We start from the raw sequence: 72,089 nt of genomic DNA on the forward strand, positions 1-72,089 counted from the left end.
TCTTATAGATATATCTATTAGTGATTGTAACTCGAACACCACAACAAATGAGCAATTGTACCAGGTAGGTTTGGTGAAGATGCTGACTGATCCTTTCTATAAATCATTAAGAACTGCGGAGACTCTCTTATATTTTATGGAAGGGTCAGGATAACGTCATAATCATCCACAGTACCGCTTTTTCATTCTTCCAATTGCTTTGCTTGGCAGATGACTTCATCGGACGTATGTGTTTGATAATGTCTTAAATGTCATAATGCGAGAGATCATAATGATTTGCCTGAATGATCAAAGTTTCGAGATCGTCTCGGAAGTGAAGTGTCAGTTGACGGCGACAAAGGCAGTAAAAAGAGTTCTGTTCCTTTGATATCATGGCTCAGGGACGTGACTCACGCGTGGATAAAAAGATGAACACACCTCTTTGGTGTATACTATTGCTGGTAACAAAGGACCTAGAGAGAGCTTGGTCTGCAAAATCTGACGCATGGTAGAGATTTAAACAAATGGTGGATTTTCTTTTCCTCTTCAATACTGCTCTAATATCTATTCCATGAATCGGATAAATCTCGATATTGTAAATCAAGGAGAAGATTTTTTTTAAATGTCTAAATTAAAATTAATTAACTAAATGGGACCATTCGCTCGAATAAAACAAACCTTAGTAATTTAAAGCAAACAAATCTAATATCTACAACCACCAATTTACAATGTAAACCTGTAGTGCTTACCGTGTAAAACGTACGTAATAAACATCTTTCTGCATAATTTTTCACCTTTCATTCAAACGGAGGTAAAACAGTTTTTGGAAATTCCTGACCCATGTCCAACCGGCGATACCTCTGTTTTCGGAGCCCAAAACCCCACATTAAAACAGCTTGTTCCATCGTTGCATTATTGTCGTTTTCCCCCGATCTCAACCCTGAACCGGCCGAATCAAAAACTCATCTACTTAAATGGGCAACCCGAGTGAATTGGCCATTCCCTACCCATCCAATTCCGAATGGCATCGGTAGTCCCACTGCCTGCCCCTACTGCACCCCGCCCTGATTTTATTCCCCCTCATTCATTTCACGATGGCGCAGATAAAACTACACTATTTCATCTCATAATCAAAGAAATAAAATTTAATCGTAAAGTAAACACACCGGGGGATTGCATCGCTCGGTGGGTGAGTTGGTTTTCTGTTAGGAAATTCGAGGGGGATCGTCCCCTCCCGAAGCGAAGGGTCCCCTAGGGGGAAAAGACACGATGTGCGATAAACATGGAACATGGAAGCTCATCACACCGAACTACAGTGGCAGAATGAGCGCGGTGTACATTTATTGGTGTGAATTCCTGGAGAGGCCATTGTTATGGTAAGAAATGGGGAGGGTTTTACAGATAGGAAAGAATTCTGTTGGGGATTTTAATCTGGGGTGGAAACGGTGAGATGGGGTGCAGAAACAGATGGGGGGAAGAAACAAAACTCTCGTCAGATGCAACCCTATCAATCTAGTAGAACTCTCCCTCATTCTCATCACCGTTCGCCTTTTTCACACCTAATTAATCAGCAACCACTGTACCACTGTTTGCGATGGGGAAAAGCGAACATGATGCACGACTACTTCGATCCGTATTACTTCCTTTTGCTCCAATTGCTTCGATATGTGGATGGCGGTTAGTGCATGCAGTGTAGCCAACTCCCTTCATTGGGATCTGGTAAGTTAATCCGCTTCAACGACAGACGAGTGTGACAGACGACCGTGGAGCTTATATAAATTACCCAAATTTAGTACAGCGCACGACAGCGATGGCTGGAAATCCTGAAACCCTAATGAAACGCTCCCGGAAGCGACTCCCCGTTGTGGCGAAGGACGGATGCAACTGATAAACATCCTTCCATCTGGTTTAACTTGGGAAAAGTACAAAAAAAAAACCAACAAACACACACACCGAGCCGCATGGACTAGAAGGTTGAACAGAGAGCGAAGAGATGGGAGCAAGAGAAGACAAACAAAAAACGCCACACACAAATCCAGCAAACGTTTGCAGCAAAACTTTTCCGTTTTCCGCACCGCTGGTGTGTAATAATCGTTCAACGAGCCATCGGAAAATTCGATGCCTGAACGCCTTACGGTATGGCGCCTTGCAACTCCAACTCCACCAGTTAACTGACCAGATTTCCACTGCGAAACCGACGGCACGGTCTAGCTATCCCAGTTTCGTATGGCGCGTGGCGCGCGTTTTGCAATTAAAGTTCACCCAGTAGACTCAGCAGTAGCCAACTCACGGGCAAATAAGGACGAACGAAAAAAAAAAATTCATCCCGGAAGTAAACGGAGAGACGCTGGATAACGTGGCTGATGGAGGGAAATTAATCAACTTGAGCTTTTGAAGGATCAGAGCAGAAGGAGAGGCACAGTTTTCCACCTTCACTTTCCCACAGCGGGAAAACAGCGGCCTGCTTGCTTGGATGATAATTTAAGCGACGGAAAACCGCTCCATCTCGTTCGGGTGAACTGTGGTTGGAGAAAGTTTCGGGTACGATTCGAACAGTACAGGTTGGGGATGTAAATAATAATCGGTTCTTTGGTGGAGATGTTTTGTTTAGCTGGTAAGTACAATTCAACTTCTAATTGTGTGTATGGGAAGGATTTAAATTAAACACGCAGCATCAGCCCAACATCCCCGGTTGCTTCAACAAATCTTTGGTTTAATGGGATATGTTTTGTAATTAATATTTTTTAATACTTAATATAAACTATTCTAACTAGGCGGGTGCCTTTGCGATATTTGGTACTAAGAAAGCATCCACGAAAAAAGGTGCACTCCACTTCCATCCAACATCCATTCTCCCTAGTTCCAGTGGAGGTCCAGTGGGGCAGGGTGGGGTATAAATTAAGGACCCACAACTTTCTAATTATAGAAGCACTAAGTTACCATCTCTTAAATTTTTCATCTTACTCTAGTCATTTCATACAGCAGTTACTTTCTCGCACATAATAACGCACATAATGGGAGACTAGGGGAGATATTAGTATTTTAGTATCACGAACCATCAAACTGAAGCAGAATGAGTCATGGAGTTAGTGCGATAATGCGCCAACTATCCTTCATCTCCTTCTATCCGTTCTGCATCATTCGATCACTCATGGCTGTTTTCTAGTATGTGGTACTAATAGTAGTACATCTTCTATCACGATCTTTGGCAATGCGCATCACAATGTTCTAAATAGTAAACAAACTTTCCAAAGATATTAGTAGCCGAACTTAACTTCGCTGTGAATTAGCTATGAAGGTTGTCGTCGAGGCATTTACAAGTAAATGACTTGATCCTTCCTGTATTCCATCTCCGGAAGCAATTCTTCCACCTCCAAAACTCCAAGACTTACAGAGTATGAAAACAATACTCAAGCGCTCAAACTCTTCTAATCGATCTTCCGTTCCGTTCTCCAAACGCTCCTCAATCAGTCCCTAATGCCGTTCCGCAGAGGCCAATCATGGCCAAACAATCAATAACTCGCAAACTTCCCATCCCAAAGGTTTGCTAATAATTTACCCAACACGGGGGAAAAACTTCCCAAAACTTAAGTGTCCTCTGCCAACTTTTTACCCCTACGGGTGTACCACCATTACACCCCCACCCGCTCCTAGTAACAACTACAACTGGCAAGCTGTTTGTATTTTTGTTTGGTGCAAAAGTTTTCCTCTAATTGCAACGTTGGGACCATCGCGGGGGGTGGATGGTCGTTGTCCGATAAATACTTCCACCGTCCTCACCTGGGTGCACCCACGACGCAATTGCCCTAGGGCAAGGAGGAAGAATTTCGATTTGCGCACCATTTTACGAGATACTTGGAAGTTTTTGGGTGGAACCAGTGACTTCCGTGTGACTGGGAAGTACATTTCACAAAAACTGGCAGCATCCGGTGCGATCACTTACGCTTCAAGAGTTCGGTTCCCACGCGCAATTCCCTTCCACGTGTATGGGGTGCAAACCGGGGTGGGACCACTTTCGGGGATATGCTAATAGAATATTTTTCTTCTTGAGCACGTACCTCGTCCCATTGTCCTAAGTAAATAACTCGTTTTCCACGGACCGCAATCAAAGCAGCATATGTTTTGTGGTTTTAGGTTGGTGTGCCAGGAAGGGGGGTTGGATGAGCGGGAACCACCTTACCAAAGCTTGATGGGTGGGTTGAGGTCAGTTTGAGGTCTCAATTCTATTGGGTGTACAGGAAAGTTGGTAGGTACTGAGAGCCACCGGAAAGGGAGCGAAAAGAGTGTTTTGTTAATCCATGGTTCATTTATCGTGTCATCTGGTACTTTTGCGATAATCAGTGATTCTTTTGCTATGTAGTATGAAAATATTGTTTAAATACGGTCTCTTCAATCGTTCAACAGTAACCGTTACTTTTTCCACTCATAATGCACAATCCACCTCCATTCCCACCGGAAAATGAAACAATTTTTCAAAAAGCTTTCATCCAAACCGCATCACACATTTTGTGTGCACCCAATACAGATACTCTAAAGGGTGTTGTGTGGTAGCCATAAAAACACTCCATTGCTGACCCTTTTTTCCCATCGCCCACCGAACCGGCCCGAAAAGGGTGCTGCGAGTGGCAAGTGGCTAACAACCGTGAGGATAAATATGACCAATAAACTACGGCAACCGGTCAATTGTGGGAAAACAGAAAGCGAGAGAGTAGCCAAAAAAAAAAGGCAACAAAGCTCTCGCTCAAGTTCCGAGCGACCGAACGTTGATTTTTCCTATTCAAGCGTAACCTAGGTCCTGCATGAAATGAATCCACCGCCCGCTGGACCGTGTGTGGTAGCCGGTGGTCAACGAGTGAACAGTTTTTCATTTTCAACAACCCGCTAAATGCTGCTTTTGAAATGGATACATCTCTTCAGACTGGGCGACCGAGACGAAGAGACGCACTAGTGGCCCGGCATTAGAACAATGTGTGTATGAATTTCTCGGCGCATTTTTAGCACACCAGCACACACACACACACACACATACATGCATTCAATTTATTACCATCGTTGTCGGTTTTGCTACGATAAAATGCTTGGCAACCAATCCTTCGAAGGGGCTCCGGGGGGGAAATGCTCTTAAAAGCTTCCTCGAGTTTTTTTTTTGTGGTTCCACTGTTGCTGTTTTTAGTCGATTGTAAAACTGAATCCCCGACCAGGGCCGGATGGGTTTTGGAACTAGCGACAAGCTTAAAAGTTACCACATTTCCCCATTCCTAGCTGTCGTACCCGATCCCAGTCGGCACGTTATCATGGCTTAATGGTTACAGTTATTACACGATAATAGTGAAAGAGCAAAAAAAAAACACCGAAACTCAGCTCGTTCACATGGGATGGGTCGTACACACGATCAGCGCATAAAAACATAAACCACTAAATGAACTAACCATTCTGCACGCTAGTCTAACCAGCAAAACACAAGCGTGAAGCTAATTTCTTTCCTCGCAGAAGAAAAAACACGCATGAAGCGGCAGACGTTGGTTCGTTTTTACATAAAATTTGCATCCAATTTTCACTCGCGCAAAACACAATTTATTATTGAGCTTCCGTTTTACACACTGGTGGGGAACCTTGGTTTCGTCGGTAAGTGTTCTTGTGTGTGTGTGAGTGTGGGGGGGAGGGGGGGGGTTTAGAATGAGGAACGCGGCCAAGTACCCACTCACCAGCAACAACGTAAACCTTCGTTTTACAATTATTTGGTTCGAAAAATGCTACTAAATGGAATAAAACTCTCCGTTCGTTCCTGTTACGTTTGATTAACGCTTTACAAGTTTGGTAAAAAATAAAAGTAGGGAGTCTTTTAAGTTTCCGTCCATCAATCACCGAAATAACTATATTCAATTACAACATGCACGCACTTCCGTTCGAACTCGCTTGACCGTTTGTGTGGTATTTTCTTTCGGGAAAACTAAACCAACACAAATGGCTTTTGCGGCTTTATCGTTTTCAAATTTTGTTTTAAAACAATCTTCCTTTGTAAATATATCTATATATCATTCTGCATTCTATCTGCCGATCTGCTCTGTCGGCGGTGACTACGAACCGTTGTTGAACTACAATCTAATAAAGTCATTTAACCTAGCACTGGCGGATTCGTTCACGAACTGATGGCAATGTGTATAAGTATAGTCGTGGTATTTTTCTTTTAAAACATTCTCTAGCAGTTAGTTATCATTGTGCTAACACACCTAACACACCGATATAGTCCGCTGTCTGTGGCGCTTGAATCTTAGACTGAAGTTTTTCGTTCGTCCGCGTCTTCAGCAGACGGTCTGCGACAAACAAACAACTGCTAACTGATGTGCGCAAAGTGTGCAGGACCCAGCACTGTTATGATTTACGCGTATTGCTTTATCGCTACTTTTCCATTCCATTATAAACTGCTCCTGTACGAGGGAGAACGTGCGCTGTCGGGTCGGTTTTCGTTTGCGTATGTCTTTTTTCCCAGATGGGGAAGAAGGAAAAGCCGGATCGTTAAGTTGTCAATTTCAAACGACTGCATTTTTCAACGCCCTGCGCCCTGGTCACTGTCACCACGCTGGCAAACCTGGTCAGTCCTGTCAAAACCGCTGGCAATTGAAACTGAATGGGAATGAAACTGAACACATGCATATCTCCGCACTTTTGCTCGCACCTAAGACAGCGCGCGCATCGCACCTTTTCGCCGCGTACTTCCCACTCGCAGGAAGCTCTACAATAGTACTATCTATATAAATTAATCGTTAATAACACAGTCAGTGATTTGTAATCATCGAGTTGGTTTTGTTGCATATTATATAGTTTGCTATTCCGCCGGCGTGTATATCATGGTGGCTAGTCTTAGCCGTTCGCTTCTTCAACTGCGTCCACCGGCCGATCGCTCGTGCTCGATCGTGTAGTGACACACGTCCAGCTTCTTCTGCGGCAGACGCAGCGTGGTGATCGGGACGCCATGTGGTGCGGGTAACTCCACCACCATGCTGCTCACACCGTGCGTCGACGATGCGTTGGAGATGGTGGAAATTTGGCTCTTGTACGGTGGAGGTGGTGGCATCGGATGATCGGCTGATCCGGACTGGTGGCCGGTGCTGGTGGTCGGTTCGGGCAGCGTTTGCTCCTGCACGGACAGTGGGCGAACGAAGTTGTACCGGATCTCCTCGAGTTTGGCCGGATGGGGTGTGGATGGTGCTGTCGCTGCCCCGAGCAGATCCTGCGATTCGAACAGCTTCATCACGCTTGGCCGGTGCACCTTGACCGGTTCGTAGTACTTCATCTGCTTTTGCTTCAGCTGCTCGATTGCGTCCTGGTAGCTCGGCAGCCCGGACACGATCGTATAGCTGGGCAGGGATTCCGCATCGTACGGCGGGGGCGTTTCGATGTCCATCGAGGAAAGCGTTTGCGAGCGTGCCGTCAGCACTGGAAGGAGCGAAAGGAAAGAATGTTTAAGGTTAGTGTCGGGGTTACACATAAAAAGATAAAGTGTTATACGTGTTGCTACACGACGCACTGTTCCGCCTAATCAATATACAGGTTCGTTGCCAGAAGTTGACCCAAAGTTACGACTGCATGGATCTCAAGTTCGTCCATAAATTCCTCCCCCTTTCAGACGGTCGAACCGCATTGATTAGATTCCTTCTTGCCAAAGCACCTCCGGAGTAGGGAATAAAATCGATCTATTCTTTCGGTTGAGTGCCAATATTAAGTTCCTTCGCACGCCACATGGTACACGCTTGCAGACGAACCCGCCCGACGCTCGGTCAGCACTTTTCATTCACCCCGTACGAAAGGACGACCGTTCGTCCATTTAATCCAATGTAATGTGCACCACATATGGCGCAAGAAGACGCTGCGTGTCCATTTCTTCCTGCCTGCAAGTGTTGCATTTATTCCCTTTTTGCTTGTGCAACTCGAGCTCCCGTTTGTATCCCGCTCCCTCTCTCTTTCTCTCTCTGTCGCTCTCTTGGAAGAAAAGTGGCCCAGTGGGCTCGATTTCCCAAGTACGTCCTCCAACCCTTGGGTGTCGTATTTCTTGCACAACGTTTCTTTTTTTCCACAGCTTCGCGTCGCGTCGCGCACTATGGAGGCACCGGGATCGATTTTTGGTGCTTCCGAGAAAGCATCAATCATTCCGTTGGCCATTTTGAACAGAAAACTAAAACCTACCGTGGCTACCGACGTCCCTTCTAGGGGTAGATGAATGCATACGACCGATTTTGTTTTGTTCTCTTCGGTTCGTCCCTGTTGCGAGACGTGCCCGGAGGCCCGATACGGGAAATAAAGATGCTCTACTTAGATCCAAACATGGCTTGCCGAGCGCCACCAAGATATTTAGGCAATTCTCGCCACCCAACGGGTAGCCACCGTGGAAAACGAATCGTTGGTCATTTTTCATTCCCAAAAAGCATGATCAATGGAGGAGGAGCAAGAAAAAAACCACCCGACACAAAAGAGAACAAAAGGAAGATTCTGCTGCGGCAGAAAGAAGCGATGAGGAAACCGAACACTGCATGCAATTTTTCGTCAAGGAAGTTTAGCACAAAAGAACGATGGACGACTTCGTGTCCTCCACGGCGGCCGCCTATCTCCCTGCTGTTTCGGGGAGGTGGTTTTCCTTTTACGGTTCACCCGTCCCATTGTTGGATCCTTTCGTTGGCAAGCGTCGCGCCGTGGGTGTTGGGGATGAAATCTCAACCCGATAAAAGCCCCCCCCCAAACTCCCACACGCTGATCCAACGAAGCGCCGGTTTAATGCGTCCGGCAGTAGCTTACTTTAATGGGAGCTTTATTGGAAATGGGATGGCGCGACGCGAACCTCCCCAGAACCAGGGCTCCTTTTATTGTGTTTCCGTGGGATCTTAGCATCCAAAAACTCAACACGCCACGTCCGGAGTGAGTTGAAGGATAAATAAAAGGATATTAATAGGAAAGAATTCACCTCACAACGAGCTGATTCCCTGTTGGAACGAACTGCTACAGATTGGGCGCTTTTCGTCGTGGGTCGGGCGACGAATTTTTGCACGCCAACCGTTTTGACGGAATGTTTGGCCAATCTCGTCTGGCTACTTCAATCGATATGTCTACGGACGCATAAGCAAAGGGATGAAGTGGGAAATCGATTTCTTTCGCTCAGCAACTTCGTCAGGGTCGTTGCGTGATAGCGATCTTTAGCATGCTCCTGTGACACACAAACTGCCACGTGGATGAATTGAGTGGTTTTCCTTTGTTTGGGACGTGCTTTCTAAAAATCATCCAGACCGTCTTCTTCGGAACCGAATTGTACATCCCGGATGGATAAATATATTAAAATTAAACTGAAACGACCCTTTCTCCCAAAACTCATCAAGTGCAGCGACATTTTCCAACCCGAAAAATAGAACAAACTCCTGTAATCGATCAAGAGATATTCTACGATTAGTCCTTTTTTTTCAATTCCACGCGTTATTCGCTCTGTCTATTTTTTTTGGTCCAGCTTACAAGCTTGCATATAAAGTGATCCATTAATATTCAATCGTGATACGATGACGCGCGGGAACGCTTTTGACGGGATGACAGTGGAAGGTCCTCAATGGTCAAACCCACAACCATTGACGCGCGAATTGGACCTTGTGTGCCTTGGACGTTTCAACACTAGGTCCGTAGCCTTCTCGGAACCGATCGGTCGAACACGGACTGCAGCATCCTCGGCAAAGAAAACATTCGAAACCCGACTCGTTATCGATGAAAATGACCGTTGCCGGCAAATGGTTTGGCCCATAATTTGAAAGTTTGATGACGTGACAGTTTAACCGACCCCTGCAAACGGGGCCGGTGCCGTCCGATGATGTTCCGGAGGATTTACACGACTTTTTATGAGTTCCTCCGTTGCATCGTTGTTTGTCGTTGCCTTCGTGGTTGTGATTTGAACCTTTTCTGTGTTTCTTTTTCCATGGTATTTTCACATCAAATGTAATCGCCCGTCCTACAGGATAAGGATGCGGCAGGGAAACAGGTTGCGTGCACGGGACCGGAGCGCTCGGCAGGGGATCATCACTGTTCTGGGGAGGGAGTTCTGGGCTTTTCCAACCAAAAAAACACATGCGGTACCGATCATTACGCACGTTTCTCTTTATTTATCTGCTTTTGTATCGTTTCGGGCCCAACCGAGCCAAACCACCGAATCCCGCCATACGTACGGACGTGATTATGTGATCAAAAACCTAACCGTAGAAGGGATAACGATTAGCATTGCTCGTTTATTTTGTTGGGTTGGCATGTGTTTCTTACCCCTCAAAGGACAGGTACAAACAAACCACGTCTTTAACCGTGAAGAAAACATTATGTTCCTCGACACACACTCGCGCAAGAAAAGGTACGCAGGTTGGGCGACAGGTTTATAAACACCCACTTCAAATCTTGTGCCCATTCATACACACACACACACGGCATTCGACATCTCGAGAGGGATTCCTTTTCTTTTGATTATCTCTTTTTCGTTAAAAAGTTCGCATTCAACGCACTTGCTTGCTGAGATTACACCTTCCGTCGCCTTTTGTCCCCGCTTGCTGGTGCGGTTATCGACCTAACACCAAAAAACAACCCCGAAAAGACCCGAAACTGAAAGGATGCTCTAGGAACCAATGGATACAAATCAAAACCGAATAGAAACTCCATTAGATAAGTCTCTCGGGATGGTGGGTTGGAAAATAACTACAACAAAAAAAAATACACACACAAATATGGCAAGTGCTTTTTTACATTTTCCCTGCCACATCGAAAAAGGTCTCCGAAAGGTGACACACAAACAAAAAAAGGCAGATCAGTTGTGCCAAATCAAGTAACAACTGGAATCGCCTTGGTGACGCTTTTTGGGTGGTTTTAGCCTGCTTTGATAAAACCCAAAACGAGGGGTTGGGTTTTGTTCCCCCCGGGGGACTAGCTGTTCATTTTGAAAGAATTTGTTGGAAAACATTCGAAAACATTTCAAAAAGGTCAGGCGTGGGAGACAACCTGGTCTTCCTCGGTTATGCGCCGATGCGTTACCGTGTGCAATTTGCTGCATTGCATCTTCAAAGCGGTTCACTAAGTTCAACGACTTCCGATTCCGGCGACCTGTCAAGTGGACGTTTTGAAACGTCCTCCCTCTCCGTTTTGGGACAAATCAAGGCTCCGTTGGTTTTCTTTACGGCGCATCATTCTTGATCACTGAGACGTGAAATTATGCAATCAATAGACTCCGGTAGTTACGTTCCAGCATCTTCCCGCCTGACGAGATGCTTGAGAGCTATATAACTGGTGGACTGACTGCCATGCAAACACGTACATACGACACCGGCACAATGGCAACGTATAATTACAGGATGTTGTCTACGAAATGGAAGAATGGACCAAAGCCTACCGACCCACAAGGACGACGGCGCTCAAGGGCAAGCGTATCGAAAACTTCAAACCACAGTCTCTATCGTCTCTGCCACGGGCGCCTGCCAAGCAGGGGCTTCCGGTTGGTTTGCTGTCTGGCATGCGACATTCTTTCCCGAGCCTCTCCAACGCTGGTTGTACGTTTCGGTTCACTGAGCATTAGTCTGCAGCCTTGGGAGGCAGGATACCCATCAGTGCAGGTGGTTTTCTCAAATTTCCAATTTTAAAGGCTACCCAAGCGAATGGAGACCTCTCTCCCGTCTGGAGGCAGGTCTGCGTAGCGTCCCAGTCGTCCTTGCGCCCTTGTCAGCTTCAACAAAACCGTACGCAATTCATCTTCCTTACCGCCCAAACGGGAAGCCCCCTATCGCATCCATACGCAATGGCGCACGTCTTGTCTTTCTTATCAAACCATCATTTACTTTCGGCTCATAATCCCGCATCCCCCGTGCTGATTCCAGCTCAATCACCCACTGTCAGTAGCCTGGCACGGGAGGACACACACAGTAAACCCCGAATGTCTGATATCCCGTGGAAGCAACATTTGAAATGGGGTCCTGTTTTCTTTTTTCTGCTCCTTCACTGAGTGTTACTAGTGATTCCTCCCTGCTGAATTTTCCATTACGAATGGAAAATAGTTTCACATATCTCATGCTGCGGGTGGTATCGTAAGCGGGAACGGCTGATAAAACAGCCTTGGCAATATTTATCGTCCCCCGACATCTCTAATCCACATCGAATCGCGAAACTTCGATCGAAAAGAACGGAGGCCAACACCGGCGTGGGGTGTTGGTGCAGAGCAAATGGAAAGCCCCGAAAGAATCTCCTGTCGTTGCTGGATGTGCTGTGCTCTGAAAAGGCAAAAAAAACCCATCGATGGATGGATGTATCATTTTGAGCCTGACGTTGCCGTGGCGAATCCGGCAAAACCTGCGATATGGAAGGAATCCTACCCAGACTCAACAGACCGCGCTGCCGGTAGATGACAATGAATGGTTTGACAGACGAATACACGCACGCATCTGTACGCACCAACAACGACAGCACCATTCCTCAACAGCAGGAGCGATGCGTGTGCAGACCCCCGTGAATGGATTTTGATTCCGATACTGACGATTCCCCGAGGCAATATTTATTTCCCTTTCTTTTGCTTTTCTCACCCATTTTGCTTCTTATATCGTTGGATGAATTTCAATCCCGAAATGTGTTGCAAGCGCAACACACAAGCAATCATTCTCGCCTACTTTGATCGGAAATGTAAGTTTCGGTAGCATTTTTTCTTTTGCTTTCTCTCTGTCTCTTTCCTGCTTTCTTTCTCCCTTTATGTCAGGGCTTTTTCTACAGGGTTTTCCGAAGCGGTAAAACGGAGCAAGTTCGCAATCGAACTTTGGAGGGAAAAATTCTCGTGCAAACAAATTCGTGAAGGGGTTTCCTTGCAATGGAAGGGATTTTTTTTGTGGCGCTGCTTTTCCCAATTTCACCAGTGCCTGACGGGCTTCAAACGAGGTTCTGCTTTTTTTGTTACTTTTGGGGTTCGTTCTCGAAATTCAACTACTATTTGCACGAGTGAAATGAATTTCTATCGAAATGCATTTTTTAGCCTCGAGCAGGAGAGAATGCTGAAATTGCAGTATGAGAATGTAAATAATTTTTTTCCCTTGTATTCTTCTATCGAAGCGAAGGACGAGCTTGATTGCGAATAGGTGTGGAAGACGAGGTCGGCTGATTGGGTATGATGGGTGAAGATTAATGGATGTCTATTGCGGACAAACATCGATTCCCCGTGCTGAATTTGGCAGTCTGACAACAGGGCAGGCTACCGATCAGGATGGTGCTACAAATCTTCCCATGTTTGGAGGATTTATTTTATTCATTTAGCGTGCGCTTCGGAGCATCCTTCGCACCAAATTTTGGTGCAAACTTCAATGATTCATCAGCGTAACAGAACATCACCCTCGCAGGGCGGATTAGGTATGCATCCTGGTGAAATTGAACACACAATAATAGTGAACAAACACCTCCCGTGCCCGGATGCGGTTATGTTATGGGCGGAAAATGAGCAAGTTTCTAGTGTACGCGTTACCCTCCCTTGTGCACTCACGTACACGCACTAATGGATTGTTTGACTTCATTGATTTGCATATCACATCCGGTGCTGCTGGATCCAAACAACAAACGCAACGTGGCACAAGTTGGACGTAGGTCCACACAGTGTACCGGCGAGTCGTAGACAAATGTTTCACCATTATGAGCACCACAACACCGGGAACTTGGACGTCCGACTTGCCCCTCAGGTTAATGTATCTAATCTATATCGTCTCCACGGTCGGGTGCGTTTAATTTCCTTTTACATTTGCATGCCATCCTGACACGGCCAACCAGCGGGGGAAGACTTCCGTGCTTGAGTTGAGCTCCCCGACAATCATCCCGATCCCGCCCTGTGAATTGTCCTTTCCAGAGCGTAAGGATTTTGGCAGGTTCTCTTACGTGCTCCATATCTTCCACACTTTGGTACGAAAGCGCTAAGGAAATGAACCCATTTTCTCGGAGCACCCATTAGTTGATCCTACTCATTCGTTCCATTGTCCAACGAAAGCACCTTGGCAGCTTCCACCTGGGCTACAAATGCTACCGTACCGCACAGGCACCACCATTTTTTTTCGCTTACCTTCAAGACTCATTACAAAACCGTAAAAGCCGGAAGGAAGGTTCTTCGTTACGGAACGGGATTAATTGAATTTTTAAAAGCCCGCACCATAAAACGGTTACGTCGATCACACATCATTGAGGTGAGCACCATAAAGAGGAACAGCTACGGGGAAATCAAACAAAAAAAAACAATCCCGGAAACCATAAACAGTCCGCTTAGAAAGAGCGGTTTGTGCGAAAAAGTTTAAAGGCTTCCATGGTTTTCACGGTTTCCTTTCTCCATCTCGAAACGAACGTCCTTTCCGAACTGACGTCACCTTGGCACCTTGTGATTGCGTCATTGTTGCAATAACTTTTCAATTTCATTACCACCAGGTACGAAACCGTACAGTCTGGTTCCCTCTGGAGGTAGGTAGCGTGGAATGCAGCTGTTTTTTTCTATTTTATGTCCCTCCACACTTTAACCAGCGGCAGTGTCCCCTAGCATAACCAAAAATAATGAAACACATTGAGTTTCAGACTTCCGATACAGGGTAACGTACGGTTACGAGGAATGGTTCGTAATTCTTTAAACAAATATATTCCACGGCTACAAACGGCACCGGGAAGGATAGTTTACGATTGAGCCATTCGGTTCTGCACACAGCCAGTGTGTTGGCTAATGATTTATAATTGTTTAATTTTTATTTGGAGGGAAGGTAGGTAGAGTTATTGAACCAGTTTTATGGGAATTATAAATATGTTGTACATTTTTTCTAAAGGAAAAATGAAATCTTAATGATTCCAAAAAATAGCTCATAATACACTACCGTTCAGTTGTCCCACCAAACAAATGTTCATCTTTAACAACCAATTTCTTATTGTGTTTATGTTCAACATTATTTCAACTATGATTAAACTACACAGCAGTATAAATATTTCTAAAAACATAACCTCTAAACCATACCAAAAATTTCTTGCATTTTTATAAGTCTAAGACATGTATCGCGAGGTAAATTTTAACTAACCACCCAGTGTACGGTTTCACCAGTTAATTGCAATTAAAGAAAGTCATCTTAAACAAGCAATTTGTTTTTACGCCTATTGTCTAGTTCCAATACCTCTGCAGGTACACCACAAGCTACATATTTTTTATATATGATTGACGAATGACATTTTGTCCTCCCTTTTTTTCTCGGTCGAGTAATTCGATCATTTTTCTAAATACAGACCAATCCCCACCTATAAAGCGCTTGACATCGGATACCCGGCTGGGCTTCACCTTTGGAAAAAACCCCTTCGCACAGGACTGAAGGTGTTTGCCGGTTTCACCGGAAATGCCTGACTCACGCCTTTGGTACGGGTGTATAAATATATTTTCTCACCCCTCTCAGCAGCGACAACGAATGCCACTTTCCCGTGAACGAGGACAAGTGAGTACCGGTGAGTAATTAACCGGAAGAGTTGTAGTTCCGGTAGGATGGCAATCGAGCTTGGAAAAGGTAAGGAAAACTCGAGTGGGTGCCACACCACCGATGATGTACGTGATGATGAAAAATAAAACAATTTCCCTCAACCCGCACCGGATGGAATCGGGGGTTAGCTGCTTAAGAAGCGAAATTCCATCCTCTGGCGCCATGTCCTTTGCACGCTGGTGTAAATCTGCACCGACACCGTTGGGTCACGTAAAATGTTTCCTTACTGTCGTACACGTTCTCCCTCGTGCGCTCACTTTATTCGATCGTTATTTATCCTTGCGAATGTACCAAACCGGATCCCGGCAGTCATGATTGCACAGGGAAAACGCAATCTAGATTGGTGCTCAGAGGTTCTATTGTTAAATTGTCTTCTATTCTTCCGGAGTGCTAGGAACTTTTCGGGGCCCGTTGAATCTATCTCTCCCCTGCCCCTGCAACGAGCACGCCTAGATCCCCCGAAATCCGTACATTAGAAATAGATAATGAGTAATTTAGATTTCAGTTCTCCTGCCAGAAAGACCCCAGGGTGGGGATACTCCGGCTTATCGCACAGTTGGCTGTAATTTAATTTCTTCTAATAAATTTCGGCCTTCCTGCCGTGGCGTGTTGAAAATTGCGGAAAATACAATTTTCCTCGAAATCGAACCGAACGGTCAGGACATTCGAAGTCTGAAGTCTTCCACCCCTCGGTTTGTTAGATTAGCTTCGGATTAATTTTTGCACCATTCATCGAAATTAAAAACGGAAAAACCACCACCATACATCCACCGGCCACCTGCACACGGCAGTTGGTGAAATGCGTGCAAATGTTCGTGTTGGTGTGGGCGTACACGAAGAAGTGGCCGGAGGTAAATAAATTACATCCCAAGGATTATGACACGCTTCCGATTATTTCCCTGACGTATGTCCGAGGAGCGTGTGCTTCGGGGCCGGAAGAAAATGGAATGGAATAGGAATGGGGGACAAAAGAAAACTGTACCCCAATACCAAAACGATATGATGAGCCAAATTTATGCTTCCAGGGCAGTTTTTAGCTTTACCACAAATTGGACACAGTGCTTAAGGAAAAATATGGAATTTACTGCAAAACTTTGCCTCTAATATAAATTTTAATTAATCATTCTTTGCTGATTTTCTGCTTACATTCAGTCTTTGAAAGAATTTTTCAACTTTCCTATTTCGGTCCAAGCAACCTGTTGCACTTGTTTTGTGCTGTACTGTACGGTACATCCCAAGAGAGCATGAAACAACCTAACTCAACAAATAATTCCATCACGAAAAACCACAAACCCGACGAGGAAAGGAAAAATAGCTCAACGATTTCGAAATATTTTTCTTCCAGGGTAGACAAAGAAGAGCACAACTTCTTGCAAAGAGCAAAAAAAACAGCTAGACAGCTGGCTAGAGATGGAGAACAAACTATGCTGGAAGGAATGGAAATGTTAAAAAGAAAAAAGGAAAAAAGATAGACACACACACACACACAAAACAACTCATCTTGTATTTAATTTTGTGGAGAGTCACCACCAACTCCGTCGCCCGTTGGGGACTTTGCTGGGGTACGCGAATCCTTATTGCGAAGGACGCCCTTCCGCTCCAAACCAACCTCCGGAACCCAAACCTCAAAGACTGACGAGGGCGAAAGTTTCTTTGTTGCTGATTGTTGTCGCAAGACTGCTGGGTGGTGAGTATTTTTTTATGAAGTTGCCATAAAATTTCACTGCTGATGATCGTCGTCCATTATGTAGCGATATTTATAGCACCGAAAAAAAAAATATAACCGAGCGGGGAGCAATTCGGGAAGCAAGCAAGCGATGGGGACGCATTGTCCACGTGCTGTTGTTTTTACACCACCCGAGCCAAACCGAGTTGGGGCACAAACTTTCCGATTTCTGAAGCCGCCTGTAAACACACGCAGCTTAGGACATGGTGGGGAGGGTTTCAGACAAAAAGGACGTCCTTCTCTGTGCACCACACCCCATAACCTACCGTGAAAACTTTTAACCGAGCCTACCGAGCTGGCTCTGCATTGTTGGCCGGCGAAGGAACTTTCAAACCACTGCCACCAGCCGACAGTAGACTAAAGATGACGTAAAAAGGTGAGATTACTCAACGGTCGCATTTTCGTTCAAGATTTGTGTCTTAAGCTTACCGGGGTGGCTTAAGGTATTGCGCGTATTGTGCACGCAAAGATGTGCCGCCTTTCCGAGAATTAAGGACAACGGTAGCTTCAAACAGTGCTTCCCTTCTCTAAAGCCTTGTCGCCGTCCCAGGTCGACCGACGCACAACTTCTTGGCTGCGGAATTAAATAAATTTCGCTCGACTTTAGACGTTGTGTGTTCCACCCTGACGGGCCTGTCGCCTGTTGACAGAGCAAAATGACGCGAAGACTAGCAGTGGCCTACTACTACAATTTCCCGCCTGGTATAGAACAATTGGCGGGGAGGGTGAAGCCTTATTTATTCGCGCGGTTACCATAAGTTACGCTGAGGGGTAACAGGTTTTTCGATTTGGCCAATGCTGTACACAACAGGCTTTTTTTTTGGTGTGCAGCTGCTCGAACCTCCCCGAAAGGTACTCCATCGCATAGCAACCCCCAGACGGGATTAGAGGGTCGGCTGCGAAACCCCGCGTGCACGAGGTTTTTGTTTTTCACGCCAACGCTACGCAGCATCACCCCAACATCAACGCCTTCTTTCGGCGCGAAAAGTGACAGCAGTGCAAGGCGGTGGAAACGTGTGTCCTCTGCCCGTTTTGAGGGAACTTCTGTGGAAGCCTTTTCCGGACCAAAAAAAAATAAAACAAGAAATAAAGAGGGGATGAACATAATTTTCGGAAGATGTCGAAGAAACATTCTCTCATCCTTGACCGTGGTGCTGTAGGGACAATGGGTGGGAGATGAAGCCGACGACGTACGACGGGAGTGGTCATGAATATTTATGCAAAAACCCCACTAGGGAGCGCACAGATCCCGTCGTAATGAGTTGACTGTCAGTATTTTCGTTTTTAATTTCACGGAACCTGGAATTCATTTATCATCCCATCAACCAGCTATCCAGACATTCCAGGGAAGGTGTGACCGCGGGAGGAGGCCGGAATCAGGTCAGGTCCGACTTCCCTCTCTAGCGCAGAATGGTTCCCTCCCTAGCGGAACCAGACACGGAAAGAGCGTTCCATTAATGGATATTATCGAGCTATATCCGGATGTATCTCCACGAATGGACTCCTCCCTCCGAAAACTTCCCCTGCGCAGCAAACCGGAAGGTATGACGAATATTCGACCCCTGCCCTCGGTTTCCGACACCGCCGACACCTTCTTTGCCACGAAAACTCAACCCATTTAGTCCCGGGAAGGTTGTACCATCCGATACAAGCGCGGCGATAACAACCCCATCGAGCGGGCCATAATAATAAGTAGCTGCTTCTTCGCGCGCGTTTTATGCTGGCCGGACCGAACCTTCGTGCCACCCCTTGGCATCCCATCGCCCATCGCCCGTGGACAACACGCTTTGATCCTCGAGCGTTTTTACCGGGCTCTTCTGTGTTTCTTGGGCAGAACTTGCAGGAACTGCTTTTTTGTTCCCAATCCGAGCACGATCCCGACCGAAAACATCCCCATTTTACATTGCTCCGCTGTGTTGCCGATCCTTCTGATGAATAATAATGCACACAGCCACATACACACATACACACCAAAGTGTCCCTTTTTTGTTGGTAGCTTTGAACCTGCTACTTCTGCTGCTTGACATTCATGTCACATCAAGTGTAATAAATAATTTTCCTTACAAGCTTGCCTCGGTGCCCTCTTGGACGGTCGCTTCTCTTCTCCGTCGCGTTTAATTTTGCCTTCGTCAGCCAATATTGTTATTATGGGCTAATCTTGCCGAAGGGCAAACCGGCACCGGCTGGCAGCGTCAGGGAATCGGGAATCAACGTTGGACGTGAACGCGTGTTTCGGTGCTGGTCACGTTTGCTGCCTTTTATGATGGATTTAATTTTTATTTTAATTTAATCTGTCTACGCGCTCATCCTTTCCGAGCGGGCGTACACGTACCAAAGCTGCTCGGGCCTCGGTTGTTGTGGATGGATTTATTTCCTGCGTTTTCATTTTTCTCGTTTTGCTTTGAGTCCTCCTTAGCATCGGTCACCGTTTTGTAACTTAAAGCAGATCCAAATTGACGCTCAAAAGCACTCCACTGCGGAGGCACAGGAAATGGCGCGCTTGGTAGACCGGGAGCGGAGGTTCACGTCGCTGGCCAGCTACGTGAACTATCGCACTCAATGACCAAGGTTGCGCTTGCCTGGCACCTGTGAACTGACTGTGAACTTGAAGATGGATGGTGTTCGATTTCCCACCATAGCAAGCCATGGGAAATGCGTCCACACAATGTCCACCGCGGACGGGCGGCAAATCGATCGAATGTTTTTCGCTTCCAGACTGATGGTCCTCGATTTAGATCGCCATCGTGTCCGACACAAATGTCATCCGTTGTTTACAAAACAGTGCCCGACATGGGAGGACAACTTTCGCAACGAGCAATCCTCCAAACCCCGCTCGCGCAACGTGGTGAGAATGTTAAAGTTAAATGGAACGGAAGCGTGATGTTTCTTGCGGTGAGTGTGAGAAAATGAGCACCGATGGGGTGAGGTGAAACTTGAGAAGGTGAGAACTACTCCCACGATGCTGCAGCAGTCTGGCTGCTGTAAACAAAACATCGTTTCCGATACACATATCTCACGTTGCCCTCCCTAGACGCGCAAGAGGTCGTTAGGAATTCGAGCCATCTTAGACGGTGGACCGGCGGCCTCTTGTGTGAAGAGCCGGGCCAGATCTTCGGTTACAGCGGCGAGAGTAGTTTCCGTAAGTAAAATATTGATATTTTCCAACGCGAAGTAGCATGAATCTGGTAGAAACAAAGTTGTTTACTTTGCACACGGTTCGTTACTCGGTGTACTGCAACTTCTTCGAAAACGGTTATTAAACGTGTAACTAAATCCTTCCGGGGCTGTACACATCTGAAACCATGAAGGCATAAAGGGACCCGCACCCATCGCTTCCCGTTCAACCCAACCTGGCGTAAAATTTATTTCCAATCTGTAAATCTAATCTCCGACCGAACGCGCATTGTCGCGCATTGTACGGTACCGGTGCTACGTGAGGCACAAAATTTACAGCATCATAATTTACTGCCCGCTCATAATTGATCCCGCGCAAACGAACCGGGCCAGCGGGTGGATACGAAACCCCCAAATCCCCCAGCAAAGTTAATTACATCTCGTTTTGATGCAGCAAACTGCAGCTGACGTGCGTACAGGGCGAAGGGGTTCATTCGGCCGCGCAAAAAGCGGACCAAAACGGGTTATAACTGTCGGCAATAATTTAGAGTCATCATTATCTCTACCAACATGCACCGGCGAGCCACACTGCTGGCCGGTTGCCAGACAACGGCAGTCAGGTGGAGACCATACACCATCGGTATGCGCCAATAAATCAAACATCAAAAAGCATCGCGAAACGGGAAACACGAACCCGGTGAGGCTTAGGACATGAAGCAGCGGGGTAGAGACCGCACGATTTGACCACAAAACGATCGGTTAGAGTGGCACAGATGGACAGAACGCCATCGCATCGTGCTGTAAGCTTGCCATTGTAACCATTCATCGTGCGGCAATCGGTACGACAGCTTGCTGACTTCGACCGCTTGCGGCACGTAGACGAAAGTCTGATCCGGAACGTGGTTTTGGAATCTGCACGGTGCTGTGAGTTCCGCGGTGTATCGGACCAAACACCCAAACAACCGTAAACGATAACGATCGCTACCGCTTCTGGGAACAATCTCGGCCGAGTATCACCCCGAGAAGGGTCCGCCCGTGTCCGAAAGCCAACCGAATCCGGTGGCGTAAATCCATCGATAGCAATCAAATCCCAATAAAGTCCAAATCTACATAATTTGATTGTGTTGACATATTTCTAATTATAAATCAATGGTCGATTTCCTCCGGACCGGTCGATTCTACCGGGACCGGGGGACGTAGCGTGGTTAATTTAGAGACCAACAGCGAGACCAAAAGCCCTCTAGCAGCCTCCGGAGAATTTCACTAATTTGGTTGGTCAAATCAATTGATGAACATCAATGAAGCTGATCGTCCATTCTGGACGGCCGAACGGGACCACTATCATCCGAAAATCGGAACGTAATCAATAAAATAATACAAAACAGGAACTGCGGTATGAGTCCCACCGTAACAATCGTAAACTCGAAGGGCAAACTTGGAACTCCCGTCCTATCGGCTCCCGTTCGTCTAAGGCACAAACGGAACGCACGCATGTTCCGCAATTTCCTGGCCGTTCAACATTGTGCTAGAGTGCTGGATCGCAACAGCGCGTTGGAAGATCGCCCAAAATCGTTGAAAATTAAAATATGATACCCAATGGGGTCATCTTCATGCTGGCTGTGTATCGAATTTCCCCGCAGCCTTCAGCGACTCCGATGCTGCAACGTCTACGTACGTTGGACGATATTTTCGCAGGTTTTTGTGAGTTACGATAGCGAACTTTAAAACTTTCTCTTCTTGTTTCAGTACCGTAGAGGTACTGCCGTGCTGTACCGCCTTATGCGATGCGGGAACGGAAACGCCACCCATACGGGATATTAAATTGGGCTTGAGTCATGCTGCCCAGCTGGAGCTCCGGTTCCGTCCACGTTGCCGGACGCGTTCTGGCGAAGTGTGGTTGAAAAGAGGAGATTAATTAGTTTCCTTGAGAGATTTTAATTGCATCAACCAACGAACCGTGCCGCGTCCTGATTGATGAGACGGAAAGCGTTCGGGCGTGCGGTGGCGAGCGCCTGGTCGAGAACCTCTGGGGATGGAAAGATGTCCAATCCTCCTGCTCCTAATCAATCGATCGGCTCTATGCATTATTCAAGAAACGCCTCATCGATTGCCTGTTGTGCATGTGTGACAAAACCTCATCATCGCACCTTCTTTTGGAAATCGTCGTCAGGGTGTCTCCGCCCCTTGGACACAAAGCAAAACTCCGTAATGAGAATGAATCAACAGCATTTATCCCCTCTCGGTTGGAATCGATACAAGAGGATAGCAATCGTCGTCCCCCTCGAGAGGACAGGCAGCCCTTTGCACACTTCCATCGACAGTCCTTGGCTAAGATGGCTTTTTGTTTTCCAATTTTGTGCCGGCCTATTCCCACTCGTCCACTGGCCGTTACCAATCCTTGGGAATCTTCGTACGGCCTGGTGGAATCTTATCCCTTCGAGCTGCTTGCGAACACGCACTCGACGCAACGGTTGCTATTTCATGGGCCATAGAAATTACTTGCTGACACACAAACTCTGCTTGCCACACTTGGCAGCAGCTACCGTTTTTAGGGGGAAAAGCAACAAAGTTTGTGATTGCTTCTCGCATGGCCAAGGCGGTAAACAAAACAAGCATCAGCAAACAGGGCCACTCCATCTTTCCCTTTTGCTGTTTTACAAGCAAAGAGGGAAAATTGCTTCCCCTTGTCTTGGCCGGCTGCTTGCGGTCTTGCCTCGTCCCCCTCTTCCCCTTGGGTGTGTGGAGATGGATGATCATAATTTTATTTTTATTACATTTCTTCCCGACCAAGCATGCAACATATCCTCGCATAACCCCCGGTTAAGGGGGTTTTCGGTTCCAAATAGCCAAAAGATGACGGTCACTGTTACCCATCCGTGCCATGCCATCTAGCCAAGGGAAGGACGGGCAATGTTTCGGGAAACGGATGAAAAACGCACCGAAAAGCCGCAAGTACAAATTGCATGACTCACATTTGCGTGAGTCTCCGCCAGCGCCTTCTTCGCGAAACCTTAACGATGCCCCGCTGGAAGTCACAGATGGTGCACCACATCAAATGATACCCGGCCCGGTGCGGTTTCCCGCTTTAAAGAGGTGATCTTTTTCCGCCAGATGGTGTTTCCTTGGCGCGTTGGTGGCTCTGAACTTCTGATAGCGAAGTGTACCAGCGTTTTGTACGTGGTGGTGGGGTTTAATTAAGCTTAACACCATCAAGGATTAAGTCCGGAATGTGGTCCCGGGGATTGCTGCATGATTGCAACTGCATTTAAAGGATAAGTACTATTTCTTTTCCAATGTGACAGTATAATTCTCGATTCCTGGATGGATTTAATCCGCTAATCCATTACGAACAACTCCATGGAGTGTACAAACGTCTTATTACTAACGTCAAACACTTCTGGACATTACAATGTATTATAGAGCCACATAATCGGTAGTTGAATAAAACATTGAAAATTTGTTCTCATTACTTCTGATAAGAATGTTTATATTTATTCAACAACAATTTTAGGCGAGTCGCCCACTATGCATTAATACTCATCAAAAGCTCACGCATTCATCAAAGATGAATGAATCATTCAAACCGCCAAACACAGCAAACGCGCCTATAATTTATCGATAATCTCGAACAAAAAAAAACGCATAACTCACCGTACCGTACCGTACCAAGTCAACCGTAGCCGGAATCAATCGAACAAATGGACCGTGGCAAGAGCCCGGATGAGATGTTCCGCCAAATCCTCCAATCCGCGAGCCCGAAAATGTTTACAAAGCGGGCAATTGTCTAGCAGCAACAATTATCCTGTAAATGCCTACTTAGTGCGGTCTTTGAATGCGCTTTCATCGCTTAATCAAACACAAGCCTGTATTCCCGGAAGCCCGAAAGCTGCGTCTCAGTTTTGGGGTGCGCTCTTCCCAATCGAATCGAAGACCCAACGGCGAGAGCCATCGTGATAAATTATGTTCGATAAGGTGTGGTGAGGAAGCTGGTGGTGGAAATCGCTAGAACGGGCCATATTTTAGAGGCCGCTTTAGTACTGCGAACTTCTCAAGCCTCACCGTACGCAAATACACTTTGCGCGGAGGGTGTCATACACTCTGGTCGATAAATCATCGATTGACGGTGGGTTGGAAGCGTCTGAGATGCTGTGCAAACGCAATAGAAGTAGAGGGAGGTCTTTTTTTTTTGCTCCCTGCCTATGGTAGGCACCATTGCGCCGTGATGGATGTACTGTCCGGGTCCGTTATTAAAAAGCAATATGACAAATAAACGGTTCTCCCTTGGATCGCACCTGCAAGCAACCGATCGCCATTATTGCCCACACGCTCTGAAGGACGTCCAGCTTGCAGGCGGACGAACACTACGAACCGCTGCTGTAATTACACACGGTTTGTGTAATTTCTAACAACAGCAGCAAAACAAACTTTACCGTAACTACTAGCGAGGTAAACAACCGAGAACTTCACTCGGTTCCTCTTATTAGCATACACACATCGATTATCAAGCGACCGTCTATCCGCCCGAAAGGATTTAAACCTATTACAGAGGGAGGCGGTACCGACATCGGGAGTATTTCCACCGGTTCTTTTTTTTTGTTTTTGATGAGATGTAAAGCTGTCAGCACAAATCTGTCCGCGTGTGTCTTTTCCTCGGCGACACCCCGTCACGCTAGACCCTTTAACTGTACACGTGTACAACATCAGCAACTGACACTGCCGGGAGATAAGTCAACAGCGAGAGTGTCTGATGTTCTGGCCCGAAACCCCCGAAAAGTTCGTTCGAAAATTCTATGGCCCATAACCCGTTCGCGTGCCTCATTCATATTCCAACTCCATCCGGTATGGCTTATGCCATGTTTGTGTTTGGGAGGAGAAACGGTTTGCGGTGTGGCTCAGGTGATAAGCTGAACGATTATGCAAGAACACGCCACGACTCGGCGCGGCAGGGCATCTGGCACTTTCCAGTGCCAGTCCTGCAATGGGGGAGGGAGGGTTGGGGGGATGTTCCATTATTTACCTTCCGTAGCGACCGTAGAACTACCCTAGAAGTAGTTCAATTCCAGTTAGATCCCGCACAACTCAAGGCTGTTAGCGGGCTGGTCGGAGACGGGGGAAGGAAAGTTAGGGTATTTGGGGTGAGGAAAATGAGGCTAGAAGAGGCACACAAAAAAAAAGACCACTTATGATATGTAACGACGACCTATCGTCCCTGTCGTTCCAGTTTTTCCCATTACCCAACCCAAGAAGCCGCTTACACCGTGCGACAGATTCGACAAAAGACTCGTGCGAGATTTTTTATTCCTCCCGTTTCATTTTAACGCATAAAAGGGTACCCACCGCCCGTACGAAGGATTAGAGGTCTGGTTCTCGTGACGCAAAGTAGCGGGAGTGCTCGGGGTTTTTTTTTTTTTTGGTTCAAATCTAAATATTTATCCACCCCTAAAACTGCATCGGATGCGCGGCGCGACGGAAAAAAAACCGAACGGAAGCCCTGCTTACCTCAAGTGTATTTGGTTTACCAGCAGTACCGAACCTGCTTAGGAACGGCACAAACGTGCGCGCTGGAAAGGAAAACCACACAAGACCGCAATACTTTATTTCAAACGGAAGAAGAGTGGAAGAGAAGGAAAAACCCGCCGGGTTGGGGGGGAGGACCAACGAAAAAAACCGAAACAAAGTTGTAAAATATGGAAGCCAAATTACTTAGTCACAAATTGCTTCTGGTTTTTTTTTTCTTTTGGTTCGGCTTTTCGGCTTATTACTCTTTACCGTCCGGAGATGGGAATGTGACGACGGTTTAGGTTCCGGAAGGATCAACACCCAGCATCAGCATCACCCCACTTCCTGCCCACCACCTATTTCCCTTTGAAGGATATGTTTAATTTCGTTAAAATGTTTCTCTTTTCTCTTGCACCAAACTTCTGTCCCGTGTGGGTGTGTGTGTTTTTTTTTTAACTCTAGAAAGTTACTTCTTTTAAGAGGGTTCTTTTTTGTCCGTGCCTGTGCCCGTATGTAAATAAGTCCCCAGGCAGATGACATTGAGCAGATGTCATGATACAGAAACGGATCACTTAAGGTGGTACACGATAGCGGTCAGATACTTGAGTCTAGCATTGCCGGCAAGAAAAAAAAACACACACACACCTGAAGGTTGTACCTTCAAAGCCACTCAGTTTCTGGCGAGTGACTTCCCAACAAACAACTTGTTATCACTAACACCTTTCGTGATTCATCCTTGGAGCGGCAATCACAGTAAATCGAAAACAGTAAATAGCGGACATTCCAGAACGAGAAAACACTGTTGATTCCTTCCAGAATGGCCGCGAATTATCGCCCCCGTGAAGTCAATAGGTCCTTGCTGATACTAGCCCAGGCCGGATTTCTTATCACCGGCGTGTCAACGCGATAATGGTGCGTGGCCTTCGCTCAAGAGCATCGGGATGTCTCCGTCTAATCACCATTTAACCATGATTCCCATTCGGTTGTGGATTCCTGGTTTGGCAGTCCTAATCTTATTTTCCAATTTTTCGCTTCCTTATCATTCGCCGAAGCCCCGAGAACACTGCGTGCGTTAGCAATGGTACACGAGAGCGCACGCCCGAGTGCCTAGCGGGCTAGGATCTGTCTAACTCTCCAGCACCGGTCTATCTGCCAGCTGCCACTTCACAGTGGTGCGTACGCTGTAATCCAATTTCCTACGCCACTGTTGCTTCCCGCTTGACACAAGCCGCAGAAAAAAAGCTCGGTACGATCCACAAAATATGATAAACTTTATTTCGCCGGGAATCGCGCCATCGTTCGCCCACGGTTGCGCCCAAACTCCTAGAACAAAGTAGATTCGTCCCAGCCAACACACAGTCAAGCCTTCGATACGCGTATCATCTCGTCCGCTCAGCCGGCGGGGCTAGAGTAATCAAATTAGAGTGAACCACCTCGAAAAGAAAGTCTGCAATGTTTGCCATTACACACCAGACGGTACACCCCGCAAGGACACGGTACAGAACGAAAAAAAAAGAAGAAGGCAATTCTAAATGTCTCTAGGTGGCGGTACTTCAAAGCGCGTTAGCACCAAAAAACTTCCAACCAGATACGCAACAACTTCGACGCAACAACTCCGGTGGGAAGTCGTACGGGAGGGTAATCTACATTTTTGGCTCAGAGGTCTTGGAAAACCCCTTTTTTTTAAATGGCTTCCTTCGTTCATTGCGCGTTTTTGTCGCTTTCTCTCTTCTCCCCATTTGGTAAAGCGCGAGAGGAACAGAGGGACATTATTAATAGGTGCGATGGAGGTGCCCATCCACCAGTTGCTCCAACCGTACAAAACCATCCCAAAGAAGAGCCTGCAAATGGTACAAATTGTACACGGTACAGCTTTAAAACTGTCACCGCGTGTCGCCATCGCAATGGACAACGCTGGATGGCGAAGGGTCCGGACCAGCGGGTACACCGCACCAACCATTAACCTTTGCACCGCGACAAGGCTGGAAAATGATCTTCTATTCCGATTAAGGGTAGGCCGTACTTTGAAGCCAAATTTTTCATGACCACACACACACACACACACGGTACATTTACGTTTGGTGCGATGGGATTAGGTGTTGGAGCAGTATTTGGAGTGTTTGCCTTCCCCCAAAAACCCCATCCGCTTCCGAATTGAAATTCAGCTTCGGGGAAAAAGAAAATTCTTTTCAACTTTCCCTAACGCCTGGGTGGAAAATTCAAGTGAGCGCTTACAAAAAAAGGGTACACACGTGCACAAACACTCGCATGGTTTCATGGCGTCCCACGGACCCCTGTGCCACCCCGTTTTCCGTTGCCGGAAAAACGGATTTTCCGACCGAACGATGCGGAGGGCGGAGGCGCTCATCGGTTTTTATTTTATTTATTTTACCTGTGAGCCAGGCCCGATTTTTCGTTCGCTCTCGCTAGGTAGACAAATTTATAGCCCATCCATCGTCCCTGACCGCACGGAGTCTCGGAATTTGGGGTCGGATTTAAGTGGCGGGCTGATCGTATGGGAAAACCGGGATCCGAAAGGGTTTCCATCTATCTGGCCGGCCAGAACTGGGGGGGGGATGCTGCTAAATGCAACTAAAGCACTATAAGCGGAGGAAAATGCTGAAGATTCTACGGGTTGGTAAAGGAAGAATTTCCACCACCCAGCTGAGCATGCGGAAAGCGAAAAGAGTAAATTAACCCGTGTGTAGCGTGTGGTACACACATCGAATACACCGCGACGGCGTTCATACATGAAGGGACACCATCATGCCGGTGCTGGTGCTTCCCTTTTTCACAACCTCAAAACGGGGGACTTGTGGTTTCCACCCGCTCACCACTCGGCGGATGATCTCATTTGAATATTTCGGTTAAATGGTTCCGGAACCGGGGCTGGACGCTTGAATTAATGAAGACAAACGTGCCGCGCACTGTACCGTGTACCGATCGCCGTTTGATGATATTCCAATTACGGCTGAAAAGCGAGTGTCATTCAGCCATCAAATTCAGCCCATTGCCGCGCTCCTTTACACCCATCCCATGCCATCCTGCCGTCTCCTTCAATATGGCCGTTTTTAATTACACCACTCTGCAATATTCCATTTGATCCATTTGGATAACCTAGTTTTTAAATGCCGTGTTTTATTATTTTCCAACAGAACCCAGAATCACTGATGAGGCTATTGAATTACAATAAACGGCAATGTAATGAAACGCGCAAGGCTTATTTTTGCCAATTTCCATCCGTGTGCCACTGCAGCGAGAATACCAATGATAACAACCGTAATTGAATCACACCTCACTAGCGAAAACATTGGATTCCGGGATTTGGTCCAGAATATCGATTGTGAAGATTTGTTTGTTTTTATCGCTATCAGATGAAAAGATTGGATTCAACGCTACGGATACTTTTTATTCCACAGGTTGTAAAAGCCAAAAGCGATTAGAGACGCATACCACCGCAACAGATTGCTCGTTTGGTGTGCTTTTAGTTAGAAATAATCCTCCATCAAGCACGAACTACGAGCGACTGAACTCGTTGCATGGGCATCCAATTACCATGGCAACATGCAGCATGAAGCAAGCCAAATTCCCGCATTACTTATAGGAGCTAAATTTCACTGGAAATCGTGTGCATTCCCTGCTATGGGGGGATATTCGGGGGCTTTGATGGATTTTAAATATAAATGAGGACTTGACGAAACAGAACCACTGGCACATTTCTGCTGAATCTATTCCCACCATCAAACGTCCTGCTCTGTCCACGGCAATATGGGAGCAGATGTGTGCGGATCCTGTCATCAAATAACTGTCCGAAACTGATCAAATAAAATCGTTAAAACAATCCTGCCCCGGCCACAATAAACAGCAGAGCAGCAGCAGAGAGTTAGCAAACGCCCCGGACATCCATTCCGAGTCAACATGGGCATCGCCGAACGACCCTACGGCGGAAATGGTCACTCCTGTGGGCATCACACGTGCAACAGCGGCAGTTAATCTCACTTATCAAAACACTTACTGTCAGTCAAACCCTTTTACCGGGGCGGGTCTCCGGTCTGTGCCAAAAACACCTGGCGTTGAGGGTCATCGTGCGGCATCCTGTGTGGCAACAATATTTTGTCATCTCCATTTTCATCACCATTTCTCGCCATCCCGTTAGCACAATGCGCTCACGGCTCACAGGTCCAATCAAATCGAGGACCCTTTCCCGTTCCTCGCACACCCTCCTTTTTTTTTAATTCACCCAAAAGGTGGCCTCTCCGTCCCTGTAGCGTTTGCATCGGTCACCCAGGTCGTCAACCAACAAGCCGACCCGCGATGTGCCAGAAACGCGATACCACGCGAACGTTGATGGCATTTCATGTCCGAATTGGCATGTTTATTTTTCGCACACCGGGGAAAGCGAAGAGAACACGAGGGCCACGGACGAAAGGTGCTACATCACCCGAAACAAGGCCCAATTTTAATTTGATTATTAAAAGCCGATATTGATATGTGTGCGATTAGGTGGATCGGAAAGTATTGTGAAAAGAAATGTTTAAAAATATTACTTCTTATTAATTGTTTCATATTATAATTGAGTTTTAAGCCTTATTATAGATTCATCGAAATAAATTCTAGAAATTGTTAAAATTTTGCGCTGGCGTTTAGGTTGTCTCGGTTGCTGATTTGGTGGACATCTTCGGAGTTCGCTTAAGTTACGCCTCACAATATCAAAACTTTAGTACCAAATTTTCATGTTTTTGCTTTTTCAAACTCATTCTTTGTATAGTTTTTTTAATGATATTTTATGCTATTTATTTACTGTTTAACTACTGTAATACATTGATAGCTCACAAACACTTCTGAAGCTTAAAATTCGGTTTTCAAGATCCAAGCAAGATATATCCAGCAAGGTAATATAGCAATTTATAAAACACAATTTGTACAATTACAACACTTTCTTGTACACCCAAAACACACACAACCAACCTGCCACACATCCTGGCGATTGTGGTTCGGAGGATTTTCCCCACCCCAAAAAAAAGGGCACGACAAAAAAAAATGTCACACCGAACAACAATTTCACAATATGCTGCCACGCATCCGCATGCATCAAAAGCATCAAAGGCCACTCGCCCAAAAGAGCCGTTTGCTGTGGCCAAAATAATGGTTAATAAAACTGCCCACCGCGCCCTGTGCGCACACGCTTGGCGCTTTTATTGTGCAGCATAATATTGTAACACATGTTTTTGGCCGTTCGGTACCGAACGCATAATCCTTAATCCCCACGTACCGGACCCTTCGGTCGGAGAGGCAGGATATCAAACGGCATCAGTTGCAACGCGGCACGGGCAGCAAATTGGCACAACTGTGCAGAAAGAAATTGCACAGCATAACCGTAAGCGTTAGAAGTTGTGCTGTGGCAGAACCAAAAACAAAAAAAAAAGGAGCAAGCACGAAGGGTAGCAAATTTAGACAAATAATGTCACTAATGTTTACCGTCGGATTTGCATCGCCAAAGGTTCGTGTGCAGTAGGGGCCTGCGCGGAAGATAAAAAAAAGGGGAACAAAAATGATTACAAACATTTCAGATTGCGTTAGGAGGCAACCTTTCAGATGCTAACATCATCATCATCATCGCCATCGTCATGATCAACATCCGACCGAGCAACTTTTCGCGTATGCATGGCACACTATGGATGCTATTCAAAAAAAAACTTTGGCTCCATCCGCAGGACAACCCGCGAGAACACACAACCTCGGTGCATAAAGCCATCAACTGTGCACTTCATCCGTCGTCGGCGCCCTGCCATCACGGTAACTCCCCGGTGCAGCAGCAATTGCACTCCGAAATGGATCATTCATCGCACATTCTGCAGCGCTGGAAGCTTGTTGTTGCGTTTTCGTTTCACTCCTTCTTGAGATGCATCACACGTGCGCGGTGATGCTTCTGGACCCGGGACGCCAACCATTACACTAACGATTTGTGACTTCGCAAGCAGCGTAACCGCTCAACCCCGTCCAGCGCTGGTGGGGTTGGATGATTTATGGTATTTTTTGCATGTAAGTTTTTTACTTTCCTTCTCTCTCTTTCTCTCTCTCAGATTGCTACTTCTTACATATCATTTCGTCCACAAACCAATGTTACATGTTTCGCATGCATATGTTTGTTGTTTTACTCTCAAACTTGCATTTATGCACACTTGTTTCCTGCCTGCTCTCCCAAACCCCGCTTATGCATTTATGCACTCATCCTCAGCTTTGCATATGTCATTTGCTGCACTTCATTCTCGGTTGCTTCTGTTGCTATCTTCATTTCCGCTTCCAGCGCTTGTTCGCTGGTTCCTCTTGCCCTAGACGGTGTCGGTCGGTTCGGTTCGGTGTGCACGGTTAAGAATGCGACCGCTTCTTTCAACTTTCGCCCTGAAGGGAAAGAATATCTAGCGCGATAGAAACCACCACACACTGAACACAAAAGAGCACGGCAGCCGTTACGAATGGCACACTCGACCAGCCTCCAACCGATGTCTAATGAGTGCTTACGAATCGTTCTTTCACTTCAACGACGCGACCAGAAACCAAGAGAAAAGAACGACGCAAGGAACAACAAAAAATACGACCTGGACGCTCCATTTTCCATTCCCATTCTCACTCATGGGCTCATTATGACGCGGTAGTCGGTTGGTGAAACACAATTGTGCACATGCCAAACATTTGTGTTGCTGACAGGCTTCGTAGGCGTGTAGAACAAGGAAAAAACGACCAGTTGTGTAAAGGTTAGATGACCCAGAAGGGGTTCAAGTTGAAATAGCTTGAACTTGCCAAACAAATAGTTAGAAATTAGTTCTCACTGAGTTGGTACATAGACATTTGTTTAAGTCAAATGTTAAAGAATCGCCAAAACATATCGCATTACTGCAGATTTTATGTAATCTTAGCATAATTAATAAACTCTTCAATTTCAGCAAAACAAAGAGAGAATTTCTGGAACTCTTAGGATTTCTCGGCAAATGATAGGAATAATAAAGACGTTTAACACGGATTAGGAATCAGTATCCGGAAAACGATACCCTGGAGAAGTTGAAGAAGGAGAGAGCCTTGTCAACTTGGTCAACACAAAACAATGAGATCAACCAAGAAAAAATGTACTAATCAATAGAAGTATTAATTATTAGAACGTCTCGAAGAAATTCGAAAGTTTTTCGAAGCGAAAGAAAGCCTTAGGTTGTCTAGACTTCAGCCAGCAAATTTTTAAATAATTAATTCTGATAAACTAGCTAGTGCTATTTAGTTGCAATATGGTTAGGAGTTTTAAATAATTAATTCAATTGAAAGATATCTCATCTTGCTTCCATGAACATTCCATTAATTCCAGAGCCATTAGGCGAGGTCTGTCACTTCTGAATCTACCCACAAACATCTGTCAAGACGCACGAGCGTAAAACAACACGAAAAGCAACCCATGCTCCACGCAAAACCGCATCGAACAGTGCAGTGGAATTACTCGCTCGCGTGGCAGACATCATCCTGGTTCTGTACTTCTGGTTCACTGTGGGCAACCGATGTTTGGCTTCCTGTTACTGTCTTGTCTCGGAAATTATTATGTAAACCCAAACCGAGCGACATTTACGAGCGGGCTAATAGTGATGAGCCGCAGCGTGAATCGGGTGCAAAATAAACAAGCGCAAACCTCCACAATCTTCACCACACATCAAGGAAATGCAAACGCGGATCACGCTCAAGGTTTTGTGCATTCGATAGCAAACGCGTTTTTTTAACGATCCTGATCCGCTGTGTCCATCCGGAAGCGGGGCTTTGCGTAAAGTTCAACCATTTAAATATCGTATCATTCGTTCTGGGCACTGGTTGATTTTAGCAAGGACCTGTCGCTACGGCTGGTTGAGCAAGGCATTAAGAGTAAATACGCGATGCGATGCGTTGCACTCACCTGCACAGCCCATCCGCCCGCACCCTGCAAATAAGGAGTGTTGTGTTGGTTGGTGCGTCAATAAAACTTTATGCATTATTTATGAACAGTGGTGCATTTAATACAAAAAGAAAAAAGCATTGACGATTGACGAAACCCCCGCTATAGGTTAAGCTCCCCCTCCCCGCGAACACACGCTCTCAGAACCCATACGGTAAGTCATTGACGTTTCGGTACCGGTACAGCAAGCAGTAGCTCGCTGTCCCGCACTGGCAAAAGGTTGCTCGTTAACCGGTTAACGGTTTAACCGGCGATCGGATCAAATTACAAAAACAGTAAATAACTTTACCGTGCTGTTACTGTTTTAGTGCCACATTTTATAGTACCCATGCGAAAGGCGGGCGGCCCAAGGATGGGAGATGTACGTCACACACAGGGAATGCGCCACGATGCCTTTTCGCGCATATTCCGTTGCGGCGAGAAGCAAAATCACTGACGCAAGCGTAACCGGGAGCTAATCGTCGCAAAAAGGCCACCGGCCACCGGGGACCGACGAGCAATCGGGGTATAAATAAGCAAATAATATTACAAAAAAAAGCGTTTAAAATCAACAGACTCCATCAATGTCTTCCCGTGTAAACACACGTATGGCACGATCGGTCGCTTATCGGTGGTGGCGAAAGGAAGTCATGTGTTGTGCGCTTGCCGATTCCGATTGGCAGGGCCTAGTTAGATTAGCTGTAGTGGACCTCATCCTTCTCCACCCTACGCCGTGCGCATACAATTGCGCAATCGTTGCGGCTGGAATTGGAAAGTGATTAAAAGCGCAAATCATCTTGCACAAGCCATTTGCATAGTGGGCACGCTAGAATCTAGAACACCCTGTCAAGATGTGTGCGTAGACGTCATCTCCTTCTGACGGTTGGATTATCTAGGCGCTGCGAATTAGCACCGTGCTGCGTTTGTGGCCCAACCACTTGCAAGCCGCGGCGTGTTAATGGGCGGCTTGTTAGCAGTTAAAATTAACATCATCTGCTTCCACTAATCGATAGCTTTAGCACGATAAAGAATTGCGCCTCGCGAAGTTTGAGTTTCTACCGGTGCAGCTTACATCACGGAAAAGTGACGACTTAAAAAAAAAACCCCAAAACGAAGGAACAATCCTTACGCAAAGGTTGTCGGGCTCGCCGGGACACGAGACGCAAACAAGAATAAATTAATTTTTTACAATCTTAACCTGTACGATCGGTCCGTTGACGGACGACCCTGCGCTTCCGCCACTGTTTACCCAAACGCCCATCGTCCTTCTCTCCCGGTGCTCATCATCACCATGGATGGAACGGCACGTGGTACCTTCCACGTCCGAAACCTCCGGATGTTTTCTTTTCCCTTTTTGAGTGTAAGAAAAAATTAAATTAATTTCCCGGTCGACCCATTTTGTTTACCGGACACCGTGTACCGTGGCCCGAGCAAGCGGCAGGCTTAGCGCTGTCCGCCTTCTGCATCTCTCGGTGGAAAGTTTGATTGCCTAGGCTTTATTGTTTCCGAGCCTATCAACCGAAGGATCGGTCGTTCCTCGTTCTCCTTCACCAGGACCAATAATAATCAACGTGGATGTGTTTTTACCGTTCCATTACTTCCCACGTACACATGAAAACACGGTTTTGTTCGGTCGAGAAGATGTTTTCAAATAATTCACAGCCTCCTCTGATCTGAGTTCGTCGATGGAGGTGAAACATTTGTGTTCCAAGCACAGAAAGAACGCTTGGGAAGCCTGTTGGGTGCTTTGAAAAGTTTGAATTCTGTAGGAACAGTGCATGTATATTTTATTGGAACATTTGAGGTTGATAACAAGAGCTAATCCTGGCAAATAGAGTTTCATTTAAAAATACATTACTGAGGTTTGTGGTCTAAAGTCATCTCTCGCTTGACTTTAATTACCAGAACCATGTGGAACTTTATAGTCCTTAGACTAAGGCGGTCCTTCGCCATCCCAAACCGAGAATAGTTAAAATTCTCATAATAATTACTGATAAGAGTGCTATGCTAATGGAAATCTGCAACTCACAACAGCCTCAAAGCGCCATAACTTATTAAATCACCTAATAAGTTGCACTCATAAAAGAAGGATCAAATGAAACTAAAAAGGAGCTAAGCGGCAACTGAAAAACTACTCCAGGAAAGGCCACAAGAAGCTACCATTACCGGGCGCTATCAGACACGCATTCGACCTGTTGCACTGTACTGCTTCGTGCTGGCGAGGATACCCCGATGCCCGGGGCTCCAATGATGTGATGTCTTCAAGATACCGGATGCCTTCATCAGCACGCAAAAGGTGCACAGCGTCATCGACATCGCGCGGGTGTTGCACGAGTTTCTTATTATGAATCAAATTATTATCCTCCTGCGAATGCCGTCCGTCTTTCGCCCATGCGGTATAATTCCCAGCACATAATTTCATTCCGATGACGTTCTGTGGCCGACTTTTTTTTTGCTTCCGCGACGATGCCGTACAGCACCGGGAGCATCTTGAATATCTTCCCGTGTCGTCCTCCGTTTCGCTTTATGTTTCAACGACGAACGCTCGGCTTGGCGTCTTGTTCCGTTTGGTTGCGCTTTAAAACTTTTGATTTTTGTTGCTTTATCAGGACAACTTTTGTGTGCAAATAAAAAAACTTTTGCACCCCTCGGTAAAGCCTCCCAAGGGCACACTCTCGCGCGGAAGGGGAGCACGGGTGGGCGCATCAGCCGGAGTCAACACACAGCTGAGGCTCATTTTCCTTGCGGCTAGCGCGTTCTCGTTTGGCTGTTCTGTGCTTTCTGTTTGATTTTACCAAGGCCTGGCAAGAGCTTTGGGGCGTTGAGCGCTTGTGTCTTTTTGGTGCGGCTCTACTTTACACAGCGGCAGCGAGCGCAAAGGCGAGCGAGCCTGTCGTGGGCCGTGTATACTTAGCAGCCGTCGAAACATTGGAGCCGAACGTTCGAGATTGCTGGTGCCATTGTGCATAGCTGTGTCCTGTGTGTCCTCGTGAAACTATTGCCAACTTTTGCTCCCATAGTTCCACACCGGTCCCATTGGAAGGTGGCGGCCTGATCGTGGAACAGCAGGACGAACAGCGGACGAAAGCAGCGCCCTCTGCACATACACGTTCGAAAACAATGTTGATTAAAATTCATAAAGCATAAATTTCGTCCCTGCTTCTTCGCGCCAATTCATCATCAGCGACCGAAACGGACCACACGTACCACAGCCACCCATTGCCGTGATTCCGCACAGCCATCGGATACGTCATCGGCCCACCCACCTTCCGCCAAACCCCGGCCAGCCAATAAGGACGGTGTGCGATGTGTTTGATTTAGCGTCCAGCAGCATCACCACCACCCAACCACCTTTCACGACCAATTTCTTTCGACAAATTTTCATTCTATAAGCCCACACACACACACACACACATCTATTGTGTTCCTCCCGTTCCGACGTTCGATGGTACCAATTTGGAATTTCAAATAGTTTTTCCACCACACATCCAGAACCTCCGATGCTGCTGCGAACTTTTCCAGAGCGCTTACCCACCCCGCAAAATACCTCCACAGGATTATGGCTGTTTTATAGTAAGTTACAAAAGTGGGGGAACAACAACAGCAAAAAAGGCTACCCGGTCACCATCATACATATATATAGATATATAGACACAGACCAGGGCCAAGGCGCCGGGACATCAACATACTGTGTTCGCGGACGTGCGAAATAAATTTGCGAATCGTGCCGTGCATCGTCAATAAATGTTTGCCGAGGGCAACACCGTGGCAAGGGGTGGCCACCGTTGGGGGTGCAAAGCGAACGAAAGAAATGTGTACCATACCTTTGTCTTGCGTGATGAATTAAACGTTTTGTTGTCGTTTGGCTCGCTGAACGATTGCATTCCCCCCCCAAATCGCGGGTCGGATTTTAGGGTGGGAATGTTCTTTTAAACGATTTAAGGCACGTTTATGCTTTTCCGAGTGTTTTAAGTGGCACAATAAATCACTTTTTATTGAAATATTCTTAATTGTATTTTGAAAACTAACTTCTTCATACTTTCTTATAGGGAATAAGAGAGCTAAAGCCTAAGGCCTCTGAGAGGGTTCTTCAGATGTCCTTCCTCCGAACACTGACTTTGTATAAATTTTAAGAATTGTACCAATCGCTTTGAAAGCGGCTTTAGCTAAGGCAGTAGTAATGTTTCTTCCATATTTCCAAGGATATCTCTTTAAAACTCTACTCAAAATGATTTAATAACATCTTACAAAAGCCCTTGAAAACGACCTTACACAGCACGATTAGAACTCAAATCCTATCAAACCCAACCCCCATTTCTCCGTATGTTGGATTACACCGTCGTAGGAAAACGTTTCACCTACAGCAGAACGCTTTCAATTTTAAGGTTCAAGAACAATTGGGTACAGAAAAAGAAGTACGATTCCTGCCAAATCCTAATCCGTAATTCGATACACAAGATCCCGGTTGGGCTAAAGGGATCGCAAGGGACATCCCACCGGAGGGGCGGTGGGGTGTGTCAGAGCACCGATCAAAACCGTCCTCTTGCCGTGCGCTCGCGTGTGTGTGTGTGTGTGCACGTCTGTGTTCTAATTTGTTCCTTGGTCCTTTATCTGCTGCCAGCTGTTCGCTTGCCTGTCCGTACGATGGATGGTCCAAGATCGGACCGTATCGATATGCTGCCCGGTACGTGAAGATTATCAAACAATCGAATTTCGAAGATCTCCTTTTCGGTGTTTCAACCGGGCAACCGCAACCAGGCTTCCTGTGCAGGGCCACTGCACCGGGGGACACGAAACATGAAAAATGCATTCGGATGGCGCGGCATAACCGGCGCAACCCGGCTGACACAGACGGAAAGAAAGAACCAACTCGGCGATGAAAGCAAAGTGGGTAAAAACCCAATCGAAAACGGAACGTTCTGAAATATCCTTTCTCCTCCGAATGCGCCCGCTTATCGCGTGCCTGCGATGAGTGAGAATGAGTGGCGACACGATGCTCTTTCCATTCTGCGATGCGGAATCATCGATGGAGAAACCTAATCTTTCTCGTTTCCGACGGGGCAGAGGCCTTTCCAATCGAACGATCGATCGAACGCAACTGTAACTCGAGGCCACCGAAGATCTCACCGCACGGTACGGAACGGCATCATCTTCAGCGTCGCCATATCTCCAACGGGAGACCAGACCGATCGGTACGATGATGTTGATGCTCTGAAACACCAACTCAAGTATCGTGTTTCTCGCATCGAAATGTTGTGAACGATAGCGATTGCAGGACTCTTATCCGGGAGTGCGCTTAACAAATCGTAAAGAAAGGAAGAAATACGCTTTGCTGTGCGCTTTTTATTCGCTCGCTCAATTTCAACAAAAGAAAAACCCACCTCCCACCGCCCCGGCCGGCCATGGCTCCTCCGGCTGGATGGAAAGCGTCCGGGGTGAAAATTACATTCTCAGCATCTGGATTTGGTGGGTGACGCGGCGAGGCGAAGCATGAAGCAGCCCGCCCGGTTTCCCGGCAGCAGAAAGAAGTTAATCAAAGTGCACCAGAACACACCCGTAATCTGGTGAAGGGTGAAGAAATGTTGGACGATGCTGGTCAGCGAGATGGCACAGCGTATGATGAGCAGATATCATCATCACCATCATCATCATCACCACCACGACTCTCGCCAGACGACTCTGTGTGTACTCGGCCATGATTATTTCCTCCGACACCATTCGTCACACCACGGCCGGCGCTGCTCAGTAAACATTGTCGGAAAGCAGTAGCACAGATTGCATCGAATTTCAGCCAAACTACCCACTCTCGCCCATACACCGGCAATCGCATCCGAATCGCACCGAAACGGATGCAAAACTTTCTCATCAGAGCGCCGCCCGTTCGCCCGACATTCTCCGTCCGAAGAAGGAACTCGGTACGACTCTATTTTGCATCTGGGCAAAAACTTGCCAAGAAATGAAGGTCTGGTCGATGGAATCAAACCTCAAGACATGCTTCCGGTTTTGGGTGGAGATGAAGGCACATCACCAAACCGAAGGAACGCCATTTTCGGATTGGGTTTTTGCGCTTCCCCGTTAACCACATCCTGTGCAGATCTGCTGCCCCACCCTCGTCCTCTCGTCCGCACTGGAGCTCATTTATTTGCCGACGAGTGTGCGAGGGAAATAACAGGAAAAGAAACAAACCACCGCACAAGGGAACACACAACCCAACTACTGTGGTTCCGGTAGTTGGTGGTTTTCGCAGCTCACAAAAGAATCCCGGCGAACGAAGCAGTCCGGATGTTCTCGGAGCTCGAGCGCGATACCCATCACCGTACAAAACCGCACATACGCAACCCCGAAGGCGAGCGGCAGCGGCATTCACGACGAGACGGTAGAGAGTGCAATAATTAATGCAAATATACGAAGATCCCTGTGCAGCAATCCGTCGGTACACCGGACGAGGTATCTAATGGATTGCTGAACGACCACAACACGAACTGATCGATGCTTGGACGCGGTGGCATGAAGAACAAGCGCCCGCTACGTTGGCTACACGGCCAACCGTGCAGTAATTCTTCTGCCAGGTGAGTGCAAAGATGCTTTGCGTGTGGAACACCTTTGCACTCGACCCAGCAGACGGTGCAGGAGATTGCTTAATCCCCGGTGCATCTTTCCCGATGCTCCGGTGTAATCAGTCAAACGCTCCAGCCAGTGTCGTATAATAAAGGGATTCTGAGGGCTGAGCTGAAAGATGCAATCAGGGCAGAGACTACGGAGAAAAATGATGCTGCCCTAGGCTTCAAACTGCTACTGCCCTTAAGCTTCAACCATTTTGTGACGCTTCCATGGCCCGTGACTAATAGGTTAAGATCTGCCTCGGTAGACACGAACACGGGGAACTAAACGAATTCCATTCTTCCATCGTCACCTTCCGGTCCCACTCCCGCTACGGGACGTGTACATTTAGACACCTCCGGAGACACGCTTGTCCCACCGCTGTTCAGAGTAGCAGCGAGGATTAATAGGAATTCATTTTGTAATAATCCGCCGTCCAACGGAGCGGTTCCATCATTACGCGCATTCAAGGTCCAACGTTCCAGCAACTTCTCATCCCACCTGTCTCAACCTTGGTCATTTCCCAATGCCTACGGATGAAGAAAAATGTCAAGTTGAAATGCCAACGCACAAGATCCCGCTCCTGCCTAACAAAAAAGAAAGGCCAGTGAAGAATGTCTCTCCGGAATGTCACCTCAAAAATGGCTCGTTTTCAGTGCCGTCGGCATTCTTGGCCGGACTAACCGAAATGCGGGCTTCGGTTAGGCGTTTGGGCAAAAATCGGTAAGGAATGATCCAAAATATCGTAGTTTCTCGCTCCATGGACCAATTCTTTCGACTCCGCCATACACAAGTTTACACGTAATATGAGTTCCGGCCTATTTTTTTTGTTTTTGGGGGTTTGTGATGTTGATGAAGCGAATGAATGCGAAAAATTACACGTACCTTTCGCCAAACTTCCAAGGGGGTTTCCCACCGAGTGGGTCTCAGTTCAATCAAGCATGATACTGGCACCCCCGAGCCCCGGGGCGTACAAGCCTAATTAGGATTGCCATTTTTCATTCAAACGGCTTTCTTTCGAGCTGCGACCGGAGCAAAGTACGTCAATCATAATCACCCTTGCCATAAAACCGGACGTGACGAAACCGTCTCAAACGGCACCGGGCGAAAAAGTTTCCTCCCGAAAAGTCACCTTAGTTTTTCCACTTCTCGCTGTGTTCCGGGGAACTCACCGAATCGTTGCACAGAAGTACACCTCGTTTTTCACCGTGGGAATGTTTCCGTTTTTCCTTTTGCTTTTTTGGGTGCCTAGCTACCCCAATTTACCCCCCCAAAAAAAAAAAAAAATGGAACGGCATTCTTGCTGTTTGGCACAAGTAGTCAACCAGGCAATTTCCGGCAGAAGACCTAAAAAAGCGTCCATAAAGTTCACGGCTTCATCATCGGAGCAAAAGAGTGGGACCACCAGCGGTATCCCTTTGAAAAGTGCTCCCCCATCAAACCATTTAATGGAAGGGAAAAGAAACGCACCAAGGCGCCGGCAAGCGCTAAGAAAGTTTGTCCGAGAATTCTTTAGGGCTGTACGGTCACCTACCGCACACCCGCACTGTGCTCCAGAACCAGCAGAACGACATGCAGTGGCCAATCAATTTCCACCGAATAGAGCGCCCGGCGTAGAAGGCTCCGTTCCACAAATGAGCAGGGCCGGAGTTTTTTTCCCCCCATTGCGACAAAATTTTAAATTGCTATCCTTAAAGGCGACACAATCGCTCCGTCGAGAGCGGCGTCCAGGTGGAAGGTTGGCAAGTCTCGAGACGACGGTTCCATTAAATGAGAGTCTGTAACGAGTGTTGGGAGGGCCGTTCAATAGTCATTACTTAAGTTTGGCGCATTCGCAATCGTTCCGGTAGCCCGGCCACAGCGCCAAGGCCGTCGCATCCCGACGTCCCGACCCTCAGTCGACACCATCAACTGTTGTCTGCAGTCTGTTCTGGTGTGCGGCCAAAAAATATGTTCCGGTCACTTCCTTTCTGGTGTGCCCGCCGATAATGAACCCGGTCGACCCGGTTCGAACGGTTCGCTTTTTGGCAGGCGCCTTGGTACGCCATGAGGCTACTCTGGTCTCGTTGGTGCCAAACGGGGACCAGTTCTGGAATGAGTTACCCAAGAAACCGATGACTTGAGGCGTTGTCCATACGGTGCCATTGCTCGTTTGACTACACCTTCGTTGAGCAGCGAATACCAGCCAAGCTCATTCAAAATCTTCAAAGCCCAAATCGTCCAAACACGGATAAAACCCCCAAAACCACCATTCAAACATCAGTGGTTGATTACGTGGTACCGAAGGTTATCGGGCCTTCCCCATCCAGGTCGAACGGTCTTCGCTCGATTTGTGCTCGAGCACGGTAAAGCAATTTACCGCGTCCGATTGCCAACATTTTCTTATCATGTATTTTCCGGCCTTTCGTTTTACTTTTGTCCGGAGCAACGGATGAGTGACAGTGGTGGAAAGTCCTGACAAAATTCTATCGCACATTGGTTCTAAACGGACCTAAAAAATCGACGACATGCATTCTAGCGGGCCGAGCAACCAAGCAACAAACTCGGGACCTTTCTTTGAAAAAATTACAGCGCGAATGCTGGAAACTGGAGAGGAATTCCCCAGTCCAAGGTCGCACGGTACGTCTGATTACTTTCCGCGTAGCTAAAAAAAAGAGGGGGGGAAAACGAACTGGCATTGATTGATTTCCGAATTCCAACCAATTCCGCCCAAGTACTGCTTCCCTCCTGCATCGCACCGTTTACGTGCGATGCTTCCCGCTTCGAGCGACTCAATTTGAGCTCTCAAATTCAATTATTGGAAAAGTAGTGTCCCCCGTCCCTACGTACCCGCCGCTGTCGCTAGAGTACAATTGGCACAAATTTACCCGAAACCGAGAAAATGGTGCTGGTACTGTGGGATTAAATGTTTCGCCGTTCACGTCCCCCAGACAGGAAGAGTGCGGCCGCGCACACCTGCGAGACGGTAAATTGCCGCTCGGCATTGTGAATGAAATGCTGTGCTCCACTTTTATAGCCACATTCTGCCTCGGGAGGTCCTTGCCGTTCGGAAAGTCAACTGGAAAATGATGAAAAATTCCAACTCACTGTTCCGGTACGATTGGAACCAGCGGAGGAGTTGAAATCAACAACAAAAACGCGAAACAAAAAACCTAAAACTCCACCAAAACCCGGGGCCTAATGCCTATGACATTCCGAACAGAACACCGGAAAGAAGAGAAAGATTCTGGAAAAAAAAACATAAAGGAAGAGCGGACACACTGTCAATTCCGGCCCGGATCGAATTCGAACCCAACCGAAGCGGGGAAAAAGGAACGAAAATGAAAACACCACCGCCTAATGAAGGGAATCGAAACAAATAAAATACCGTCCCGACGCTGCGTTCTGTGGAAGGGGAAGCGAATCCGAAACATATTCGCTCATCATAACAAACAAATTATGAGTAATTGATGATGGCCAAGGGAACGGAACGCATCCAGCCGCGTTCGATCGTGCATCGTTGACGTTTGACAAACGGGGCGCCACGTTTCTTGTGTGCCCGGTGAAAGAACGGCCCGGGAGCATTCCGAAATTCCGTGTTCGCTTTGTTTCGAAACTAATAAAGTTGAGAGTTAATATTTTTTTTTGGGCTCTTCATTTCCACCTTTCACGCAACAGCAGGACTTTTGGACGAAGTATCAACGAAAAAAGAAAAACAAACCCCCTGCTTGCAGCATTAAAACTTTTAGAGGAGTTTCCTATTTTTTTTGGCCGTTTTGCCTTTTTTGATTTTCTGGTAATGGCTTTCGGTGGCCATCCTTCACCTATTTTACGCTACAAACATGCCCACGGACCCTTAACGTCCGAGGGTTTCGATAAGTTTCGAGTAGTTTGATTTGAAGTTTGCTTAATCACCCCAGAAATGGTTCGCGTCGACGATGGCCGGGCCCTACTATTTTGAGCTCCTTTTTTATTTTTGGGAATCATGCTACAGAAACAAAAAAATAAAACGAAAGATCATAACTCAAACAAACACACTACTTTTGGACCAAAATGCTGGTCGGACACTGTTTCTGTTCTTCGCGCACGCGTTCGCCTACCGTGGTTGAGGTAGGTTAGTGCACAACGAAATGATTAATGACCCACTTCCTGTTCACGAGGTTGGATGTCTGCCGCTTACTAATGGCATACGTACCCCGCACCAGAGGTCATTTAACCACCGGGCACCCACCGATGCAGTCGGTTCTAATTGCTATTATTTACGGTCATTGTTGCTGTTGGTGCTGCTGGGTTGGAAAGGAACACAGTAACAGATAGCAGGCTGTGGGTCTCCGGTTGAACCCCGCACCAAATAGACTCCGACACGTGCCTTGGATATGAAGGAACTCGAGGAACTGGATGCTATTTTTTTTTGTAGCCCTCAATAGACAGCTGATCGAATCGAACTATCAACATATGTCCAACCGATTTGCCCTATTGCGCCACCGAAGGTCAAGGGTGTAGCAGAGTCCACAGGGACCCCTCAACAGGGTCACCAAAGGGTGAGTACAAGCTCAATACCCCGTGACGCAACATTAATTGGGCATTTGGCTCGAAATGAGTTTCCAATAGGTCGCAAAGGTACACATGTCCACGCTACATGCTAATGGTCACGTACCTGACCCGGGACATGGTTGTTACTGGCCGTCGTCATGCCGATCGATCCGATTGCCGATTGTAATCACCCGCTGCTGATAGCAAAGCGATGGCGCCCACACTGTAACGCTTTCTGTTTCCAGGGAGTAACAGATTCTACGCCTAGAATCCGGCACGAACTGATACGGAAACAAGCAGGATCCTCGATTTATTGGCTTGTAACACTTTTTACATAACGCAAAAATCGATAAGAGTCGTATCAATCGGGATCTCTCTCCTTGTGAGCCCACTAAAGAGCTTTGACCGATTGTGGACTGATAAGTTCCTGAGGTTGGAATTGTGATCATTAACAAGGTGAACAAGTTAGCATTGTTTCAAAGTGTTTAGTATTGGAAAGATGTCTTCAAGTTCCTTATTTCACCATAGATATTATTTGAGCGAAAAGGAAGCAAATTCTTGCCCTATATTCCTCTACAAAGATTGCTCCAACAAACATATTACGGGTATTGTTGCCTTTATCCTTCGCAACAATACTTTGACGATCCAATCTGATGTGTGTCTCTCGTTTTGCTTTCATCGTTTACACACCTTTCCGAACACGGTTACATGCCCATGAATTTGCTTCCATTACGCAGCGAGAGGTTATAACATTTTGTTACATTTTATTGCAGCTCCCTTTCGTAAGGCAACAGTGGAGTACACGCGAGGAAAAATGAAACACATTCAAACAATGCGAGAAGGAATCGACGGCGGAAACAAACCTCAGCTTACAACGAAGAAACCCCTCGAAGGCATTTTACCTTGTCCGAAAGGACACACACACACACACATATATATATAATCCTTGGGACAACATCCGAGCGAGTAAAAAGGACACAGAGCAACAGCACAAACAAACAAAAAAAGAAGCTAATCCAAATAGAACGGAATCCATTAGTTCCAATTACCATTCCGGAGAAGGCGTAGATGCTTGAGCAATCGTCGCTTTGAGATGAGATGAAGCAGCAAAAAAAAAAGAACACGTGAACCGCTGGTGTTGGAAGAAAAGGGCCCAACCAGCGAGAGATATGGACCCGGGCAGATAAAAGGATTAAAATAAGGTAAGACGGGCAGACCGGGCTGAACATAAAGCGATAGCAAAACGCTTAGAGACCCTCTCGTTTTGATAGTGCCTCGAAGGCTGAGTGGTGTAGGTCGTTCGCATCTCTTCCTTCCAGACACAGAAAACACACAGACGGACAGGACAGGAAGGCCCGAAAACGTGCAGGCCAGTGATGGGAATTATTGGATTGCTGTTTCTTTCTGCTGCTGGCAAGAAATGGTACCTCAAGAATGGTGACTGGCGGTCCACCAGAGCTTGCGAGCACTGGGCACGGTAATAATGAGTGATGGAACACCGGTAATGGTCCAGGACCAGTCGTGTGCCCCATTCCTGGACGATGAGTCACACCGGAGTTGCTAATGGACTCCGGTGCTGTTGTAACCTCAACAACCGGCACACAAATCGAGTGACGGCAGCAACGTGCCGAATTGCCGAAGAAAGACCCCTAACAGGGACGGATGGAAAGATGCTGCGCCAGATCAACCTAGATCAATCTTCATTTGCGACATAATCGCTACGCAACATGGTTCCACACACACACACACACACATGGCCGGAATGTGTGACGTTTAGAAGGATACTACACTACACTGCCACCACATTCCGAAACCGTCAAGCCCGGAAGGATAATTGACACATTCGATTAGTATTTATGGCGCGAAACCGCTCGAAAAACACCGCTAGCGTGTGCACGGGGCGGTGAGTGACCGGGTCGAAGAACCGGCCACCGATCGATAACGTTCGCGCGCACGTACGCGGCCGCCCATCAAGGCAAACGGGAACCGATTAGACTTTGCGCGGCTTTGCGTTATCGAATGGCGGACGCTGAACGGGTGGATAAAGCGTACAAATCACCTTCCACAGCCCCCCACCCCATGTCCAAGGTTAGTTGCGTGGAAATAGGTTGGTTTAACCTTTTTTCTCTCTTTTTGCTGCTGCTTTTTTCGCACAGCATGTGTGCGTCCGGGTGGGCGCGAACGGAACTCACGCGGAAGTTATAAGCGACGCATACGAATAAGAGTTTTTTTGTTGCTTTTGTTGGTACTGTTGCTGTACTGCACCCCAACCCGAAGCCATCCCGACCCGTGACGTGGGAGATAAATTTCATCAATAAAATTTTTGGCCACACCAAATACCGTTCCCTACCCATCGTCCGGTCCGATATGTATCCTGCGGCCCGACGAGACGGAACAACTGGATGGCTTCGCCGGATGCGATACGAATGCATAATTGAGCAGCCTGCCACCAAACTCGTCCCCACCGTTTGCGGGGTGTGGCCACCCAACCTGATGGCCAGCTGATGTTGCTTGTGGTACGAAACGATCGTACTCGCAATGCGATTGTGGTGCGCGGGCGAGAGTTAAAAAAAAACAAAACCACATGCCGTTCGAATATTTATGGAGCCTTCCGCACGAAAGCGCTATCTGACGCCCGAAGGTGCTGCACCCCGGCGAAACCCCGGTGCCGTGCGTTCGCGCGGTAAACAAAACTCAATACCTCGATTTAAACAGCGGGCGAACAGGCGGGGTTCGATTTGCAAACCGCCGCAAGATCGAGAGATGCAAAAACCGAAAAACCTCACCACATCCGAAATAGTAATCGAGTAAAACGTAACCTCGAAAACACACAACCGATTCGGCTGTCCTTCCGTTTTTTTTTTTTCGCTCGTTCCTATTGGACATGCATCATGTTCCTCACTGTGGCGAACCGTCGGAACCGACCGATCGCTCGGTAGAAGTTCACCCTCGGGCAATAGATCTAAAGGGTACAGAGTTTATCTTAAATTAATGTCAATCAAGTTCTGGTGCTCTTTGTTTTTTTGGGAGGTTTTGTTTCGGGTTTCATTCCGTTTGTTCCGATTCCGGTGGCTTCCGGCTTTTTCCGACACGGGAGGATACATTTGATAAGCCACTGTCACGAGGAAGAGCACCGTGACGTGGCTAGTAAGCGGCACCCAGCGTTCGTACGAACAACTTTTCGCTGCTCAATACGGAACGACCGGCACCCGAAATGCTCGGCTCTGCTGGAAAGTGTAGCCGGGGCAGGGCAAATTGTTGGTTAGTTTGGGACCCTTATCTTGAGGTACACTTCCCAAGAGTAGCGTTGCTGCTCAGAACCTAGAACGCCGTACGTCGTGCAGTGCCCATTTTACGGAGATAAAACAGGACCAGCTCGTCTTATCATTTGTTCCCGCTGTTGTGTTTCCATTCCCATCCGGCCCTCGGAAACTCATAATACTATTCCAATCAACATTCCTGCATCCAGGACACGGGATGTTTGTATGGGTTTTTGGGAAGTTTGGAGACAGAGACTTCCATGTGGACCACACGCTGTAACTGTGCGCATATTGTCCAACTTACCCTCAAATGCACACGGTGGGAATTGATCAGTCCGGAGTTCGCAAACTTCTAAAGTACATAAGCAAATTAAACGGAATTCTGACAAACTTTGGTACAGAAAAGAGAACGTTCCAAAATGCATCAATTTGTATTTTAGTTTATTAAATTCCTGCTCTATTTCTATAGTCCAGCACACTCATGTTGGGAGATAGAGTTAGAGTTCCGAGAGCTAGAGATGAAAATAGTTGTTTTCGGCATAAATTAACATAGAAATAGTTATAACGTATAAAATTTCCCAACAGGATCTTTTGTCCAGACGATTGCTTCAAACATGCCCACTGTGCAGCAGAAGGATTTATCGCCGTGTTCTGCTGCTGCTGGCTAAATAGGCTGTAGTTTATAGATAAAATTTCTCAATTTTCCAACCACCACCGGAATGAAGTTTTTCTTCAACGGAAAACTGTATTACTTTCGCCCTTTGCAAAAAAAAACACATACTCAACTACGGAAGGTACCTCTCGCAGGTTACCGTAGACCGTAGAGGGAGAGTTCCAAAACTTCCAGCCGTAAAGCACCTTTCCCAGTTATTGCATTCCGATCCCAGCAGCCCAACTGGGTTGATTTATTACACTTACCGTTTCGTTGCCACTGGCGAAATTTGTGATACAGAAAGCAGGAACACATGCAGAAGATCGACGACAGGATCATGAGCGTCAGCACGATGCCAACCCACACATCACCGATGAACCGCTCGTACGTCGGGTCGAGCATCTGCTCCGTGCCGGCACCGCCCAGCCCATCCCGGCCCCGGTTCGCGAACGATTGCAGGCTGTTTAGCAGACCGTAGTCGCTGCTGCCATTGCTGTAATCAATACCACCGAACAGGCTGGATCCGGACGAACCGAACCCACCGAACCCACCGCTATCAGCCATCCCGCCGAATGGCGCCGCTAGCCTTGCCGCTGCCCCACTGGCGGCGTTCTGTTGCTGCTGGTGTAGGTTCTGCCAGAACAGCGTGTAATTGTTGCCCCGGATCAGCTTGTCAAAGTCGAGATTCGTCGGTATTTCGAACGTTATCTTTGATTCGAAGTTTTCGATCATTTTCGTTCCGCAAGTATCCTGTGCCCGAGATGCTTCGACGCAGCCACACGCACACACTAAACGTCGATAGATTGATAGCACGATTACGGACAGGAACCTTCGCAAGACATACCAAAACACCACTAGCGCTGATGTCGTCACCAGAATTCTCGTAGAATGCCGATTCGCAATATTCGTTCACAAGCGAACACCAACACACAGATTATGATTCTTTATCTCTTCCTTTCGCTTCTGATAGCAGCAAAATTATGCGTTTTTTTTTTTGTTGTTTCGGTACACACACGCACCACTGCTATGGGACACTTTTCGCACAGATTATTTTACTCGCAAGCAACTAAACTCAAGCAAAACAAAACAGACCCCATGCATAACGAACCGCACCAATTGAGGGAAAAGAGTGTGTGTTATCGGGTTTCAACACGTTTGTGGAAGAATTTCACCCAACACACATCAAATGGATGACTCCTTTGCAAAAACGGTAACAGCGAATTCACACGCTTCCCTCTGCCTAGTAGTCGGTTTACTCCTGACGTTACTTGGCAGGCAAATTAGCACGGCTTTCGTGTTTTATTTTCTTTGCACTTAAAAATTGCGCGGCAAATCGGGGTAAGACTTCTCGGTTCGTTCGTTTCGTACGTTTTCTCTCTTATGGCGAGCAACGATACGAAAGTGTATGCGGGAGCGTCACTGCGTGCAGGCGCGTCCGTTCGGTCGCAAGGCGTTTTTCGTACTGACACGATGGAAGGAAAACCCGCCCGATCAGAGCTGTGCGCACACACTGGCAACCGAACCGTGCGGTGCGTAAAGCCAATGTTGTCAAACTCGCCCGATACCACGCGTTTCGCCGGAAGATTTGTAGGAGGTGTGTAAAAATGAAACCGTCTCAGTGAATGATGTTTCGTATGCAAAACTGCGCCTGCTTTTCCCTGTAACATGTGATAATGTAATAATTTACGAAAAGCTTTAGTGCCAATGTCACGATCATCCATAATTTTCCTGTGTCATGTGATTTTGTTGCGTTTTGAAGAGTGAAAAGTTTGAAATTAATTGAAGCTGATGTATTAAGCACAATAAATTACGAAGATTTGCCATTTGAAGTAAACTATAGTCTTTTAATCGTTGATAAAGTGATACTAAGCTAGTGCAAGAAAAGGTTTTGCAAAAATAAATGAAAAATACTAACAAGATAAGAATAAATTAATGACATTAAATAATTATTCTTCTTTGTTTAAATTACGATCCTTAAACCAAACCCAACCCTGAAAATAGCGAAGGAAAAGTTAAATGAGCCCTGTTTAAATCTAAAAACGATTGTAAACCCAAGCAAGAAGAGCACTAGCGCAGTGCCGCAAACGAGTATTGAAACTCAGTTTCATATTTACACGGTGGGAACACATACTGTGCATTGCTGTTAGGACCAAACCACACACGGTGTTTGACACCCTTGACACGATTGCATCGGCCAAATACGCACGCACACAACGATAGCGAACCAGTGTACGAAAAGCAATCAGCCGGTCCGGTTGCGGTAGTATACGTGTGTGTGTGTGTGCATTCCGTCCATTGGCACAATTGCCGGCACAAACCCGATTGTCGTCCGCACGAGCAACCGGTAAACAAAGCGCACCCGTCTCGCTTCAGCCCGGGCACGTTCATTCATAAATTAATACCTCTCGCTTACGCACATCGCGGCGCATACCGTCGCTGCTGCCGCCGGTGGCATCCTTTGCAATGTTTGTTTCGCACATTTCACCACTGCCGGCGTAGCAACCGGATGCTGGATGGCCTTCCGACAGCTTAACGGTACAATCAATCCATTTACCGCGCGATATTGTCCCACCGCACATCCTTGGGAAATAAGGAGCCGTTATCCGAGACGATCCGTTGATTTTTCTATCCCATTTTTTTTTTGTTATTTTTGTTTGTTTGTGTTGCTTGTTCAGCAATACGCAATCCAAGCGCACAAGCTGTGACAACCATCATTATCACATGCCATTTCTCGCCAGGTTGCTCATCAGTCGCGAAACAGCCCGGCGAATGTTTGTTTCGCTGGAATGAGTAATTCCCTACGGGAGCGTGAGATAAGTGGAATTCTGGAACATCCGGCAGCTGGGTTTGAGGGGGTGGGGGCTGAAAAGACATCGTGCAAATACTACTTCCGTGTACACACAGTGTACAGATAAGGGACGGGGAGCGATAGGAGAGTAAAAGCCCAGAACGAGATGCTGTGCGGGAAAATCCCAACTGGTCTTCGCCGTAGCTGATGTAATTACAGCACAGGTGATTCTGACAAATCGACCCATTTTCATCTGAATAAACGTCATCATTTTCTCTTTCCGCCAGAGGGCGCTCGCCAGTACGTGCTAGTACTAAACATCATCACCACTCCAACTACGGGACACCAAACAACAACCACCCCCGGGGGAGGAGTGATTTACTGCGCATTTGCATTAATATAATTGAATATTTTACCCGGCAGGTCCACAAGCAGTCGTTGAGTAGATGTAATTCGCGGTTTCGGATTACTTGGTTGATATTTTTCCACTCCGGCCGGCATCTGGAGGGGCTTTGACTCCCTTTTTTGGAGACAAACTGCTAGAACACACTGTGACGCACTGCTTGCGCAATACGGTTCGTTCTACCGAACCACACGAGGGTTTCTAATCAGCCTTCGTGGGAACAGATTATGCAATCTTAATCCAATCATGCCCGGCTGCCCAGACATGATTCATACCATTTTTGGGGACGTGGGGCTTGGACATGCACGCTGACTAGTAGTGCAAACAGAGGTTGTCCCCCTTTCTTTTTTGCGCAAATGGCACCGTGTATTGCCCGGTCCGGTTATTCATCCTCTGTCTGTTGGCACAGCATCGAGCGATAAGAACTCACCCGTGGATCGTCTCGTCGTACGTTTACATATCCACAGTAACTGACCTCCGGTAGGTTGATCTCGTTAAGATGATTCAGCGCGGAAGGGAGACGAACTTTGTGGCACATCAACATCACCGGCCACCGAACGCAGCTTTAGACGGCGATGATGTCTCGGCAGCTTATCTGCTGTTCCCTCCGAGCGACACCAGGCTTCGTGTGTCTTGCGTCGCATTATGTGATGGATATCACACACGCAAAAAAAAAACTCAAGGAACTCCACCAGCAACATGGTTTCAGGCACCTTTGACACGGCAAAAGTTTGTCCACCGTTTTGGGGAGAACCAAAAAAAAAACAAGTTTACGATGCTCATCAGCACCTCGGGACGCTTTTATCTTCTGACTGGGACGCTGTCGAAGTTGGCCGTAGTTGGCATCACTTTCATCATCCACCGGTCCTTGTCAATCCATCGTTCTCGTAGCAGGCCATGATAGTACCATAACCTCACTTATGCAAACATTTATTCTGGTGCTTGATCGTCAATTTGGGACGCTGCACGCATCACGCTGGAAATTCCGGCCATTCTTCACCGTAGTCCCGCCAGTGGGCAAATCTCTGATATCTCGGTGGGGGAAATTCTATACTGTCGATAAAACAAGTGTTTGGCATGTGTGGATGTCATGTGCATCATCATCATCATCATCATCATCATGTGGCGAAAGCTTTCGGGGATCATAAAGCGTTTGTTTTACGTCACGGCCATTCTGTTTTGTTTTTGCGCCCAGATATAAAACCATTCACGTGTTATGGTGGGGGGTGCGGTCGCCTAGCAACATTCGGATTCGGATACACCATGGTGATAATTGGTGGCGAATTGCACATTTTTGGCCCACCTCTGTGGAAAAACACACCAAACACGCGGAACAAATTAACAAGCCGGACAATGACGCACAATTAAAACACCGACCAATTCCCAACCTCGCACCGCCCGTACAAAGGAAATGGGGCATCAAATGGTGACCGGCGTTGTTTCCAGGCGTCAGGCGAAACTTCTGTCCAGGTTTGTGCCGGTCGGTTGAATTACACGCGAAAAACGAATCGCAATTGCCAATAAAAAGCTTCCACAATTGTTGGAAATGTTTGACATGGGACACATTCGGAAATGGCATCGTTTATCCCGTGTACGATAGCCGCCGGCGGAAAATTATGTCCAATGCGGAAGCAACGTTGGAGTGAATAACTATTCGAGCAATGATTGAAATGGAAGGAAAATTTACCGTAAATTCGATAATTCACCCGACTGATCGCGTGCCTTATCGCGCTGTGGCAAAATGCACAACCCTAAACCTCTACAAATCGGTTCTATAATCGATTGGCCGCCCATACGCTAACCACAACACACAGCCGCACGTCGACACGTGGCGCATCTCCCGAGGCGTACCCGACCCAACCGGGCGAGTTTGGCGTGACCGTGACGAGAATGTAGATGACATCGCAAAGGTTTCAGCGGTGTTGTTGTTGTTTTTTTTTCAATTTAAACGTTTAACTTGCTGCTCCCACACACTGAGTCCCCTTTTATCAACAGTTCGTCGCGTGCTTATCAGATATTGGAAGAAACTCGCCTTCACCTTCAACCCTCACCGAATGATCCGAACTCCGCATTGGATCTGAAAACAAAACGAGGGAGAAAATTGGTTAAATAGAATAAAAACATATTCGCGACACCGGGCAATCCCCGGCGGCCACAATTCAATCGGATTATAATGTTTCCAAAGCCGGTACTAAGCTCGGGGACCTTCACCGAGGGTGGTACTGGTGCGGCATCGTAACACACGAGTTCACATTAGCTAATTGAATAATTTATTGCATTCGAATCGGAATCGGATACACAACTGCATCAATGCACCGGTGGACACATTCGAAAGTCATGACATTTTACACACATGGGATGGCCGTACATCCGACAGAAAGCGCAGTCACCCGCACAGCACCAGAAAACAAACAGCCGGACGGAACAGATCCCTACTTTAGAGCGGCCCTACCGTAACGAATCACACTGAACAGAGGACGAACGTGGAAAAGGAAGGGTCTTTCCTTGCGTGGAAGTTTTAAAACCGAACCGTTCGATTCCTCTGTTGCAATTTGCCGAGATTTGCCCCAAACCATTCTCCGTTCTCCAAGGGTGAAATGGCCCGGTGCGTGCCTTTAATTTGATTTAATTTGCCGACAATATGCCAGGGCGCGTCTCATCTAACCTTTCCCGGGTTCCATCCGAACAAATGAACCGTCCGTGCCGCAGTACCTGAGTGCACTCGCACCACAGATGGTCTGACTGGGCCATAAACGAATAGGAGCGCTCTTTTGTCCACCGAGGTTGCAGTGTTGTGTTGTCCAACAAAAAAAGAGCAGCAAAGAGCACCAAAGTGCGCCATCGCCTTTCAGGGGATAATTGCAACGATTTTCCAAAGTGACACAAAAGGTTTTTCCTTTCAAATCAACACTTGTGCAGAGCGACGGCGGACCAAAACGAGGTGAATTGGCCGAAACGGGCTCTCGTTTCCAGGTAGCGTTCAAGACCCAGAGGATTGTAGGGCAGAGTTCTTTCGGCCATTTTTTGTTTTGGGCTTTGGGTTTTGTACACCACACACAATGAGGTCCTGTCATGGAGTTCCAATGTCCCAACGTTTAACAGAATAGCCTTTAAACTACTCTGGACGTTAAATCATTCCGTATCAATTAGAAACCGTACTGTTCTTCCAAGACCCCAAGCAGCTAAACGGTCTTGGTATAGTATGGCCGATCGAAACGTAACAACCGGAGGCTTGATGCTATCCCAACAGAACCTCGAACCTCCCGGACATGTGCGTGTACTTCTGCGATGTACTCTGTATATCGGTAAATAACCTCAATATCTCATCATCTGCTCACCACGGGACCAGACCTGACTGATAAAACAAACCGAATGCCGCACCATTGTAGCTACGGTCCGATGGCCTACCAGAACTGACTGACCACCCCCAAACCGCACTGTTGTAACATTACTCCCAACGGTACGGAGCACACACTCCCGCAAGGCGCAACATCAAACGCATCCGGATCCTTTTGAAGTGCATTAGCCCACCTCCTGGAAATGTCTCCGACGGTGGTCGATCAGTGTTTCACGCAGCGTACCTGAAGTGGCCCGAGCTGGAGGAAAAGTCCACAGGTTGAGCTTTGTTTTTTTTTTTTGTTAGCTTCGTCCCTTGCTGTGGCCAAAACTTTTCGATCGAGATGCTTTTTCGTTCATTAATACACCCATAAGCCCATTGTTGTACGCGTGTACGGCGAAACGACAAACGGTGGTTTGAGGTTACAAAACATTATCAAAGGGATGCTTGGAACTGCTGGGATAGATTAGCATGCTGGGTATGGGCGTAACAATAGCCGTCTTAATGAAGCTTTTTTTCGTGGTTGATTGGAATTACTTCCGGGCTTCCATGTGATGCATCAAACTTTCTCTACGTGAGTGTAATCCTCATGTGGACTCATTCGGCTGAAGATGTGCCTTAAATTGTGCTTTAACTGGTACTGCCCAGGACGCTTGGGAGGGTTCAATTTTTCAAGGACATTCTGCTGTTAATAAGAAAGACAACCAATTACACCAATAAAGACAACCAGTGAAGAGAGTCTTCTGTATGCTAGCTTCTGTTGTAGCAACTCTATAATTCTTCATTTCGGCATCACAACATCAGAAGAACTCTTGGCCCGTCGCTTTTAGCACTACTTAACTAGTTATCGTTTAGCAGTCGACAGACAGTCCTGCGTACGGTCCAGCTGAAGTTTAATGCTGGATTGCTTCCACTAAAACCACCTCTCGTCCATCCCACAACTCCACAACAGCTAGTGAAGAACACGGCCAGGTGGTCTGAGTGTATTCCGTACGGAAAAGAGGCACGTGTTAAATTCCGGGATCTGACGCCCGGGCTAGATAACCTCATATGTCAAGCGCGTCCGTTTCTCCACTCTCCCTCTCTCAGACACACACACAATAATCAAGTCTACCAAGGGACTTCTGGAAGGCTCATGTGCTTGAATCTCTAAATGATGCATGAAATGCCGTGTCATTATCGTGTCATCATAAATCTCACTCAAAATTCCACACCTCCCTTAACTCGCCCAGTTCCTGGATGTGGCAAAGTTGCGTTCGCAAGCTCCTGGAAGCTCTCGGCCTGTGACCGTCCAGAGCGGTGCGGGCAATCGAGTGAGTGATAATGGAACGCTTTTTGCCAGCCTCCAAAGAGTTTAATCTTCGCAATCATTCAAAAATATCCCATCCCCGTCCGGGCGAGTTCCCAGGACAGTTCTACTTGATGGGTGCCACCGACCCGTACCGACCACCACACTTGGCTGATTGTTTGCTCTGGTACGTCGTGTAAATTCCTCACCGGCGCAAAACCCGGGCGCTCTTTATCGTGCGGCATGAACCCTCGCTTCCACGCCCATTTCGGTTTGCAGAATGAAATCACTGATGAAGCATTTAGTACATTCAGCAGTAAATCAGTATGCAAATAAACGCTGCTGCTCACGTGGACGACTTTCTTCATCACATCGGAACCCCTTTGCAGCAGAGCAGACCGACAAACCGTGTAAGTGCAACGCCAAACAGAAATGCTTAAATGCTATCCTTGCGTAACCGGGAATCGGAGATGGAGTACACAGACAGCCGCACCCACACGTACACAATTCCGGTGTCTTTGCAGTCTAGCCGAGCCCTGTCGTCCATTGGATTCCGGCAGCAACATTTGCACGGAACCTGTACGGCTGTCGGTCGGTATTACATCGGCATTTTGCTCATGCAAAGTGCGGAAGGAATCGACGCGCTTCAAGCCCTCCGGAGACTCTCTAATCGAGTGTGGAGTAGAGTGATTTAAACTTCCACTACACGACATCCGACTGCTACGCTACATTAACCTCACAAAAGCCAAACGCGCTGTCCGTCCTGCGGGGGCCTGCCGTGCCTGTTTGTATTGATGCGTACGAACCGTACAGGAGTCGGAAGTGCACTGGATCGTACATGCACCCCCACACACACACACATACATCCTGGTTCAACGAGATGGAAGTAGGAACGGTCGGGCCTAGTACTCGAGTACGATGATGAGACCGGGACCCAAAACTTCCTCCTAGGGGATGGGTTTTCGCACGAATTCTCCACCGATGTTATGAGAAGGACGCCGGTAATTTATGACGATCGTCTGTGTCCTGGGCGCTGTGCCTGCGTGATGGGGAATGTTTTTCCGCCATTTTTTTTTTGCCCCCTCCACGGCATGCAATCATTTGCATATACGGGTGAGATCCGGGTGCTGGAGGATGTTCGATGTGTGATTATCCTCGACATTACGAGAGCGTACATGGCTAGATAAATTCGTACCACTGGAGCACGCTGCAGGCAGTCAATAAAGTTACGGCTGTGCATTGGAACACGTTTTCCGGACACATTTGCAGCATTTATTGCATTTTGTTTGTTCGACTGCTAAAAACGGATACTCCCACCCGCCCTTTGTGCAATTTTGTTTGATGATAATAATATATTATGTCGATTATTTTCCTTTCTGTACGCTTTTACGGCTGGAACTGATAGCTAAATGCTAAATGGAAGCTGTAACAATGGTTCTCAATGGAATGGCCCGGGGTATTTAAGCCACTCCTGTTGTAAGCCAGCAAAAACGTGTGACATTTTCCAGTTTTTCAGTCATTTGTCGTAAGGGTTGCCCAGGGATTTACGCCGAAGATGCGCCACATGATCCTGTGGGATGTGCAACGTCGAGCCTTCCCTTCTTCGACACTCAATATGTCTTTTGTTCGGTGGGAACTCTCGATGCTCTCGTTAGCTCCGTGCAGTTTGACGAACGAAACCCAGGATAATGAGCTGGACATGTACCACAAAAAGAGCAGATCCTCCCTTCAAACCGACAGCTAGAACAAGATCGGCACATCGGCGGAAGGAATGGATGAACGGGTCCGTACGGGATCAGATTACAAGCATTACTTCTTCCCGTAACCGGTTTCGGGACGAATCCTTCAAGCTTATCCTGTACGGAGAAACATTTACATAATTAGAACTGCTTTCTAATCGAGAATTGGACGTGAAAGGGTCGTCACGTTCGTTGCGGTGTATGTAACTATTCACCCTATTCAGGGGGTCAAATGGCGCATCGTCTTTGTAGGTGGGCTTTTGCAAAGTGTAACGTGATTTATGCTTGTTTCCAATTGCAAAAAAGATGTATGATGAGGAAATCCAATGCTACTGACAATGAGAAAAATGTTGGTGAAGCGAGAGAGGCGAAAAATGTTGTTGGAAGAATTAGCAAGCGTGGACAACGTGTCATCAAAGGGACAAAATAAGGATGATTGCTTAACGTTTATTTAAGTGATAATAATATAATGGTAATAAATATCAGGAACAGTAGATAAGGTTCTTTAAGCATTTCTCAAGCCATGAGAGAAGTAACCTAATCAAATCGTCTCTTCATTCTTTACGACCACAGTACGTTTGTCACTTTCAATGAAATCCAAGAGTCATATCGAGCTGTCGTCAGGACTCTCGACATTTTGTAGAATCCATTAAGATCGTGGATTTTGTGATCAATTGAGCAATATTCTTAATGTGGAATTAACGCAATTTATGATTTTCAAAACTGCACAAATTATTGTAAAGTCAAATCATTGTACTTTTTTGTATAAAGATTTCTTTTATTTAGGACATGTCATAGGACCTTAACAGGTGTTGATACATTCCATAGTGCCACACTAAAAATCACCGGTCTTGGTATGTTCACCATAGATCGTAGGTTTTATCATCAGCGAAAACTTATCTGTCCTTTAGCCAGGGGCATAAAATTGGAGTTCATTACAACTATTTCTCAATTCACACAGCATACAATAAGCATAATATAAGCGTTCCATACTGTAATTTTCCCCATACAAGTTCAGTAATTTGAATGTTACTACTTAAATACCTAACAACATAGTGGTGAAGAGTGTCCTATTGCGCTCCTACGCTTCGATGACCTAATCTAATGCTCTTCCATGTACATTGCTTCATCCAGCGTAAGCATTCCGTCCTCGCCAAGGGAATCGATTTCGTTCGCACCTTCACCGCCGGTTACATCATAAAGCATCCCGTCCGCATCAACCTTAATGCTTGTACCACCAACGATCTCCTGTTCCATTGCGTCCGCTTTATCCTTGAGCTTCTTCTCGTGCACCGAGCTCACGTGCCGTGAAAGATTCGACGGGTCGGAAAATGATTTGCCGCAATGTTTACAACTGTACGGTTTCTCCTGTGTGTGCGTCCGCACGTGTTTCGTCAGTGCCCATCGCTCGACGAACGTGCGCGGACAGTCACCGCAAGCGAACGGTTTCTCATTCCGGTGTCGCCGGAGATGGGTGTTGTAGTTCTCGCGCAAAACGAACGTTTTATCGCACATTTCACATTCGTACGGGCGGACATTTTCGTGCCGTTTGACGTGGACCCGGTGCTGCGAGCTTGTCCCAAACCGAGCCTCACAAACGTCACACTGGAACGGTTTATCGCCGGAATGAATACGCTGGTGTTCTTTCAGATTTCCCCGCTGGGAGAACCGTTTCGAGCAATGCTCACACTCGTACCGTTTCACCCCATTATGCCAGTCCAGGTGCTTATCGAAACCAGACTTGTAAGCGAACTGCTGTTGGCAGATCGTACACTGGTAGCGCTTCGTGTTCTCGTGCGAACGGGCATGTTTGGTAAGAGTGGATCGGGTTTTAAAGGCCGCTTCACACACCGTACACCGGTGGACACGATCTTGCGCGTGTGTTTGGCGATGCCGGTGCAGTAGATTCTTCTCCCGGAACGCTTTTCCACATTCGATACACACGAACGAATGGTTATCGTGGGCGTGTACCGATTCCTCATGCTCCAGCACGTTGTTCAAACCGGCAAAAGTGTTATCGCAACTATCACACGCATATACATTATCATTCTTCTTCGGTGTTTCGCTTGCCCATTTCGTCCCACCAGATACCCGTAAGCTCTCTCCTTTTCGCCTCGAGCCACTGTCCTCCGGTAGCTGTAAACCTTCTACCATACCATTTCCAATGTGCAGAGTTTGTTGCTGGTGCACCAGAAGCTTTCCATTCGAACCGAACTTCAGTAGACACACGGAACACTCGAACAGGATGCTGTGCGTTTTCCGATGCTTCAGGTAGCGTGGCTCTCGGGCAAAACTTTCGCTACAAATGTCGCACACAAACTTTGCACTGATTTTTTTCTTCCCTACAGCATCCTCTACCAGTACCAGGTTGCCGATATCCGTTTTGGTGTGGTTGTGATGGACATATCCAATCACACGGCCACGGTTCGTGGCTGTTACTTCCGATTTTACGATCCAATCTTTTTCATCGATTTTCTCCGACTCAATAGCGCCTTCTGGTTGGGTAAAGTTGTCCACTTCCTTTTGTAAGTCTTCTGTTGGTGGTGGTTTTGGTGGGTGGGTGTCGATCGGTTTGAACAATTCTTCCAATTCGAACAGCTCCAGCGGCACGAGTAAGCTCTCCTTATCGGTATTAATCAATCCCGGTTTCTCAAACAGCTCGTTCCACTTCTCCGGATCCATAATGTCGCAAAGCTGACCGACATCATCCATTCGCACACTGCCACTCTTCCCGAGCACTGATTGCTGCCTTTCCTTCATGGCCGATATCTGTTGCTGGCCTTTATTAATCATCTCAAAGAATTGTGCCGTTGATTCGAGCTGAATGTGACACCCGGGACAAATCCATCGTGGCAAAACACCATCATTGTGGACCTGAGATTACAGGAAAAAGGTGAATTGATTCGTATTACCAACCATTAGCGCAACACTCACCTTTACCGGCAAAAACTGATTGATCAGCCTGCTGACTTCGCATTCACCATTCGCGTCACTTGCTCGAAACAATGGACGTCCATTTTCGTTCCTTTCACCACACAGACGGCACACTTTCGAGTCATAAAGTAACGTTTTCGGTTCTAAATTTGTGTCCAGTGTGGACATTTTTCTACCGCCACCAGATGAGAAGAAAACTTTGTTTACATCCTTGTGGTTTGTTGTCGGTGTGTATTGTCGGCGAAAGTAAAGTCGACTTTGCTGTCAAACACAGGAGCAGTCAGAGCGGGTGGTATAAACAAGTTGCACTTTATTCCCAGCAGCGTCCAAGTAACAAAGTGAGTGAGTGAATTGCAGATGAGAAGCTGTGAGGTGCTTTATCTCATATTACCCGATCCGTAGGAAAAATGTGAATATCAAGGTATACGATATATTTCGTACATAAAATACGTTATCAGGAGCTTCCAAGTTGTGAATTTGGTAGCGGCTCCGTTTCAACACGATAAGACAGGTTTAAATCCTTCCGGATCAATTCCCTCGTACTCAGCTCTGACTATCTAGCTACGGGTAAATAAATTCGTAGTCATAAATGATAAATTCCGGTTCTAGATTTCTCGAAATTGTTGTGTCGCTAAAGAAGAATATGTTAATAAGTGATTCAGTTTTCAATTCATTCAAGGAAGTGCACATGGAGCTGAGTTTATTACCAATAGAGAACGACTGTTTAGGATCGCTTTTCTTCAAAACATGAGATATTTACAGATCTTAGTTGTTTTGTTGTGCAGCTCTAAATTTGTGATAGTGAGTTACTTCACTGATGTTGGATGGTCGGCAGCCAGGCTCACTCATTGAAAATGTAGTTTGGGAACGTGACTAACAAATCTGTCAAACTACCCGTGCGGTATTGTTACTTGGGACGCCAGAGCAGCAAAACGCTAGCAAAATTTACGTAGAGAGTGAAAAGGATTAAAAGTTCGTGAATTTAGCTGACTTACTGACCCAATAGTTTAAGTTCCTGTGCTCGGTGTTTATTGTGCCCGTGCTGAATAACTTCCCTTCTATTATCATCTAGCATATCCCTCTATTTTCCCCTTACATACGGGAGAAAAAGGCAGCAGTGACCACAAGAAAGCAATAGCAAAAATGGTAAGAAGTGCGTTATCGACTTTTGTTTTCTACAGTGCGAACTGGACGAAATCGATAAAAAAGAACGATACATGATCGCAGCCAACATTTTCCCATGATAATATGTAACACGGATTGTACCGTTTCAGTCGTTCGCGGAAAGATTAACCACCCTTATGGCCCGTCCCGGCCAGGACAATGTGCCGCGGGATGATGTACCGTGGCATCTGAAGTACGGTGGACGAGCGGCGGGAATCGTCGGTGGATTCTGTGAGTAGATTTATCGATCGGTTCACCGAAAAGCGGAAACGGGTCGGTGCCCCTTGAAATCGTTCACTCTTTCCGCTTGTGGAGAGCGTAATATGCGTTGTTTTATGTTTTTTTTTAATGTTCTTTACTTATGATTAACCTCACGCGGAATACGAAGGGCACAAAGAAAAAGAAAAGTTTGATTAGCTTTAGGAAGTCGTTCTTATGGGTGAATCATCTCTACAGATAAGAGATAGCACGGGCTAGTGACACACAAAATGAATTAAACCGTTAGTAGCATTTCAGATTTTTTGTTTAAACATTGTATTTTGAAAAAAAAAAAAAAACGACCGTGTGAATGTGCCGGGAATGGATTGTGTGTTCAGTCTGTACAGCTGAAGCCCGTAAAGTGATAATGGATAAAGAGTAAAATCGAGATACAAATTCAATACACCGAAAATGTGACCGTGCAAAATCATGGATTACTTTCCGACGTGTAACACCAGCGCACATTCCCTTGTCCTCTCCTGTCGGCGTCCTGTTCGTCTGGTGAGGGGAGTTTTCACTCGCTAGGGAAAATCTAACCAAAATCTGCGAGAAGAAAGTGAACGCGCGTGTCTACCGAGGCGAAGAGAATCCAATACACTCTAGCACGGTGTGTAAAAATACGAGGAAAAGCATAGTGCAAAAGAAGTCTGTGTTGGTGACGAGAGTCTACGTGTGTGAGTGTTTGTACCGTTGTGTGTGAGAAGTTTATTTTTGGGGCGAAAAGGAAGTGCGCTAGTGTGAGTGTGCGTTGGGTGTGTTATCCTATTTGATTCGTTCCCTTAGAAAATCCCAACTATCCGGAGCAGGTTGGTAATAGGTTGTCTTCTCTGGTGAAGCTAATCATCTCCCGAAGACCGAAGTTTATTATGTAATTGATACGAATACAATGACAACCGTACGAATGCTACGGAGGACGAGGTGGCAGGACTATTTGGGGTAGAAGAAGCATCGAAGGATGCTGCAATGTGCGAAGAGAGCGCGCGCAAATGCATTTTTACAAACGACAGACAATGCCGTTCGAATCGAAGCAAACCATGCAACAAGGGAAATACAGTGCGTCACAGCGTTTTGGTTTCACACAACACGCAAAGCGTTAATATTTGCCAACTTCAAGCGACAACAAAACAAACAAAATGTTCCTAAAACACAATAATTAATCATAAATTTGGATAATATTCGTACGAGTCTTTTGATAACTTTGGGTTATTCCATTTTGTCACTTACTGTATTTACATTTGCTTTGGGTATGAAAGATGTGGGTTGAGCGCATATTTAAAACATGGACTACAAGTCAGCATACTTCAACTGATAAACGAAAGATATCGAAGTATCAGCATAGCGGCAGTTTCAAATATCACAATAGCACCAAATGTTTACTGTTTAATTTCTGTCATTTATCAACTCGTAAACATAACTTTTGTTTTAGTAATAATATTTTTTTCTATATCATCTTCTATTTCAGTTGCCGTCCTGTTCGGGCTGTACAACTGCATCGGAATACTGCTCGGTGACGTTGGGTGCCTGGTCGGTGGCATTCTTCAAATATTGGCCGGTTTTGTGGTGCTAGCGATAGAAGCACCATGTTGCTTCATATTTATAGACTTTGTGCAACAGACGGCGGAGAAGGCAGACCAGCGACCGTACTGGAACCGGGCGGCCCTGTACTGCATGTAAGAACTTTACCATCAGCTTCCTTTTCGTTCGATATTAATGTTTTTTTTTCCTTTAATTGTAGAATTGCTATTCCGCCGGTAATTTTGTGCCTGGGATTGGGAAGCCTGTTCGGATGTGGGCTCATATTTGTTACCGGCATGCTGTACGGTATGATGGCACTCGGCAAAAAGTAAGTAAATAATATTTCGGGTAGAATAACATCGTTCAACGTAATCGCCCACGTCAGGGAGTTGTAAATATGTTCAATTATACCTCAAATGTTTCTACAATAAGCTCTGTTCTGAAGTTTATGAAACATTGTAAATAATTAATTTATAATCCAGATTGCTATTACATCAAAATTTAATCAGCTATCTATTCAAAGTGTTTATAGAGACTTGGTCGCATTATCCTTTTTTAAAAGTGAACAAAATTAATCGTTAGCAGAGATCAATGATATCTACCGGATTATACTTAAATACACATTTCCCTTTTATCTTCTCCCTATTTCGGAATCGTGCGCTACTACTACTACTACTATCACTACTACTACTACTACTACTACTAATGTGACTACTTCTACTACCACAAATAACAACTACAATTGCTTCTACTTACAATTCTACGAATGCCAAAAAATAACACCATCATCACCATCATCATTATCATCCTGTATCATCAACCTAAAACTTAACATTGTTTGCGGAACCAATTGCCCGCGCAGAGGATCTCGTGAGGATATGGCGGCAATGGCTTCCCCGAACGCGATGTCCCCGGTGCAGGGCGTACCGTCAACGGACCAACACTCCACCCTGATGGAGGATCCCGATGTATGGCGTCCAACTTAAATAGTTCGCTAAAATAATGCAACAACCAAACCATAACTATCATAAACATGCTTCAACAATTTTCCCGCTCCTTCATCACATGCGGTTACGTTAGATTGCAAACGAAACATACAACATACATTCCTAGATGTCTAGTACAACAACTCTCGTTTTTCTCCCTTTTACGGCTCGAATAATGAATACCTCCTTCCAAACAAACCAAAACATTCATCGATTTCCATCGTTGTCATCATCCTTCGTCGTAAACGTAAATTGAAAGCGAATCCCTTTCCCGTACATGCGAACCAAAGAGTCAGCAAAACAAAACAAAAATACAAGCAGAAACATAGATAAGCGAACCTTTCCTAAACTAAACGAACATACGCGTCACACTCGAGCTCAAATACATACAAATAACACAGAAGGGATGGTGTTTCGATAGCAAATCTTGAAAAGAAAGGTTAAATTGCTCCTGTTAGTATAACATAAGTCTCATTTTTTATGTGTTAAAGTCAATCAACAAACAGCTATCATTATTGCGAACAAATACCGGATAACGCACAGATCTAGAAAACTGTAGAACCGGAACGAGAATTAGATAATTAAATGGGTTTGTTACATGGTTAGCTTTTGTTGTATTAGGTAATGGTTTTTTGTCAGAAACAGATACGAGACCACGTACGTTACTTGTGTTTGCATTTCGATCGTTTACGTACGTACGTTAGAATGTGTTTTGCAAAGTGTAGTCTTATGGAATACCTCCCTCAATAGAACGATGTTACTAGCGCTAATAGCGCTTGGAAAGGTCAGGATGGTCATGAATCGAGATCAATCCTGTTAGTTCATTAAATTCGCTGATACATCATAGCGAAACACGTACACACATACATACACTTTATCGTACCCTAAGGACACTTAACACTTTACTGAGAAGAAGGGAGGCGGCCATCGCTAAATCCGCCAGATGTTGATAATCGGGAAGCATATAGAATATCGTTCATCATATTTAATAGAAGAAGATAAAATAGTTCGTAGGGACAGTGAAATAGGCGAGAAAATCTGCTCCATAAGAAGGCATACATTGTTGAAATGAATCAATCATAAACCTTTGTACAACCGGTAAGCTTTTCCGTGTTTCTCGCTACTGAATGTTGCTGACTGTCGTGAGAATTGGACTGCAACTACGTTACAGTATTGATGTCCCTAGAACCGAATGGAGATCTTTGACTCAATCTTGGTTCTTCGTTAGTGGTCTGATTTTGATAAGAAAATGAGTAATCTTCAAAGCGGTCAAGCGTGCACCCACATAAAACATTTGTTCAGGTCTGCTAAGTATAATGATTACTCGGCAAGCTACCACACTCCTAGCTACACAAACAGGAAATCATCACGACCCTCGCGAAAAGCGCGAAGAAGCTTTCTGCGTCTGTACAAAGCTCAGCTATTTGTCCATATACAGCATAAACCCACCAAAGCAGCTAAGGAAGGAAGGAGGAAGAGTAGTAGCAAAACCAAACCGATAAGGATAAGGAGTTTGTGTCGCGTGTGTTCAATAAACGAGATCGATAACGAATGTGCGCTCTTGCGCGCACATAAGCACATACGCACGCAAAAACACTCATACATATATACAAGAAATGAACTTGCGCTTCGTAGGAGTAGTAGACAAAGCAGGCGATTTGCAGTGGATGCAAATAAGGACGCATGGATGGACGGTTCAATTAATAGATGCCGAGACGAAGACATGTCACTTCTCGATCTAAGATGATCTCAAACTCCCTCGCCCTACGGTCGGTCGTAAGACGTGCGTACATCACTCAAGGACAAGCGTATGTGAAGGAACTAAGCAATAATATAGTCAATGTATTACTGGAATCTGTAAAGGGACTTCTTTGGTTTAAAACTTCTACTCCACTAAAAGTTGCACCTTATGATTATATCTTTATTTATTTATGTTTCTGTTGTTTTGGACTCATTTGAGGCGCACTTTACACCTGTAAAAACATCCTTTTAATTGTTTTCGAGCATATCCTTTCCTGACTGTCAAAATGCCATTTAATGAGAACGCATTGGGAAATTAAGTTTATGGTAGTTTCATTCACGTCTTAATGTAGAAGTCTATTCTTTAAGTGCTTTTATTAACTCCCAATTTTTTGGATATCGATACGTTCCGATGCAGATCTAACAAGCCATGTTATCATCTAAATTGTAGTAGTGTTTATTTTGTGAAGATTCTATTATTTTTTTTTTTAGTTTTTGATTTGGGCACTTTCCTTTTTTGTTTCTACTTTTTTTATCACTGCTAGAGCGTCGTTAGAGGACATGCGAGCAGCGGCAACAACATCGGCGGCAGCCAGCTCGTCCGCTGAGCAGGGCAACGGTATGTCGTCGGTCGATGTCGTTGGTGGCGGTGGCAGTAGCACGACGACCAAGCAGAACTCCACGCTAGTGTATAATGTTCAACCGATCTCTTACAGCGCACCGCCCCCGTACGATAGTGTAGCTTAGTGGAGATACCGACGAAAACGAGCGTAACATTATCTCAAGCAGATTGCAAGGCAATGCATGCTCGCCTTATATCAGGACGCGAGACTGAGTGACGATCGACGAATGAGATGAGCGTAAATAGGATCCCTTTCGAAAGCTCGATATTGTTCGGCAAAGCTATAGCGAATTGTGTTGGAATTTGGAGCTTTACAAGTTGCGTTTTTAGCTTAAGACACGCGCTTTCCCCTTTTTCTGCGAACCATGTTCAGTTCTTGTTCTGAGATTTTGGTGGCAACAATGTGTACATTGTACAATGTGTGAATTGTATAGGGAGCGATAGAGAAGAAAAACTGCTTTTGTGGCAATCAAGGTAACAAATTATAACAATCCCGGTATGATGAACTGCTTATGTTTAATACAATTTTAATCCTTGATTAATATGGAACGGATGTGGAAGTGTGCATCTAGCGATATAACCATTTATGTTGGCTTTGCTATTCAAATCAATGTGTCACGTTAGAAAACGAAATGATCATTACTCCTGTTAATGCTTTCTGTTGCGACTTATGCAACAATATTTAAAAAAAAACGAAGAATGTTAAACTCCTGGCACTGCTGCTTAAACTTTGTTTCATCTTTTGCACGTCCAAAGCAATCGTTTGTTTACTCTCACAAACACTCTCGTCCTTATGCTTGCATAGTATTCACCAAAGGGCCAGAAGTAAACTATTTATGAGATCTAACTTATCAAAATGCTCTTTCATATGTTAAAAATGTGATAATTTTAGTCCCTACCTTTCAATGCAAGCAATGAAACAATCACAAGAAATCGGAACGCCAAGTCGTTCGAGATTAAACAGACAGAAGTACACATTCCAACAACGTTCTACTTTGGCTTAGTTCAGCGCGTTTAGAAATATTGCTATATTCATGTTTATCGCTTAGCTTTTCGAGCCGTACCCTTGTGGGGGAACCCCTTGCTCGCACGGGCGATTGAGCTGTTTAGTGTGTTTTGGGAGATCGGATTGGTGGCCTAAGAGTCCTATAGCCAAAGGGCTAGAACAACAAGAAAACGGAAATAAGATAAAATAATCGCCCTGTTTCGGTTCCAGAAGTGAGACGTATAATAAATGTTCCATCCCACTCCCAAAACTAGAGTGTAAGTTACATATCCAGGAGGCAAAATTGGGTTCGAATGCGTTCATCATTGGGACTCTGTGTAGCTCTGATTCGAGGCATTTCCGAGTGTACAAGGCACCTGAAGGGAATAAGGGACATTCGAGGAAAAGCAACAGCTCGACCGATGGACTTTATTGGAATTTTGCTCGTTCACCGAAGAAAAGATGGAAGGGAAAGTTAAATAGTTAAATAATGAAACTGACCATTAGATGACGTGCGTTAAAGATATATACGAGGAACGGCGATACCGCTAATGCTTCTATCATTCGTTAAGCAAAGGGGCAATAAACAGACACGACACTGCGAACATACGCCGACCTATGGTTGGGGAGAAGTTAAAATAAAGTCCTCCATTACGCATGTAGATAAGCATGCATTATGTAAAGAATACCATATTTACATAAAAAAATATATATATATACATATATCGTGTACGATACAAGAAGGATAGAAGCGCGAATAGAGAAATAAAGTGAAAAGAAATGCAAACAAAACAGAGAAAACACGTTGAAGAAGTAAGAATAGACAACTAGAAAAAATAAAACATAAAAATCAAGGCATAAAAGTGGTAGCAAAACAAGAAATATCGACATAAACGAGTGCAGAAAATAAAGGAATAAGAATATTACCGTTACCTATTGCGCTGTGTTTACGCAATTCCCTGCAAGGTTACTTATTTTACAGGCCTTTTGGTCTGGATTCCGAAATCAATTGTAGTTGAGCTCGTACTGTCCGAGTCTGTACCAGTTGTCTATCTTTTCCCCATCATTTCTGTTATGTTATCAAATGCTCTTTCGCTTCTTTTAATGTCCAAACAATAATCATAGCAGTTATACCCATCTTTTTTACAGTGAATTCTGCGTAAGTAAATTTGCTACATTTGTTAATCGAAACGGTGTTTTCTTTTCGATAATGTACTCAATACAGCTAGGAATTCAACGGCATTTTCATGTCGATTCAAATCAGCTCAAACTCAGTTTGGAGAATTGAACCGGACTGCTCTATACAGTTCTTGACTTGCTGTCAAGTGAAAGGAAAGCAGCCCTTCTGACATCTGCTGTCTGAAAAAAAGAAAAAGTGCAAAAAATATTCCTGACAAAATGTAATTATTTACCGAATAGAAATAAGGCTTTTCCGGATTCTGCAGTTCGCAGCATGGGTAAGCAATAACGTTTCATATCCATAATCTATGCCGGATGCTAGAGAAAGCATCGTTTGGTACCGGTTGTAGCTACAACACAGTTCTATGGCACGGTAGACGAAGCGTACATTCAAGACGTCGAAGTTCTTGCTGAGGAGCCATCTCCGTCGTAGCTAAAAAGTTGCCGAAAGAGTAATTTTCCTTGCTTATCGCCATTTATTTCGATTCCCGATGAATTTGTGATAATCATGATGTAAACATTCCAGTTGAAGAAATGAAATTGAATGTAAAGAAGCGCAGTTTGTGTGTAGCACCCTGAGGGGGTGAAGGATGGACAGAGTGCAGCTGCTGCTGTAGAGGGTGTGTGTATCCGTGCTTGTTGCGTGCTTGGCGTGCCCGAGGAAATCTGATTATACTTATTTTTTGGTCATTTTTATTTAAGACTTATAACGAATAGAGATTATTTTTCATCCAGAAAGTTGACGACGTAGTGTGGAAGGACGCAATGCTGGATGTTATGTTGTGGTTTCTTCCGGATATTAAACATTTCACACCGGTTCTCCACAACCTGAATCCTGAAGTAAATAGTAAAATAAACATTCTCTGTTTTCTTTAATTTCAGTGATCGTCCCTAGCGCATCGAGAGTCAGTTTTGCGACAAGTTTTGTTTTGTACGAAAGAAGATGTAAAAATAATCGTAAACCATAATTACGCCTACTACCGAATGTAGCAATTCATTGTTTGATCTCTTCCGGCGTGAAACAAACACTAAAGAAAGGAAAAAAAACATTACTTTTATTTGGATAATCGTTCTTAAGAACTGTAATCTTAATAGGTGTGTTTCGTGTTGCTTAGTGTAGTGTGTGCATATGTATGAAAGTGAGTGTTTCGTGTTTATAAGCTTAATATAAAACGCGAAGAAGTAGATATCATCGTGCGACTGGTGATGGTAGGACAGCAACGGAACTGGAACGCATACAGGAACGATAGTAAGTGAAACAAGAAGCTACACCGGAAGTTTGCTAGAACACCATTCCTTACACACTCTATCCCGCCAGAACGGTTCCGGTTCGGGATCGAGAACGAATGAGTGCGCGGTTGCGTTTCTCGATTTTACAGGCCGATAAACCGTTGACATCTACATATATCATAGGCTGTCGGTATCTACGCCGGTGTTGCGAGCAGAGAAACCCTCCACGGGTTCTGTTAGTGCAATCAACCAGAGAAAAGGTATACGACGAAGATAAGCGAAACAGCAGTACCACCATCCACTTCTGGAACGGTTGCTGCTGCGGCACCGTCGACAGTAGTAGACGAGGGATCCAAAGCAATGACCGAAGCTCAAGCCAATGAGTACCTCCGGAATCGACTGTGGCAGAAGGCGAAAGGTAAGCGGAAAGATTATATGCGGAACATTTGTTACGTATTCTAGCTGGAAAACTAGGAGAATGATCATTATAAAATATGTGTTGCTGACTGTTGTTTTAATAGGTTCAAAATTGCGTATAAGTAGTATAAGTTGAATCTGTTCTGCCTCTAACACGTCTGCTTTATTTCAGACATCTACGATAGCATCGTTGAAGCCTCCGGTAACGATCAACCGTCAGGTCGCAGACAATCGAAGGAGCAAGTAATTGCGTGTCTTTACGGGCGCACAGAATGCTGTCTAGAGCTGCAACAGTACGATCAGGTAACTCAGGACTGTCAGCGATTGCTTAAGCTGCTTGCGCTAGCTGAAAACACCGCCAACAACAATAGCAGTCCAAACAGCAACGGGAGTGCTGCAGCATCATCCACCGAATCTCCCAGCCCTACACCGTCCTCGTCATCGACTGGATCGTCGTCCTCTTCCTCGGGTAAGGGTACCGGAACGTCGACGAAATCCACCGCTAATGGAACATCAAATGCCGGCACCGTTGGTGCAAGCAGTACCGAGTCAAAGGTTCGGAAACGGCTCATTCATTCGCTGTTCAAGCAACAAAAGTTCGGCGAAGCGGAAGTGATCCTGCAGGAATGGGCTACATGTCCGGGCGCTAATCAGGACATTGGTCGGTACCTCGATCGACTGAAGGTGTTGTTGCAGATG

At 46.1% G+C, this 72,089-nt stretch overlaps 4 protein-coding genes across 4 annotated transcripts in view; 2 read left to right on the forward strand and 2 right to left on the reverse strand.

Annotated features, from left to right (window-relative positions):
- Window positions 1-6,856: 6,856 nt before the first annotated feature.
- LOC128708401 (protein commissureless 2 homolog) lies at window positions 6,857-49,537 on the reverse strand. Its single transcript, XM_053803378.1, has 2 exons — window positions 49,072-49,537; window positions 6,857-7,416 (listed from the first exon to the last, which is right to left on the reverse strand). The coding sequence occupies exons 1-2, from the start codon at window positions 49,535-49,537 to the stop codon at window positions 6,857-6,859; spliced, it is 1,026 nt and encodes a 341-aa protein (XP_053659353.1).
- A 9,924-nt stretch (window positions 49,538-59,461) lies between these two features.
- On the reverse strand, window positions 59,462-61,462 carry LOC128719696 (zinc finger protein 883-like). The gene is made up of 2 exons (XM_053813323.1): window positions 61,295-61,462; window positions 59,462-61,234 (listed from the first exon to the last, which is right to left on the reverse strand). Exons 1-2 carry the CDS (start codon window positions 61,460-61,462, stop codon window positions 59,462-59,464), a joined length of 1,941 nt encoding a protein of 646 aa, XP_053669298.1.
- A 649-nt stretch (window positions 61,463-62,111) lies between these two features.
- LOC128718786 (calcium channel flower) lies at window positions 62,112-67,704 on the forward strand. The gene is made up of 5 exons (XM_053812403.1): window positions 62,112-62,150; window positions 62,569-62,689; window positions 64,179-64,386; window positions 64,452-64,559; window positions 67,503-67,704. Exons 1-5 carry the CDS (start codon window positions 62,112-62,114, stop codon window positions 67,702-67,704), a joined length of 678 nt encoding a protein of 225 aa, XP_053668378.1.
- Window positions 67,705-71,333: 3,629 nt separating this feature from the next.
- Window positions 71,334-72,089, forward strand: part of LOC128719693 (probable helicase with zinc finger domain) — an 8,211-nt gene continuing 7,455 nt past the window's right edge. The window contains exons 1-2 of the mRNA XM_053813321.1: window positions 71,334-71,391; window positions 71,563-72,089. The exon at window positions 71,563-72,089 is cut by the window's right edge and continues 904 nt beyond it. Coding sequence (XP_053669296.1) covers window positions 71,334-71,391; window positions 71,563-72,089 — 585 coding nt within the window. The remainder of the gene's footprint in view (window positions 71,392-71,562) is intronic.

The sequence above is a fragment of the Anopheles marshallii genome, chromosome 2 (assembly GCF_943734725.1).
Source record: "Anopheles marshallii chromosome 2, idAnoMarsDA_429_01, whole genome shotgun sequence".
Lineage (NCBI taxonomy): Eukaryota > Metazoa > Arthropoda > Insecta > Diptera > Culicidae > Anopheles > Anopheles marshallii.

What these genes read in the sequence shown, in the direction of transcription:
- LOC128708401 (XM_053803378.1), bottom strand. Translation starts at nt 49,537, where the DNA reads ATGATCGAAAACTTCGAATCAAAGATAACGTTCGAAATACCGACGAAT. An exon ending in TCGCCAGTGGCAACGAAACG is followed by an intron (nt 7,417 to 49,071) that starts GTAAGTGTAATA and finishes CGCTCCTTCCAG; the next exon opens with TGCTGACGGCACGCTCGCAA.
- LOC128719696 (XM_053813323.1), bottom strand. Translation starts at nt 61,462, where the DNA reads ATGTCCACACTGGACACAAATTTAGAACCGAAAACGTTACTTTATGAC. An exon ending in ATCAGTTTTTGCCGGTAAAG is followed by an intron (nt 61,235 to 61,294) that starts GTGAGTGTTGCG and finishes CTGTAATCTCAG; the next exon opens with GTCCACAATGATGGTGTTTT.
- LOC128718786 (XM_053812403.1), top strand. Translation starts at nt 62,112, where the DNA reads ATGTTGGATGGTCGGCAGCCAGGCTCACTCATTGAAAAT. An exon ending in CGGGCGGCCCTGTACTGCAT is followed by an intron (nt 64,387 to 64,451) that starts GTAAGAACTTTA and finishes CTTTAATTGTAG; the next exon opens with AATTGCTATTCCGCCGGTAA. An exon ending in ATGATGGCACTCGGCAAAAA is followed by an intron (nt 64,560 to 67,502) that starts GTAAGTAAATAA and finishes TATCACTGCTAG; the next exon opens with AGCGTCGTTAGAGGACATGC.